Genomic DNA, 72,089 nt, shown 5'->3' with positions numbered 1-72,089 from the left:
GAACTATATAAAGCGCTGACTCAGAGGCTTCTGGGAGAAAGCTGGAGAGGAGAACAGAAGAGCAATGAGAGAAATGGGAGTACAGTTATGGATAGAGTACAGAGACTAGTGTTAGTACAGTGTAGATTACTAGATTATTGTTTATTATAAGAGTAAATGGTCGAGCTTTAATAAGCAGTGAAAATAAATGTTAGCATTGCTAATGAACTTAGCTTCTGTGGTCTTTGTGAACACTACAACATCCATCCTAATATCAGAATCACAAAGAACAACACAGTCTAAGCCCCAAGACATCTTTTTTAATGATATTTTATCCCGGACATTTCATCCTGTATATAATTACCACAGGAGTCCCGAGAAGGTCAAACCATAAAGGTTTATTAAGTCGAAGAAAACCAAGACCGCAATGCGGCATACAGTACATCATTCCCAGCCGGGAATATCGATCTGCTGCTTTCAATTCTGGACGGATTTAAGTGCCTGGTTCATGGGTCCCAACTGCGTGGCATCCGCCCCTCAGTGGGGGAGCTCGGATTCTGTGAGTTCCACAAGGAGTTCAATTGGATCATCCCCGAGGGCCTTATGAGGGTTATTTGATCGGCCTGGATCGAGGCTGCAGCAAAAACGTGAAGGTCGCCTGGCCGATTCGCCTGTCCGTAAACTGTAAAGTGGATGGGCCACGTAAAATCACTTTCAAGTGACTCTTTATTGAGCTTAATTACCCACTTAATTGTCAGTGGATGTGCTTTCGACTGCCATGCGCACCCATTGAGCAAAATATGGTGCAGCACGGTAGCATTGTGGATAGCACAATGGCTTCACAGCTCCAGGGACCCAGGTTCGATTCCGGTTTGGGTCACTGTCTGTGCGGAGTCTGCACATCCTCCCCGTGTGTGCGTGGGTTTCCTCCGGGTGCTCCGGTTTCCTCCCACAGTCCAAAGCTGTGCAGGTTAGGTGGATTGGCCATGATAAATTGCCCTTAGTATCCAAAATTGCCCTTAGTGTTGGGTGGGGTTACTGGGTTATGGGGAAAGGGTGGAGGTGTTGACCTTGGGTAGCGTGCTCTTTCCAAGAGCAGGTGCAGACTCGATGGGCCGAGTGGCCTCCTTCTGCACTGTAAATGCTATGAAATAGGGACTTCTAGTGGCAACGTGTATGAGGAGGTCATGCATTAAGTAGCTCCCTCCAGTGTACTTGTTTTCTGGCCCTTTTGCCTGGTTCCCGGGATTCTCTGGTGGACAATCTCTTCTGACAAGAAAGTAGATAGATCCTTGTGTTGAAATATGTCAAAGAAGACCACAACAAGGACGTATGCAGCTGGCACTGCTGCCTCATGGCGCCGACAACCCAGGTTCTATCCTGGCCCCGGGTCACTGTCTGTGTGGCGTTTGCACATTCTCCCCGTGACTGCGTGGGTCTCACTCCCACAACCCAAAGATGTACAGGGTGGGTGGAATGGTCACACTAAATTGTCCCTTAATTGTAAAAAAATTGGGTACACTAAATTTATATTTAAAAAAAGATGTATGCGTCTGGAAATTCTTCAATGACTCTGAGGCTTTGCGTTGAGGGAAGATGGCAGTGGAGGGTCAGGCAATCAGGGCCACTCTGATCACGGCAGATATGCTAACGGGGGTACTGGCCATCGTGTTCAAAAACAATTTGAGAAGCATTTTGAGATGCAATGCAGAGTGATGTTCAAAACTTTACGTAAGTTGATTGAGGAGGCCCTGGGTCCTGTTCGTGAGACGTTGGAAAGGACTTTGAAGGTTGTAAAGGAACATGGCGAGCTGTTGAAAGTGGTGGAAGAGGCTTTGTCGAGTCACAGTGATCAAATTGCCTCGTTGGAGGCTGAGATCTTGGTGGTGGCGGAAAAGAACAAGAATCTGAGGGCAAAGGTAGATGACTTGGAGAATCGGTCGTGGAGCCAAAACCTCAGGGTCGTTGGAGTACCGCAGGGCAGGGAGGGCCTGAATCCAACTGCATGTATTTTGCAGATGTTTGGTTAGTTGGTGGAGATGGGGGTACTGGCGTCCCCTCCAGAGTTTGGCAGGGCCCATTGAACATTCCGGAGAAGCCTTGGCCGAATGAGCCACCAAAAGCAGTAATAGCCAGATTCCACAGCTTCCAGGAGAAGGCGCGGGCCCTGAAGTGTGGCAAGGAGAATTGTGACCTGAGATGGGAAGGAAGCAATGTTCGAATATACCAGGATGTCCGTGCGGTCTTTATCATAGAATTTACAGTGCAGAAGGAGGCCATTCGGCCCATCGAGTCTGCACCGGCTCTTGGAAAGAGCACCCTACCAAGGTCACAACCTCCACCCTATCCCAATAACCCAGTAACCCCACCCAACACTAAGGGCAATTTTGGACACTAAGGGCAATTTAGCATGGCCAATCCACCTAACCCGCACATCTTTGGACTGTGGGAGGAAACCGGAGCACCCGGAGGAAACCCACGCACACACGGGGAGGATGTGCAGACTCCGCACAGACAGTGACCCAAGCCGGAATCGAACCTGGGACCCTGGAGCTGTGAGGCCATTGTGCTATCCACAATGCTACTGTGCTTTAATAAGGCTAAAGTGGCTTTGCACAAGAGAGGAGTGAGGTTTGGAGTGGTGTACCCTGCGGGGCTGCATGTTACCTTCGGGTCAAAGGGCCATTATTCCCATACTCCGGAGGAGGCAAAAGCTTTTGTTGCAGAGCATGGACTGGGTCGAGTTAAACGTACTCTGTGTGGACTTGTTATGGTTCCTTACGGGAGGGGGTTTAGGGGAATTTTGTATTCTGTATTTTGTATGTACTTGTTATTATTTCTTTGTTTTTGGGTTGGATGGGGTTGTTTTGTACAAGTTATATGGTGGGGGTGGGGTGGGGGGAGGATATCTGTCTTGTGGGATTTTGTTTAACGCAATATTTCTCTTATATTTGGAAATATATGGCTCCCGGATGAAATGAAATGAATGAAAATCACTTATTGTCACGAGTAGGCTTCAATGAAGTTACTGTGAAAAGCCCCTAGTCGCCACATTCCGGCACCTGTCCGGGGAGGTTGGTATGGGAATCGAACCGTGCTGCTGGCCTGCTTGGTCTGCTTTAAAAGCCAGCGATTTAGCCTTGTGAGCTAAACCAGCCCCTGGATGGAAGGTACTTTTGGGAGGGGTGCTGAATTTTTTGTTATATTTCGGTAGTCGGGACGGGTAGAGTCACCCTTTTCTCTTTTTTGGCCCTAAGGAAGGGCTACCTCGCTGGCATTAAAGGATTAGCTAGAAAACAGGAGTAAAGTGGGAGGAGAGGCTGCGGCCTATGGACTGGTTTTAGTAGTTCAGCCGAGCACTTTTGTTTGACTGGGGGCTGGGGTTGGTTAGGAGGTGGTACTGTTCTCTGGAAAGTGATCAATATGGATGTTTGGGTGGGATTTGGTTTGGGGGGTTGGAGGAGGAGGGTTAGTTTTCTGAAGGCGATCATGGGATTGTCTTTGTTTTATTGTTTGGGTTGGTTTGGTGGCCATCTTGGATGGGCCTTGGGCCTACATCCTCTGGACAGGCGAGTGATAAGCCTTTACGGTGGAAATGGCTGACTCCAGGATGTGGGGGGTGGGAGGTGCCCGATACGGTTGGCCATCTGGAATTTAAGGGGATGGGGGGGAGAGTTCTCTCTCACCTAAAGAATCTGAGGGCTCATGTGGTGTTTTTGCAAGAGACCCATTTGCAGGTGGGGATCAGACCAGATTGTGGAAGCGGTGGGTGAGCCAAGTCTTTCGCTTGGACTTCCACGGGGGGGGGGGGGGGGGGGGGGGTTAATTTTAATAAGTGTTATAACCTTCCCGAATTCTATTGGCTGGGGCCAATTGGTTACCCCATGAACTTTTATAGGGGCCAATCAAGTAAATATACTAACAGAAACAAACTCAGGGACAAATTAAAAGGGAGCACTCCTGGTAGGGGCTCCGGCCAAACAAAACAAAGAGCAACGGAAACTTGTCAAACATCAAATCAAAATGTTATTAAAAGGGTCGATAAGGCACTCCAACCCCTGTGGTGCCCATTGGGCACGGGAGTTGGTTATCCCATGACTGTTGAGGAATATTAGCTCCCCCAATGGGGGGGGGGGGGGGGGGAGAGAGGGGGGTAGGGGGGGAGGGAGGGAGGGGGGGGGGGGGGGGGAGGGAGGGGGGGGGGTAGGGCACTCGTTCACCTTTCAGCTGTATAAATAGAGTTGGCTAGTGTGGTACCAGCTAGAGAGAGAGAACCAGTAGTAGACTACTGGTGCTTTATAAATATTGTTGTAAATAGAAGTTACTTTCTGGTTGACTGTACAAACTCATGCTGGACTCTTCGTGGCCCTCACAGCAATCAACAAACGGGTTTGTTTTTTGGCAAACAAGGTAGTGGCAGACACATATGGTAGGTAAGTGATGGTAAGGTTGGTGATATTAGTTAACATGTATGCCTGGAGGTGGACCGCAGGTACTTGTGCAACCCTACCCTGGAGCTCCTGGTAAGCAGGAAAACACTGCAGACACAGTTTGATCTGTTGTTTATGGGGAAGGCGGTGAGACAGTTACGGCGTTCAAAGGGGATCTTTTATGAGTATTTTTGGGGAGAAGACCAGCTGCCTGTTAGCTGAGGCAGCATGTGACTTCCCGGGAGACTATTCAGGTTAGGGATTCGAGTGGGAGTTTGGTTTCCGCCCCAGAAAAGGTTAATGTGGCATTTGAGACTTGCCGGGGTTGCAGGTGGAAGTGAAGGCAGATGTCCTTGCCTTCGGCTTGATGATTGCCCAGAGGTGGGTTCCGTTGGGGTGGAGATCCTCTTCTCCGCCCAGCGCCTCGGTATGGTTGGGGGACCTAATGGAATTCTTGTACTTGGAGAAATTCAAGTACACAGTCAGGGGGTCATTTGACGTGTGCTACTGGAGATGGCAGCCATTCATTACCTACTTTAAGGAATTAATCACCGTCAGTTGCTGGGGGCCAGGGTGGGTCTGGGGTTGTTTTGTTTGTTTTGTTGGGTGTAGTATTTATCTTGGCGGATAGAGTGGGTACAGTTGGTTGATGTTTTTGTTATGTGGGTTTTGTGTATCATCTACTGTGGAGAATATGGGGTTTGTTGTAAAATCTGTTGTAAAAGTGGAAACTCTTCAATAAAAATTCTTCCTTTGAAAGGAATGTGGTACAAGTAAGCTGACGTTGAGATGTGCACCCAAAGCCTTCTCATGCGATTCCACACACTTCAAAGATTTCATTCTTTTGAACTGGGTTAGTTTAATTTTCTTTGCAGGACCAGTGATAAAAGAAAGGGGACTGGATTCTCCGCTGCCGGCATTCTCCGTTTTGCCGGCAGCCCGGGGATTTCCTGACAGCGTGGGGCTGCCCACAATGGGAAACCTCATTGGCCGGCTGGCAAGACAGAGAATCCCAAGGGCACGCTGCACCAGGGTGGGACAGTGAATCTGGCCCAGAACTCTCAGGTCCCTCAGCTGCGTGTATCTCGGCTGCGCACCATTTGCCGAGGGCAAGGATCTATCTTCCCACCGCTTGTCAAAGGGTTTCCCATTGAAACCACCCCACGCTGCCGCGAAACCCATGGGCAGGCTTGGGCCACCAGCGGGAAAAATGAATCCCGATGACTGGAAAATTCCGAGCAATGTGTTTGAATTCAGGATATTATTTAAATTACCAGAGGTTTAATATTTTTGTAATGATTTTAAAGTAATTCCCATTGCTATTGCTTGGCTCCTGAGGAATGTATATATTAGATATTGGGTGTGCGGCTCTGGAAATACTTGGTGGCACAGCAGTTGTGTGGGGGTGGCGTGGGTTGTCTGAGAAGGCATGGGGTCATGATGTGAAGGCATGGGGTCATGATGTGAAGGAATGGGGTGACATGGTTGATCTGAGGGATCATGGGATGGTATGGTGTTAGTTGGGGGTTTGAAGGTGAGGATTAAATGATGTTTGGAGCTGGGCTGTTGTGTTGGCTAGCCCGTCCACCATTTTCATTGTGCCAAAGAGGCTGCACCAACACGTCTATTAATCTGGATCAAAATTAGAAAAGATTGAGGGAATAAAATGATGGAGACAAACAGGGAAACCATAAGGAGCAACCATTTTACACAAAGAATTAACAGAGGGTGCAAGGCAGCTGTAAAAGTCCAAATTATAAATTTGGATTGATGGCATGGTAGCACAGTGGTTAGCACTGCTGACTCGCTGCTCCAGGGACCCGAATTCAATTCCAGCCTTGGGTGACTGTCTGCGTGGAGTTTGCACGTTCTGCCCGTGTCTGCGTGGGTTTCCTTCGGGTGCTCCAGTTTCCTCCCACAGTCCAAAGATGTGCAGATTAGGTGGATTGGCCACGGTAAAATTACCATTAGTGTCCAAAGATGTGCAGGCTAGGTGGGGTTGCAGGGTTAGGGTGAGGGACTGGGGGTAGAGTGCTCTTTCAGAGGCTCGGTGCCCTTGATGGACCAAATGGCCTCCTTCTGCACTGTAGGGAGTCTATGGATTCTACGGAGTTTGAGTCTCCAAGAATTGAAGATTATCTGAGGAAAATTCCTGCCAGCAAAATTGGAGAAATTTCATGGAGCCATTAAATAGATTGTGGGCTGGCGGGATCTTCACTGTACTCTCCGTCGAGGGCCGGAAAATCCCTCCCCGTGTTTTTTTCCAATTTTCTTAGTATAGTTCTGTTTATCATGAGGGCGAATGTTCTGCCTTTTGCGTTTGGAATGGAGGTTGGCAAAGATATGATTCTATGATAGAAATGATTGGCAACTGGAATTTAGTATCGTTTATAATGGAGGTGGTGGGGTTTTGTATGAAGTGAGATGGAGTTTGAGAAGCCAGCGATGACATTGTCAGAGACATTAAGCCTGCCAATGACAAAGGCACAGATTGGGGTTTTAGCAGTAGAGGGGTGAAGCGGAGACAAAGGTAGGAAATGTTCCAGAGTCAAAATAGGAAGTCGTAGTTCTGGATGTTCTGGGGTTAGAAGCAGAGTTCAGCATCACTCTGTGTGCTGAGGTTGCACAACGTGAAGTCCAGTCCGAGGGAGCAATTGGATGGGGCACGGAATCACAGGCTAAGATGCAAAGTTGCCTGTCATCACCCCTGCGAGGCCTATGGGGAAACCATTATCATTTTCGCTGTGGGGCTGGTGGAGTACAAGCTTCCCAGGCAGGGGCGGGGATACAGCTGAGGCTCATTAAACTGAGCATAAAGGCTGGCCCGAGCAGGGACCGACATGTTGGTTGGCCCAACGGGGACTGTGAGTGTGGATAGGTACTGCTGGGGTAACCTTTGTTGAAAGAAAAATAAATCTTTTCCTTCCTACTGTTGACTTTCTTGGTAATTAAACTGGCAACGAGGAAAAAAGAGACTCACTCAAAATACCCAGCCACTCCAGGTTTCTACTGTACAGAAACAAGCTAGAGGCATTCAATGTGGGCTGGAAGATTGGGGCCAATGCGCAGAATGTACAAGGTCAGGCCAATGGTCTGTTGGGGGAAGACCATCAAAAAGTGATCCTCCTGACCGGCTGAGGGGCCCTGACCTTTGGAATAGCTGCACCAGACTCCAAATCATTCGATGAGTTGGTTGCACTAGTGGCTGAACACTATGATCCAAAAACTTCCATTATAATGCAACGTTATAGGTTCAACACGGCTGTGCAATCTCCAGGTGAGTTGGTCACTGACGTTTTGACCTGCCTTAAGCGGCTAGCGGAGCACTGAGTTAGGGACATCCCTATCAGAAGTGTTGAATGATAGGCTTGTTTGTGGAATAAATAACATGGCCATACAAAGGAAACTATTGGCAGAGCCCAATGGGCCACTGAGATTTCACTTTCCAGCAAAATTGCAGAGAAAGGAGTGCAGGAGCTTCTGGTGTCCATGGACTTTGGGGTCCATAACTTGATCTGCCCCCCATATTGAACTCCCGCAACATCAGAGGGCAGTGCCAGAATGGTCAGATCACCTCCCAGGAGACAATCTGCAGTCAGGCCTAGTACTCAGGAGTCACTGTGAAACTGCAGGATACCTCCCCGAGGACGAAGGGGAGGACCAAGCAGATGTGTGGACGGAGAACACATGGTGGTCAGACCCGCCAGAACCGCAGAGAGAACGCCACCCATGGCAGGTCACCACGTGCCAGGCCTTGCACGTGGCCTCACCAGAAGAAGACTGTATGATGCAACTGAACGGCATCATGACCCCGAAGGTGGCGCCCATCCGGGTCACATTGCAAGTGAACGGGTATCCTCTGGTGAAGGAGATGGACTCGGGAGCTGCTGGCTCCATTGTGTGCTCATAGACCTTTCACCGGCTTCGTATAGGGATCTTAGCACTAAGACCGCGGGGAAACAAAAGCCAAGTTGGCAACCTACACAGGCGAACTGCTGAGCATCGTGGGGACCACTGTGGCCCCAGTGACACACAGACAGCAAAAGGTCAGGTTTCCCTTAGTCATGATGCAGGAACCAGGACCCAATCTGCTGGGACGTGACTAATTACGATTACTCCTTTATGATTGGCAGTAAATTTTCCAAATGGGCACTGGAGACTTTTATGAAGTCCTGGGCAAATACTCCACAGTATTCCGGGGGAGTCTGGGTAGAATAAAGGGGGCCAAGGCTCATATCTATGTGGACCCCAAGGCTCAACCCAGATATTATAGGGAAAGGCCTGTTCCCTACACCTTACCCTATGCCTTGCCAAAGTTGATGCAGAGCTGCAGCACCTAAAGGATCTGGGAATCATACTCCCAGCACAGTTTGCAGAATGGGCCACACCCATAGGACCAGTTATGAAGCCAGACCAGTCTGTCCAACTCTGTGGGGATTACAATCTCACAGTGAACAGGGCTTCATGCCTGGACCATTACCCAATGCCCAGGGTGGAAGATTTATACGTGAAATTGGCAAGTGAGAATGCGGGGCCTTCATGAATAACTTCAACCAGTATGGAAATTGAACCCGCACTGTTGGCTTTGCTCCACATCACAAACCAGCCATCCAGCCAACTGAGATTAGTGTGAAAAATTAAAGCACTTGGAATTGAAGGTAAGCTATTGGCATGGATTGAAAATTGGTTCGCAGACAGGAAACAGAAAGTAAGAATAAATGGGCCTTTTTCAAAGTGGCAAACGGTGATTAATGTGGTCTTGCAGGTTTCAGTACTTGGGCCCCAGTAATTCACAATATACATGAATGATTTGGATGAGGGAACCAAATGTAATATTCCAAGTTTCTGAGGACATGAAATGTGGTGAGAATGTGATTGATGAGGAAGAGGTTAAGGGGCTTCAAGGTTATTTGGACAAGTTAAGTGTTATGGTGACCATGAAGAACATGGGGGAATATCGATAGATCTCCCTGTGAGCTTCGTGGAATATGAATTCCTCTATTAAGCGGGCGGTAGCTTGCTCAATAGGAAATGTTTGACAGAAACTTGAAACCCACTGTTCCAACCTGCACCAGCATCTCGAGAGGTCCCTGGGCTTGATGCATATATTGTAATATTGTATATTGTATATAAGCTGCGGTAGCTGCCTTTATCGTTACCTCAATAAAGGGATTTGATGTTAGAAGACTGGCCTTGGCAAAGTTATGATATTGGCGACAAGGAGTAAAAGCAAGTTTTTACGAGTAACCTTCAGGGTTGAAAATGAGCGGTTTCCCCGGGAAGAAAAAGAAATGCCTCTCTTCAGTAAAGTCAAACCTTATGATGTTAGCAGAGAATACACAGAGCACATGCGTTACTTCTTCCAAGCTAATAATATTCCGAGAGATGAGAAGCAAAAAGTCATTCTGCTGACAGCATGCGGGGCCCTGGCATTTAGTGTGATATAACACCTGACCTATCCAGATGCCCCTGACTCGAAAACCTTTGACGAGCTCGTAGAGCTAGCATGAAATCACATGACCCGATGCCCTCACTCATCCTCCCGAAATACTGCTTTAACACGACAGGGTGAACACTGGAGGAACCTGTCACTGAATTTTTGACCCGATTGAGGAAACTGTAGAACATTGTGAATTTGGCCTATCCCTAATCAAAGTGTTGTGAGACAGGTTGGTGTGCAGAATAAACAATGTGCCAACTCAAAAGACGCCATGGGCAGAACCCAATCTGGATTTAAAAACAGTCACTGAGATGCCCTATTGCAGGAAAATGCAGAAAATGGGGATCAGGAGCTATAAGGACAGCATGGTAGCACAATGGTTAGCACTGTTGTTTCACAGCTCCAGGGTCCCAGGCTCCATTCCTGGCTTGGATCACTATCTGTGCGGAGTGTGCATGTTCTCCCCGTGTCTGCTTGGGTTTCGTCCCTGGGTGCTCCGGTTTCCTCCCAAAAGGCGTGCTGTTAGGTAATTTGGGCATTCTGAATTGTCCCTCTGTGTACCCGAACAGGTGCCAGAATGTGGCGACTCGGGGCTTTTCACAGTAACTTCATTGCAGTGTTAATGTAAGCCTACATGTGGCAATAAGGATTATTGAGAGGCATCTGGCAGCAATATCCTCTGTTTGGGGGGAGGGGCCTTAGGTAAACGTGACCACTCCTCAACTCAAGGTGTCCGTGTAAATACCAAATCAGAGCTCAGCTCATGTCCCCCAGCAATCATGGAAATATTATGACAGTCCTAAGGATGCTCAGAAAACCGCACCAGCAGATGCTAGAGGGTGAACTACTGTAAACAGTATAAAAGGGCACAACCAAGACAAAGCAATAGGAGTATGCAATACGTGTGCTACTCAGGAAAGATGCCAAGACCAGTTCATCCCATAACTTGCAGCCATACTCGCTTCCAGAAGCAGACACAATGCAACTGAACCATATCATCACGATCAAGATTACCCCAGTTATAGTGGAACTGCTGGTAAAGAGTCATCCATTGAAAATGGAGATGGACAGGGGAGCTGCCGTTTTTGTCATTGGAGAGCAGATTTTGATCACCTCCAAACTAGTATTCAACCTTTGAGTTTAGAGGACACTAGGGCCTAACTAGCCACCTATAGTAGGGAACCTTTGCAGATTTAGGGTATCAAAATGATCCCAGTGACCCACAGACAACAATCAGCCTGGCTTCTACTCACTGTTGTATGCGACAGGGCCAAGTCTTATGGGGAGAGATTGGCTCCAATGCATCATGTTGAACTAGCTTGAGATTTTCAGGCTGGGCATGGAAGGACTGTATGAAGTTATCAGCAATACCCTGAAGTCTTCCAGGAGGGCCTTGGAAAATAAAAGGGGTAGAGCCAAAATTTATATTAACTCCAATGCTATGCCAATTTTTGAACAAGATCGGTTCCATATTCCTTGTTGGAGAAGGTAGAGACTGAGCTTGGGCGCCTGGAAAATCTAGGTATGATAAAATCCATGCAATTCACAGGTGGGCAGCACCTATCATCCCTGTCCTCAAGCCAGACAAGTTGGTCTGCCTCAGTAGGGATTATAAGTTTATGGTTAAACAGGTTTCAAGCTACCAGGTGACCAGACATTCACTAAGTTAATATGAGCCAAGCCTAGCTTCAATTTGAATTGACAAGCCTTCCCGCAAATATGTTTAGATCAAAACGCACAAGGTCTCATATGAGTATACTCGCTTGCCTTTGGGGTCTCGCCAACGTGCATCATATCCCAATGGATCATGGTGAACATACTCCAAGAGTTACGTAAAGTGGCGGTATACTTGGATGATGCTCTGATCACGGAAACTTCAGATAGAGAGCATCAGGCAAACCTAAAGGAGGTCTTGAGGCAATTTTCAAAAGTTGGGATATGTCTGAAAAGGGAAAAATGTGTTTTCCGAGTGAATGAAGTGACCTATTTGGTCCATCGAGTGGATAAAACAGGGCTGCATCCAGTGGCCAACAAGGTGAGGGCCATCAGGGAAGCACCAACTCCAAGAAACACTGCAGAATTGAAATCCTTCCTGGGATTAGTAAATTATTATGAGAAGTTTATCCTGAATGTGACCACTTGCTGTCCCTCTGACACACACTACTGTGAAACTACCAGAAATGGCATTGGGAGGGGCCACAGGTGGAGGCCTTCGAAAATGTAAAATGGCAGCTACTATCATCCATCCTATGGCCCATTTTGACACCCAAAATGAACTCATCCTGACATATGATGCTTCCCCTCACAGAGTTAAAAAGATGCAACAGAAAGACCCATCGCATATGCATCTAGGACTCTCTTGGATACTGAGCGGAGGCTCCCTAAAATCAAGGAGGGCTTGGTGGTCATATTTGGAGTAAATCATTTCACCAGTATGTCTGTGGCAGGCGTTTTATAATAGTGACCGATCACATGCCCTAAGAATCATAGAATCATAGAATTTACAGTGCAGAAGGAGGCCATTTGTCCCATCGAGTATGCACCGGCCCTTGGACAGAGCACCCTACCCAAGCCCACACCTCCACCCAATCCCCGTAACCCAGTAACCCCACCTAACCTTTTTTGGACACTAAGGGCAATTTAGCATGGCCAATCCACCTAACCTGCACATCTTTGGACTGGGAGGAAACAGGAGCACCCAGAGGAAATCTGCGCAGACACGGGGAGAACGTGCAGACTCTGCACAGACAGTGGTCCAAGCCAGGAATCGAACTTTGGCCCCTGCAGCTGTGAAGGAACTGTGTTAATCACTGTGCTACCGTGCCCCCCTTATTGGGACTTTTTAAGGAGGAAATGATAATCCTACCTATTGCCACCACCCGGATCTAGTGTTGGGCCCTGTTACTTGCAGCCTATAGCTATCTCTTAGAGCACCGCCCTAAAGTGAGAAGAGTTAACACCGGTGCTTGAAGTTGCCTCCCGTTGCCCACAAGCCCGGCTCTCTTGCCAGAATTGGAAGAGGTCATGATGACCCTATATTTTGGGTGTCTTTACCGCCCTCTGCAAAGCAAATCAAGACCTGGGGCGAAATTCTACGATCCTGGGGCCGCCTAAAATCCCGCCCCCGCCGTGGCAGAGATTCTCCACCACCCGGGAAGTGGTGGCGGCAGGAATCTCGCCACTCCAATCGGAGAGGCTCCTGCGGTGATTCTCCGGCCCGGATGGGCCGAAGTCCCGCCGCTGGGAGGCCTCTCCTGCCGCCGAGGTTTGAACCACCTCTGGAACGGCGGGATCAGCGGCGCGAGCGGGCTCCCGGGTTCTGGGGGGGGGGGTGGGGGCGATCGAACCCCGGGGGGTGCCCCCACGGTGGCCTGGCCCGTGATCGAGGCCCCCCGCTCAGACTCCGGGCCAGTGCCCTGGCTGCACTATTTTCTTCCGCGGCCGCCAGGGCCTTCGCCATGGCGGAAGCGGAAGAGAACCCCAGATCGCGCATGCGCCGGCAGTGACGTCAGTGGCAGCTGCCGCTGACGTCACTGCCGGCGCATGCGCCGACCGGCGAAAGCCTTTCGGCCAGCCCTGCTGTCGGGGGCGCCGGTTTTTTGCGCCAGTCTTCTGGTGCAAACCGCTCCGGCGCGGGGCTGGCCCCCAAAGATGGGGAGAATTCCCCACCTTTGGGGAGGCCTGACCCCTGAATGGTTGGCGCTACTCCCCTACTCCGGCACCCTCCGTCACGCCGGGTAGGGGAGAATGCCGCCCCTGGACACAAAACGATCCAACGTTTTCAAAATTGAAGCCATATCGTCTTGATTGGCAGAGTCCGAGGACAACCTGCCGACGACATGAAACCTTATCTGACCAAGAAAGATTAACTCAGTGTTGAAGATGGTATCATTACTTGGGGGTAAGGGCTGTTGCCTCCCACCAAGGGCGGCGCCCAATTTTACTGGGACTACATATTGGCCACCCTGGGATATCTAAAATGAAAATGTTCACCAGGAGCTACGTCTGGTGGCCCTCTCCCAACTCAGACATCATGGATTTGGTGAAGCAATATGATTCATGCCAGGAGAATCAAAAACTCCCTCCCTCATCCTCCCGATGCCCATGGAGTGGCCAAGCAGCCATGGGTGTGGGTACATGTGGACTTTGCCGGGTCTTTTCTGTTTTCTGGGTTCCATGTTTTTGATTGTGGTAGATACACACTCCAAATGGTTGAAGATCATCCGCATGGATCCACAATCTCCCATACTACAATCGAGAAACTATGACAGGATTTTGCACACATGGCATACCAGACGGCTTGGTTTCCTGACAATGGCATTGCTTTCACCAGTGCTGAGTTTCAAAGCTTCATGCAACCAATGGCATCAGAGACATCAGAACAGGACCATGTTCGACCGTTGTCAAATGGGCTGGCAGAACAGGTGGTGCAGAAATTGGGATTAAAAAACAACCAGCAGCATCCATAGAGATCAGTTTGGCATAGCTTTTTTTTGATTATAGGAATAATCCTCATACTACAACAGGTAATGCACCAGCGGAAGTGTTAATGGGACAATGGCTTTGTACGAGATTAAGCGTGCTACTCCCAAACCTGGCGGGAAGGGTGGAGTCCCAACAAGAGAACCATAAAATAAATGATGACTCGGCGAGATCCGAAAGAATATTCAAGGCAGGTGATCTGTTTTATGTAAAGAACATTGGGACTGCCTCCTGCTAGGTCCCTGGAATCATATCCTAAGAAGTAGGGAGTCCGTCCCCATGCAAGCCTCACCACCAGCCACGGAGGAGGCCGCCGCTAGTGCAGGACAACTGCCCAAAGAGAACCCTGTGTCCATCTCCCCTGATAACGAGCACTCAGGTTCTGATATAGAAGCAAGGGAAGCTGGCGTTCCGACTGCATCAGACGCTGAGGAGGCACCTGTGTCAGTAACTCTTCAATGCTCTCTGCAGTTCGCTTCACGCCTCCAGATCTAGTTCCAACTTTAACTGACCTTAGACCGATAATGAAGAGGCGAAAGAGGCCTCATCATTGTGGGAGTACTGAGGGAGAAATGGACTTGAGGGATATTGTGGTGGCCACAAACGACAAGGGGGATCATCACTAGATCTTCCCATGGGCTTAATGGAATATGAACTTCCCTATTAAGCGGGCGGGAGCTCGCCCAATAGGAAATATCTGGTGGGAACTTAAATCCCGCAGCTCCTGGACTGGCACTTCCATAGGTTCCCCGGGCTTGGTCACATGGGTTGTAAGCTGCAGTAGGGGCCTTTTCATTACTTCAATAAAGGGATTTGATGTGAGAAGACTAGCCTTGGTGAAGTTATTACATTGAGGGAGTGAGGAAATACATGGCAGATGCAGTTTACCATGGAGAAATGTGAAGTTATTCACTTCGGACGGAGAATAAGAATAGCAGAATATAATTTAAATGCTGATGGATTGGCATGTTGACCTGACTGTCCCAGTATGTCAGTCACTGAAAGCAAGCGTGCAGGTACAGTTAGCAGTTAGGAAGGCAAATAGTATGTTGGCCTTTACTGCCAGAGAACTTGAGTACAGGAGTATGGATGTCTTGCTGCAGCTGTATAGGGCCTTGGGTGGCCGGGGTCAAGATGGAGCCATGCCCATCTGTGGCAGTCTTTGGGGTATTAGAGCATCCAAAGCGCTGCCAGGGAAGGAGGCAGATGCCCCGGCCTTCGCCTCACTGATCACCAAGTGGAAACGTCTGCTAGGCTGGAAGTCGGCAGCGCCACCCAGGGCCTTGAAATGGCTCTCAAACCTGGCCCAGTTCCTACAAATAGAAAAAATTAAACTCTCGTTAAGGGGGTCGGAGAAGAGATTCCATAACACGCAAAAGAATTTCACGAGCCTCTTGCAGACCTGTTCACAACCAGCAACTAACCATGAGGGAAAAAGGGGCTTTGGAAGGGGCTGCGTAGGACTGGGGGGTAGGGAACACCCCCAGATGAAAGGGAGCTCACGTAAAGCAGAGTAGGAACGGGGAGGAAGGCCATTCACAAGAGGGGACACAGATCCCTCCCACACGTACCAAACTGGGAAGGCGGCCATCCTAACCTCCCTCGAGAACTCAAGGGGGGGACTGGACTTCCCTCCCGCCCCCTGCAAAATAATTGTAATTATAAATGATGTAAAGACTCTGGTTGTAATTAGAGTCAGAGAGGTTTACAGCATGGAAATAGGCCCTATGGAAATAGACCCTCCTGCCCAAATTGTCCAGGCCGCCCAGTTTTGACCACCAACCTAGTCCCAAATTGCCTGCATTTGGCCCAATCCCTCTATACCCATATAACTGCCTAAATGCTTCTTTTTTAAAGTGCATTTTATTACAAACATGTATCAAAACTGGTTACAACACCTAAACATTCAGGGAAACATACTTCCCAGCAATCAACTATAGTCTGTACAAATGTTTCTGCTTTTTCACCCCCCCGCCAAACCCGGTGACGAACAACTCCTCAAATACGGTCACAAACATCTCCCACCTTTTCTCAAACCCATCTACAGAGCCCCTTAACTCATATTTTCGCTTCTCCAACTGCAGGAAGATATACAAGTCACCCAACCAAGCCGCTACCCCCGGTCTAAATGCTTTTTAAAAGGCAAAATTGTACCTGCCTCTGGCAGCTCATTCCAGACACTCACCACCCTCTGTGAAACAATTGCCCCTCTGGACCCTTTTGTATCTCTCCCCTCTCACCTTAAACCTATGCCCTCTAGTTGTAGACTCCCCTCCCTTTGGAAAATGTGTTGACTATCAATCTTATCTATGCTCCTCATTATTTTATAGACCTCTATAAGATCACCCCTAAGCCTCCTACGCTCCAGGGAAAAATTTCCCAGTCTGTCCGGCCTCCCCTTATAACTCAAACCATCAAGTCCCAGTAGCATCCTAGTAAATCTTTTCTGCACTCTTTCTAGTTTAATAATATCCTTTCTATAGTAGGGTGACCAGAACTGTACACAGTATTCCAACTGTGGCCTTACTAATGTCTTGTACAACTTCAACAAGACGTCCCAACTCCTGAATTCAATGTTCTGACCAATGAAACTAAGCATGCTGAATGCCTTCTTCACCACCCTGTCCATCTGTGACTCCACTTTCAAGGAGCTATGAACCTGCACTCATAGATCTCCTTGTTCTGTAACTCTCCCCAACTCCCTACCATTAACTGAGAAGGTCCTGCCCCGATTAGATCTACCAAAATGCATCACCTCACATTTATCTAAATTAACTCCATCTGCCATTCATTGGCTACTGGCCCAGTTGATCAAGATCCCGTTGCAATCCCAGATAACCTTCTTCACTGTCCATTATGTCACCAATCGTGGTGTCATCTGCAAACTTACTAACCAAGCCTCCTAAATTCTCATCCAAATCATTAATATATATAACAAATAATAGTGGACCCAGCGCTGACCTCTGATTGTAAATACATACGTAAAGTTGTGTACAATGCTTATTACTAAACATTAAAAGTGCCAATAAGAACACTTCTGAAAATAACTGTATGTTACACAATAATGTAAATAAGGTAGGAAATGATAGTACTGGGACTACTGTCACAGACGCAGTGGCAGCTTGTGATACGTGTGTTGGTGTTATTGTTTCGGTTATTATAGTTGTTTCTATATTGTTCTGCAAAGTTTTGATACAAAGTGCAAAAATTCCAATAAAAATATTTTCCAAAATAAAGAAGGAAATAGTTAGATTTATAGACTCTAAAGGTGTCAAGGGTTATGGAGAGAGCGCTGGAGTATGGCATTGAGATAGAGGATCAGCCACAATCATGTTGAAGGGTGCAGCAGATTTGAAGGGCCGAATGGCCTCCTCCTACTCCGAGTATTTGTATGTTTCTATTACATAGATATGTTGGTGGATTGGGCAGATATGTGGCAGATGAAGCTCAATACAGAGAATTGTGAGGTTATTCATTTTGGCAGGAAGATAATGGAGAGACAGTATAAAATAAAAGAGAAAACTCTAAATGAAGTGCAGGAACAGAGCAACCTCGATTTATATGTAATTAAGTCATTGCAAATGGCAAGACAGGTTCAGAGCAGTTAATAAAACATATACTGTGGAATTCTCCATCGGTGGCGTAGTGATATCATGGTTGTGTTGTAATTCACCAACAGACCACTAGGAGTCTTACTCGTATATAAGTAAATGTTAAAGTCAGCTGACCCCTCAGACTGGCGCGAGGAAGGCAAAGAGAGGTTGCTTGTGCATGATTTTACTGTGTTTTCATCTGTTCACTTTTATATAGTTTACCCACAGTTAAAGTTAATAAATTGTTTAAAACTTTAAATACAAGTGTTCTTATAATAAATAAGGCCATCCGACAAGAACATTACAGGTGGGATCCTCCGGTCTGCCGACAGCCCACCCAGGCCTACACTTTTCCTGAAGGCATGGGGTGGCCAACAATGGGATAACCCATTGGCCAGCTGCGAGAATCCCGCTGCCGACAGGGGCGTGCCGCACAGGAAAATGGAGATTCCCGCCCATAATATCTTAGGGTTTATTAATAGAATACAAGAATAAAGAGGTCATGTTAAACTTGTACAAGACACTAGTTAGGCCTATTCTGGAGTACTACATCCAGTTCTTGGGCACCATACTTGAGGATGGATCTGAATGCATTGGAGAGTGTACAGAGGAGATTCACAAGAATGATTCTGGGGATAAAGAACTGTCACTACGAGGATAGATTGGAGAGGTTGGGACTGTTTTCCTTGGAGAAAAGAAGGCTGAGAGGAGATTTGGTGGGGGTACTCAAGATCCTGAGGGGTATGGACAAGGTAAAGAGTGAAAAAATGTTCCCTCTCAAGAAGGCACCAAGAACTAGAGGGAATAGATTCAAAATAATTGGCAAAGGGTATAAAAATGACATGAGGAGGGAAAAAGTCATCCAGAGGGTAGTTGGAGTTAATTTTATGAGAGGGTAGTGGTGCCAGGTTTGATCAGGGTATCCAAAAGAGGATTTGATTGTGATTTGAAAAGAAAGAATGTGTACTGTAAAGAGTCTGTCATTCTATGACTGGAGACACTGAAGGTGGGACTCTTTGGAATTCAAATGGTTGATGCTATCCTGCCTCACATCATTCAATTGATTAATGTTATGAGAGAGCTGTCCTATGAGGGGGGATGAAGTAGAGTCAGTCTGTATTCTCTGGAATTTAGTATCCCATTGAAACATATCAAATTCTGAAGGCTTTGGCATGGTAAGTGCTGAGTGGCTGTTAACCTTGTCTGGAGGGTGAGTTGAGATACTTTTCACTATTAATCTTTGAAATTCTCTATCTCAGAGGTCTGTGGATGTTCGGTCGATGTGTATATTGAGAGAAACACATATCCACATGTCCTCCTCCTCCTATTTCTTGTATTTTTGTCAAGTTGTGAGGGGAAGGAGACAATGGGCAGAATTCTTCCGCCCCACCCATGGTGTGTTTGCTGGCGGGTGGGTGCAGAGTACTGGCAGGAGCCACAAATTTGGAAAGCCAACGGTATAGAGATCTGTTACAATACTTTCAATGGCGGGTTAATGTTGGTCATCCCGCTTGCAGGCGGCACAAATACCATTGGCATTCATTTGCATCTCATGAATTCTCATTATAATAATAATTATCTTTATTAATGTCACAAGTAGGCTTACATTAACACTGCAATTCAGTTACTGTGAAATGCCCCTAGTCACTACACTCTGGAAGCTGTCAGGTACACAGAGGGAGAATTCAGAATGCCCGAATTACCTAACAAGCATGGGACTTGTGGGAGAAAACCGGAGCACCCGGAGGAAACCCATGCAGACACAGGAAGAACATGCAGACTCCACACAGACGGTGACCCAAGCCGGGAATCGAATCTGGGACCTTGGAACTGTGAAGCAACAGTGCTAACCACTGTGGACACCATGCCCACCGGTGTCCTGTCTGGTCTTCCAGTCTGATGTCACACCAACGGGAAATTATACCAGCATCAAACCCGATCGCTAAAGAATGGCTTGAACAAGGTGACCCTCAGTTCACCAGAGACTTCAAGGCAAGTGCAACAACTTTCTGCTACAGTGATGCACTGCCCCTGATACGCTGTTCACCACTCTGCCGGGGCAGCGCGGTTCCTGTCCCCATCTCCGTGCCGAACAAGTCTTCATGTTCAGCACCGTGCTGCTGGACCCATGGAACTGTGTCACCAACTCAGTTCAGCACTGCGCCCAGGGTTGGGGTGTACAGGGGTCTCCTTCCCACCTCGTGCCACAAGCGGTGTCTATCTGGGGAGTACTGTGCTGTGGGACCCATGCAGGTCCAGAACAAATGTCCAACGTTTGACTGTAGGTGGTGTGTGAGGTGTGGGGGGAATGGTGGCGGCCTGATGAAGACAAGGGGGGCAAAATGGAAGGAGGGCTGTGCAAGGGGGGGGGGGGGAGGAGGACGAGGGCCCATGATGACAGGCAAGGGGGCAAGGAGGTGGATGAAGAAGATGAACAATGGAAGGCAGAGGGAAGACCGAGGGGAGGGAAGCTGGAACCCGACGAGCCGGCATGAAAAGCTTACAAACAAAAAGGGTCAAAGGGACACCACATCATTTACAGCAAGGGGATGGATGAAGACTCCAGATGTCTAAGTGGGCCATTGGCACCTCACAAGTGATGGACTTAGCAGGGTTGAATTCTTTGTGAGATAGCTAGCCTTTTCCCTCTGGGTTGCTGATACCTGTACGGTCTGGAGAAGAGAGGTGGGCTGAAGAGAGTGAGATGAGTATGCTGGGCTGACATTCAAATACAGGTATAGTGTCGGGGCCTTTGAACCCGGCAGCTGAGAGCAGGCAAACAAATCAGCTGCGTGCCCGCCAGGAGATCCGATGGGTAACTGGCTCTGAGAATCCAAACATTGAATTTAGCGTGGGAACCCCCCATTCTGGCAATGGGATAGCTGTCACCGGAGCTGACCACCACCACACTTAGTCTCAAAATAGGAGAATTCCACCCAAAACTGCCTGTCCCTGGCCCCTTCCCAAGACAATCCAGGTATTGGAATCTCAGTGCGACTGGATTTCGGCTCAATTTACACTTCTGAAAATCTCTGCCTGCCTGAAATAGGGTTGAGTTAATTTTTGTGACAGATCTAAAACATTTTCAGTCCCTCATGAACAAATAATGTTTAGTTCCAAAAACATCATAGATTCAATGAATTTACAGTGCAAAAGGAGGCCATTCGGCCCATTGAGTCTGCACCAGCTCTTGAAAAGAGCACCCCACTTAAGCCCACACATCCACCCTATCCCGACAACCCAGCAGCCCCACCCAACTTAAGGGCAATTTAGCATGGCCAATCCACCTAACCTTCACATCTTTGGTCTGTGGGAGGAAACCGGAGCGCCAGGGGGAAACCCACGCAGACACGGGGAGAATGTGCAGACTCCGCACAGACAGCGACCCAAGCCAGGAATTGAATCTGGGTCCCTGGATTTGTGAAGCAACTATGCTAACCACTGTGCTACCGTGCTGCCCTATGGAAGGAGGGCTTAGCAAGGTTCGGGGGAGGGGGGGGGGGGTGGGGGAGTATGAACTGATCATGTGCATTCAGTTAGCAGTGTTTGTCACCTGTCATTTTTTATTGTGCAACTTAAATTGCAAATGACATCCTCCAAAGAAAATAATATTATCACTTCATTAGCTGCTTACTATCATTATAATCATAAGTTCAAATGCTCTTTATTTTGCAGACTCACAAATTATGGCACAGAACTTGAAGTATCAGTAATTTTCTCTGTAAATGTGACTTTAGCGTGACATGTAATCATGGGAACAAAGTACTGTTTGAAAAGGGTTTGACAGAAACTTGACAGCTGATCATGTTCGACTGGCAAAGATTTCAAATGTATGGCATTCTATACATACCCCGCTCAGCTGGGCAGTGCTTGATGGTGACTTTGTGTAAATACAATTAAGATGCTTTGTTTTCTCGGCAATGCTTTCCCTCGTTGCATAAAAATACCACGGTAGTAAAAAGAATTGTCAAGAGAAGTGGATTGATCGGCATTTATTTCCTGCTGTCAGGATCATAGACATCTTTCAATGCTTGGGAGTGTACAAACAGATGCAATACTCCCACTTACTTCTCTGGTAGGCCTTCTTGAGAAACAGACAAATCCTCAGAGAGCTAGTAATCTGCACGTAAAGTGCATAGCGACTGTATTTTTAGAAACAGTACCACTTGCGTTTGAATCCATTCAGTTCTAATTGACGATGTTCACGTATATAAATAAATCTCGTCCTTTGCACGAACCAGGATATTCTTCATCAAAGTGACAACTTGTTAAATGGGAGCATTGACACTCAGCAAAATAAGTTAACATTATTCATGTAATGCTGGAGCTTTAGAATTTACTTTGGTAGCTCTTAGTAGACACAATTTATGTTATTTCTGCAAATGTCTTAGGCTCTCTTGCCAAAGTAAAATGGAAATACAGCAAGGGAATCCTAAGGCCACAGTGTGTTAGTGCTGCAGTGTGGTGCCACACAGTGATAAGATATGGTTGCATCCTTCCATGCAGTGAGTAACCCAATCTCACAGCAAGGAATAATGGCAGGATAGACCTTTGGGTAAAGCTGACCTGGGGATCAATTCTGTTACCTGTTTTCTCACTAAATAATAAACCAATCACTTGAAAAATGAAAGAGAGAAAAATACAAAATAATTTTCCCAAGAAAATGACTAAAGTGGTTCAGACATATAATAGATGCTCTATACATCTCTACAGTTAAGTTTTATTTGGAATATTTTGTGTCTTGAAAAAAAGGTCTATTTGAAATAATTTCCCATTTTATCCACAATTCCTCATCTGGGAGGGTTGATCAATTATCAGCTTCCAGGCATATGCAAATGCTGGGCAAAATTCCCCATTTGGGGGACTAAGTGCTGATGTCGGGACTGTGTGCGGTTCGCATTCCCATTGGTATTCTGAGCAACTACCAGCCCAGCAGGTGTTCTAACCGCTGTGGCCAGAGTTAGCGCCAAAGAGCCTGGCAGCTGGAGCTGTTTTCAAGCGCTCTACTTACCATATACTCACTGCAGCCACCAAGATGGCTCAGAGATGACCAGCCCCCGAGGTCGAGAGTCCTACGTGGACCCACAGCTCAATGCTAGTGAGGAGCATGGGAACACCCCGTTCCCCAGCCTGGGCCACAGGCTCAAGCCTGCCTTCCTGAACACTGCCTGGAAGGTGGTGGCAAAGGTGGTCAGTGCCAGGAGGAGACGGCTGGTGATCCGCTGAGGTGGGGTCACGGGTGACTCCACTTCCCTGAGAGGGACAGAGAACCAGGGAGGGTTTTGTAGTCCATGGAGCAAGTGCCCTCTGGTTCGGGTGAGCTCTGCTGATCCCCTGCTTCCTCTGAGACAGCATTTCTGAGGAGAGCCAACACCTGGTGGGCTCCTGATTGAACTTGGCCCATGATGATACAGCTGGGGTATGAGGTTGTCTAGAAGGGCGGCCTGGGTGTGCTCCCAGATGATAAGAAGCCTTCTCAACATTGAAAGGACACAGGCAGCACTCAGCAGTATGAGCAGCCAGGAGCCTGTAAGATTGACCAACGGGGTGTGTTTAAAAGACAGACTGCAGCAATGGCGGTTTGAGCCAAGCCACCCTGATCCCTAGGGGCCACCTCAAGTCCACGGATTTGGCACTAAGTGACTATCTGCTACTTCCCCTGCCACGCCACAGCATGATCAACAGTTTTCAATGGTTGTTCATTGTTTTTTTAGCTTCCTGCTCCCTCTCTGCAGCTGAGGCACCATGTCCACATTTATAAATACTTGTAGTAATTCACGCCCGCGAGACCTCCGCCGGAGTGGTGCTTCACGGAAGGCCGGAACATACTGGGTCCAATCTGCTAATCACATTTAAATGCATGCAAATGCCTGTTTTGCATTCTGCCGCTGGCATGGGGCGCAAACATCGTTATTGCCACCAGTGAGGGACTGCAGCATGGCACCCAAATCAGCGCCAGGCACGAACCTCAATTTGGGCCAGAAGCCCGATTCTCCACCCGATCGCGGTTCGCGTTTACAGGGTTGCGAAGTGGAAAATTTTACCCGCTGTTTTTGTGGACATCCTAAAGCACTGCACGGGTTACCAAACATTGTCATTGTTGCAATGGCGTGATAACATGGCAATATATTTGCATACGAGGTCCCAGAAACACAAATCAGATTCGTTGCTAGAGTGATGTTGACAATGAGAACTCCCTCCCTCTTTATTCATTTGTGCCACTGGAACATCAACATCTAGCAGCTAAATGGAGCTTTTCTGTTCTTTTTCAACATTTCAAGTTCATTCTAGAAGCACTTAGGACTTTGAATAAATTAATAAAATGAGAATTGTGGAAAATATATGCTTCTTCTGAATGTTTTTATTTTGTACCCTGTGCACTGCTTGTTTTACATAATACTCAACACATGGCGGAGAAGGAGGAGGGGGTCACATTTTTGACCTAGGTCTGTCTGGATGGGTTTGTTATCCATAACTGCCTTCTTTATTGAGTTTCAGACAATTCAACTACATTTTAAGATTCCACAGGCTGGTCCTGAAGGTTAGCATGTCCTCAAATGTAACATGTTCAGAAGTCATGTGACTAAATGGTGGTAGATTTTGTGTCACGTGATCAGAAGCCATGTGATCAATTGCAATGTCTCCAACCTGAAAAATGCATGTAGTGATCCTGGGGTGTCAATGGGACTGCTGAAGTTCCTCACTCTCTATCCCAACCACAACTTCCAATTGCTGGAAAGAAATAGCTGGTTGACAATTGAAAATTGCCCCCACCAACCCACTTTCCTGGCGTAGGTTTTCCATTTCTCCTTCCTTAAATGGCATTAAGAGGCCAGCTGACCAGGCACTAAAAACACAATGGGCAGATTATTGGAAACACTGTATTTATAAAATAGGTAGACGCTTGGAATTGTTTTTTTTTTCAATTGCCATGTTTTTATAATGCAGAACGAGCCTCCATTTTTTGCATGCAAAAGAAGTGAGAAGTACTGACATTGTGAAAATCGACAGTATTAAACTCACAGATTGTCATTTGTAAGTTCATTAAAAAAGTAACTACAATGTATTAAAATAGCTTTATTTTAGAAATATCCAGCAATACAAACCTATCCACCGGTTGAAAATGAGTTTTTCCCAATTTCCATGAATGGCAACATACTGGGCGGAGCTTATTACTATCTGTCCAACCAGCTTGGAGTGGAAATGACATTTTTCAGCAACCGTACCGTGACCCGGGAAATTTAAAGCGCACGGAGAGCCGAGTTTTCTTTTAAACACTGAATGGTTGTGCTGGAAGAGGTTGGTTAGTGAATGACTGTAGGTAGGTTTGGATGAGGAGGCGGTGTATGAATTTGTTGCATTGATCTTACCGAGAGGTGTAAACGCCCAGCAGCGCCATTTGTTTGAAACGTTAGTTGTATTTACAATTTACTTTGCAAGTTTCTATACATTTTTCGACAACCTAACTAACTCCTTATTGCTTTTACTCACGGAAGGGAACACAGACTAAGTGTTCATTAAAGGAAGAGCCATACCGACGGTGTTAATTTGTCTGTTCTCTTACAGACATTGATGGATAATGGAGTGTTTCCAAATGTTCCCTTCATTTAATTGTCCAGGTGGTGTATGGCGCAGAATTAATGTGCGGGTAATATACTATATATAGCTAATGTGCAAATGTTTTTTTTCTACTTCCTTTTTATGAAAGAGGCTGTGCTACGATATGGGTGCTAGTTGCTTTGGTGCTTATTAATGTGAAGAATACTGGAAAATAAGGCATCTTCTATTGAGACACAGTATTCCCTCAATCCACACCTTCCCCACTCCATCCTCTAACCACCCCCAACCTCTTAAGACCCCCATTGGAACAGCATTTGGTCACATTGTGAACGAAATTTATTGTGGTAATTTGCAACATGCTGTAGCTGTGAGTGATATAAATCACTGGTGACATTGACTTTAAGGATTCAATCCTGGAGAATAAAAGGGATGGCACTGTAGCACTGTGGTTAGCACAGTTGTTTCACAGCTCCAGGGACCTGGTTCAATTCCTGGCTTGGGTCACTAACTGTGTGGAATCTGCACGTTCTCCCTGTGTCTGTGTGGTTTTCCTCCCACAGTTCAAAGATGCGAAGGTTAGATGGATTGGCTATGTTAAATTGCCCTTGGGTTAGCTGGGGCTACTGGTTTACGGGGATAGGGTGGAGGTGTGGGCTTAAATGGGATGCTCTTTCCAAGAGCTGGTGCCGACTCGATGGGCTGAATGGTCTCCTTCTGCACTGTAAAGTCTATGAAAAGAGTACAAGGGAGCTAAACTGCTTTTCCCAGGAGCTCGTGCAAACTGAATGGGCCGAATGGCCTCCTGCACTGTAGGGATTCTATGAAATCCGAATTGGGTAACTTTGCAAGTTGCAGCCATGTTGGTTGTGTATGGTTGTTGGTTTGGGTGGGGCGGGGTTATTTACTGAGTGATGTTTACATTTGTATTTGTTGTTATAAAATCATAAATGCCTTGATAAAATGTTTTATTTAAAAAACCTTTGCAAGTTGGAGCTCTGGTAGAATAGTAGAATCCCTACAATGCAGAAGAAGGCCATTCGGTCCATTGACTCTACACAGGTGTTAGAAAGAGCAGCCTGCTTAAGTTTAAGCCCACGCCTCCACCCTATCCTTGTAACCGGGGCCAATTTAGTCTAGCCAATCCACCTAACCTGCACATCTTTGGACTGTGGGAGGAAACCGGAGCACCCAGAGGAAACCCACGCAGACACTGGGAGAATGTGCAGACTCCACACAGTCACCCAAGGCCGGAATTGAGCCTGGGTCCTTGGAGTTGTGAAGCAGCAGTGCTAACAACTGTGTCACCGTACCGCCCTCAGTCAGTGGGGGTTCAGTTCCACTCGAGAAACGTGAGCTGAAACTGTGGTGTAATACTGAGGGAGTGCCATGCTGTTAGAGGCTCAGTTTTTTGGATGATGTCAAACAGGTCCTGTCAGGTGAACATGACAGGAGCAGGTGCCTTTACCAATATTCAATCAATATGACAAAAAAAAAACAGTCATTACCACCTTTGTGGAGCTTGCTGTGTTCGGAGTAGTTGCCATGTTTCCCACACTGCAAGAGTACTTCATAAAATATCTGCTTGGCTGTAAAAGTGTTTTGGAATGTCTGGTGGTAATGTTGTATAAATGCAAGTCTAGGACATTGACCTCATTAAAAGCCCCAAAAAATTGTGGACAAAATCAAGGTAATGAACCCATTGAAAGAAACTAATGATTGCAGATGTTTGAATCTGAAACAAAATAGCTTTATTTTTGATAACCACTGCACCACCATGCTGCCTTGTCAAAGCTAGAGAACTGAAAATGGGGTCAGATTTAAGCTAGGTGGAGATTGACAGATGTCATGGACAGAAAGACAAAAAGACAAACAATGTAAATTGGGATGATTTAAGTAATAATAAAAAGTGTTGATAGTGGCGCAGAAAGAAATTAGAATGTGTGAATGGCTGCTGCTCCCTATCCAGCCCTATCACTCTACGCCCCCCTCCCCACAACAGTATGAATCTGACCGTATTTCCTGTTCTCTCTGGCTTTGACAGAGACATCCAGACTAGAAACAGTAGCTCCCTTCTCTCTCCACAGATGCCGCCAGACCTGTTGAGATTGTCCAGAATTTTCTGTTTTGTAATTAACCCATTGGTGTGATTTGACTCTTCATGGCATGTATGTTGGCATGTATGTTACACTGTAAATGAAGCATTATGTATAACTGTTTAGATATGTTTTAGAATTTAATTCAAAAGGCAGTTGTAAGACATTCAATCTGTGTGCTGGGACATATTCTCTGGAATGAAACTTGATGAATGGTGTCTCAGAAAGCGTTGATATCTGGAGCCAATTAAATGTGCAAACTTGGCTTTCAAGAGTTATCCTCCCTGTTGGGTAGAGACCATGATGAAGCAAATTCCTCATGGCATGTAGTGTTTCTGATGGAGTAAAATTTGCTTCATTAACCCCCCCCCCGGCCCGGTCAATGGGCTGTTTTTGTTAAAATGTCAATATTGTGTAAAATTGAGTTCTGTCATAGCACTGGATATTATGCACATTCTACCAAAAATGTAATCCCCTTTTATATGTTGGCCAAAAAAAGGATGACCTGGAGCATGGTGTGGAGATGTGTTGGACTGGGGTGAGCACAGTGAGTAGTCTTACAACACCAGGTGATTATCCCTCTCCCTGGATCTGTAATGATTTGATTACCTGCAAATGCCTGCATTCCAAGCATTGTCCAGCATCTCTGACTTTGTCTATATAAATGTTTCTGGAACATACCTCGCCATTCACCTGAGGAAGGAGCTGCGCTCCGAAAGCTCGTGTTTGAATCAAACCTGTTGGACTTTAACCTGATGTTGTAAGACTTCTTACTGGAGCATTGTGACCAGCCTGCACCACCTCCATCCTTTAAACCATGTTCTGGAAGGAGAAAGCTGAAGGATTATATAAAGAAAAGTGCTGCAGATGGGTCACAGCATCTGCAGAGAAAGGGGAGAAATTTGAGCATTTTGTTATGACACTTTGAAATATTCCATTTTTGGTTCCATGGCAATTGGTAGCTTCTATTATTGGAATCCATAAAACCCACAAACTAGGTAATCAACTGAGGAAATTGCAAGGTTACAGCCCCAACCAATATCCAGCCAAACTTCTAATCAGATTAACTGGCTTTTTTTTAACACTCTGCCCTTGCGGTGACTTTTTACTGTACCTTTGGTACATGTGACAAAAAACCCTAATATCTGACAGTGCTTTTAACTGTAAAATTATCTCATAAAGTGTAAAGCAATGGTCATTGTACCTTCAGCAAATGTATATCTGTGGAGAAGCAATGGGAGAATACATTTAAATCAAGATAATTTAATTGTTTTTGGTTTAAATCCAAATTTGTGATTGTGATGCATCATTCAGTCCATACTTGGGTCACCGTAGTAGCTTTGCTCCACCAGTTGGTACGAAGAATTAAATTTTATTTATACAACATGCTTTATACAAAGTAGTACAGCCTTTCTGCTGTCAATCTATCTCCTGGATCAAACTGGCCAAAGGCTGCGCTCTGCTCAAAGATTCTGTGTGCTAAGTACCAATTGGATGAGTTGGTCACATGAACCTTTAGAAGATCACCCTTGAAAGGGGTCAGCTACTACATCTCTCCCCCCCCCCCCCCCCCCCCCCCCCTCAACCTAAGTTCCTTAATATTGTGATGAATGTAAGAAATTGTTATATTTTATTTGTTACAGTAATGTTTTAAAAATCCTGGTTTAAAATATATACAGGCAGTAAGTCTGCTAAAGCTGTGATTTAAGGAGCTGTACATGTGGTAATCGGTGATTTTAACCATTTACTTGCATACATACAGATGGCTAATGGAGTATTGTTTTAGATGGCTAATGGAGTATTGTTTATATTTCGGAGGTTCCCTGGGGTGTGGATAATTTGAGCGATTTATATTTAGTTCTAGCCAAGTGGGTGTGAAATCGGTCCAATTCAGATACTTCAACCAGCTCCTTAATCAAAGTTTACCCAGGTGTCTTTATTTATGAGAACAAAATACGGACACATATAATGCAACATACTTTATTAAATGTAGTTAATCCGTAAATTACCCACTGCATATACCAGAAACACCCACAATTCGACTATACTACCTGCAAAGGTGGTTTGGTATGCTGTAGATCCAATCCCCGAGTCCCTCTGGTTCCTCTTTGCAAAGGTGATTCTCGCTGGCTGTTGCTTGCTTGCTTCTGGTCAAGGTCACCTCACACACTTCCCCCTCTCTCCCTGCCTTTCCAGAAACTTCTCGCCAATGAGGTGTTAGGTGGGGTCCCAGCAGCCAGTGGTCCGGTTGATGACCGTTTGGGCCACCTGAGCCTGACCCAGGTGTCCCATCTCTGGTGGTGTGGGCTGCACATGACCTGTTCCCACAAGGCAACAGTAGATACTCTGTGATGGAATGTGGGCTACAGACAATAGATTTGTGTATTTCAATGGGGTCCGATGATCTCCTGCTTGGTCTCAGTCTGATGAGCTTTGATGGGTGATTAAATGGGACAGGCCCAGACATGTTCTGGCAGCTTGTCTGTTGGTTGTGCATTTGACTTTGGTCAGGTCTGGATTCCAACAGCCTTCCTGAGGTTTGACTGCAGTGTGATTTTAAAATGCCCAATTCTCTAATTTAGGTTATCCAATTTAATTGGCCTTACTATGGCCTGATATTACCACACAGGTCATAGGACATCTTAGTGGAAGGAGACTGGAGAATACCTTGTGCTTGGGATACAGATGGTGCAATTAATGGGAGGAGCCAGGTCTGTTTGCAATTGTGCCATATCTGACCAGCCAATTTTTGGGTTGTTACTGGAAGGGTGTCTACAAAGGTCTGCAAAGAGAAACAAGGTACCCTGGTAACTTTATTTAATTGCTCATTTGGAATATGCAGTGGCAGGTATAGCTAGTGTTGTTAATGTGGTTAATTCTGTATTTAAATTAAAGGGTGTTTTTTTTTTTTACCATAAGATACATATTGATCAGTGTTTTGATCAGTGTTATGACCTATGTGGTTCAGTAATCTTTCCTCCATCTTAAAATGGCAAATTGTTAGGATTCTTATAGGGGATCATAACAGTATACAGAATTATAGTTGTACAGTTTCCCATAATCAGTCCATTAAAACCACCTCTCTAATGGCGGCTTCTGTTTCCTCATAGAGTGGCACAATGTGACAGAGGGATGTTTCTATTGGGTATTTTGTGCAGAAACTGTCGCACCAAGTCTCTCTCCTGGAACTGAGGCTTCAACCTCCTCTTTCAATTGGAACAATGCTCTCGTCTGTCACAGGCTGATTGAAAATTCCACTCCTTGGGCAGCAAACAACACTTCCAGCTGGCCCCAATGAATCTGGTTGTAACATTGGCTTCTGGGACAATTCTTGACCATGCAGATAATCCACATGTTTCCTCAAAATCCTGTTTGTACATTCACCTCATACAATAACAGTCCTGACTTGACCCAGTGTCATGGGAGTGTCACTTTAAGAAATGTTTTTGTCTTATCACATGGCTTCATTGATGTCATTGTGAGAGTGGAGCTGGGCTGTGGCTCTGAGGTTTTTACTTTGCATTCAGTTTTGACTGCTGTGGACTACAGGGGCTGGTTTATCACAGGGCTAAATCGCTGGCTTTGAAAGCAGACCAAAGCAGGCCAGCGGCACGGTTCAATTCCCGTACCAGCCTCCCCGAACAGGCGCCGGAATGTGGCGACTAGGGGCTTTTCACAGTAACTTCATTTAAAGCCTACTCGTGACAATAAGCGATTTTCATTTTCATTTCAGACAGAAAAAATGTGTTTTGGCCTGTCTCTCCCTATTTTCATTTTAAGAGTTGTTCCAGAAAAAAAAACATTGATTATAGCCACCTGCTTTGTAACTTAAAAGATATAGTTTGCTTTCCGGAAGGGTTTAAAACTGCTGGTGCAATAGGGTCAGAATCTCAGGAAAAGCCAGTCTTATTCAAGAGAGAATATAGTTCTGGTCCACGCCCTTGAAAAGAGGTTTTTGGTTTATGCGATTTTGTTTTTGAATTGGAACAGTTAAGGGGGGATTCATTAAGTGTTATACATTGGTTACTGTAGCTGTGGGGTGTCCTAATGTTTGTGCTGTTTGTTTATATAGATATGTTAACAAGGTTCTTAGAATAAAGCTTATTTTGATTGAAGTGCTGAAGAAGACTGTTGAATCACACCTGAAGGGAAGGCTCTTGTGCTCATCCGAGCCAAATTCAACATAAAGGTTGTACATCAAATGGACTTCATAACATACTTTGGAGTTTCTAAACCCTGGCCCATAATCCGTACAAACAACAAATGTTTATTTAATAAAACATGCTATTTACAGAGTAGTACAGTCTTGATGGTGCCAATCTGCCTCCTGGATCGATCTGGTGATTCCGTGCACTGGGGACTGATTGGACGAGTGGATCACATGAGTCTTCAGAAGATAGCCCCTTTTTAAAGGGGCAGCTACTACAGTCACTAAGTAATGTTTAATAGCTTGCACTATTAAACATGACCAATACATTGGGTGATTTAAGGGTGTGGGGTTTTATTTTTTCTGAAGATGTTTTGTATTTCAATTAGGTGCAGCTATTTTCTCACTTGAATGGAATGAAATGAAAATCGCTTATTGTCACGAGTATGCTTCAATGAAGTTACTGTGAAAAGCCCCTAGTCGCCACATTCCGGGGACGCTGGTACGTGAATCGAACCGTGCAGCTGGCCTGCTTGGTCTGCTTTAAAAGCCAGCGATTTAGCCGAGTGAGCTAAACCAGCCCCTTATCTACAATTAAGAAATCTAGGAATGGGGTAGGGATAAATGAGTAAATATATTTTAGAACATGTTGCTTTGTATTATTTCATATCGGATTTCTGAAAAGGTTTTCACTAACTTGCCTTTCCTTGTGGTGGTTGCTTAGCTCAGTTGGTGTTTTCACCTTGCATTAGTAACAATATTTTGAGCTGTCATTTCAATCTGCTGATCCTTAAAGTTGTTGCTTGCATAATTGTTTACTGTTCTTCAAAATAGCAGTTTAAAGTTCTTAATGAACATTGCTGTACATAATTGAACTCAAATTGCATTATGTTTTTAAAAATTCAGACCGACAAGATGTCGACCGCTGGTGAAATGGAGCACGACAGGATGAAAAAATTCAAGAATCGAGGCAAAAATGTAGAGGTACTTGGGTTGGTTCTTGCGTAGTATAGCTAATTATAGAAAAATATGTTTCAATTTTCTACTCTGCATTTGACATTTAGTTCAAATTACTCCTGGAAACAAGTTTGTCCAATATAATGAGTAACTTCTGGACAAGCCGCCCAAGTGGCATTTGTCCACTCGACAAACACAATGGGTTACAGTCAACAGTTTACATCAAAAGCTGTGCCTGCAGGTTCCAGTTTTAATAATTTTACACACTTCTAACCTTGCCCCAGGAGTTTTCATTGCTGCTTTAAATATTCTAGTAATACACAGGAGGAGCAGCTGCCAAACGCTTCATTCTGGAAGATTCTCTTGGTGGAAAGCAGGTATGGATAATGGTACAGCATCCAGTGACATTGTTCAGGGGAAAAATATATTTTCTGTTTGGGGTGTATCACAGGATTGGAATGATATTTTTCCCCAACACAAGTGAGAAAAGCACCAGAAGTGACTGTGATAAACCAGGAAGCTAATTTTGGTTAGGGTGGTGATGGAAGAAATCTGCGTGGGCACTGCTCTCCAAAGCATCAAGGAGAAGTGTAAGATATGACTGGACTTTGATATCCTATCTGCACTGGTCTACCAGGGTTTCCCAGATACTTTTTGTTCGATTGGAAAATTGTTCCTTCGCTATCTTTCAGGACTACGTCTATTCACTTGTGGAAAAGACTATTGCAATGAAGGGTCTTATTGTGGATGATTATATTGATTTTAATCTTGATGCTTATTGTTTGGTCATATTTTACATCCGCTACCATGTCCAAACCACCGGTTGTAGTATTGGTGCTTAACAAGTCATGCCACCCCTCTGGGACATGGGTGCATCTGAATACCTTCACTCTGTCAAACCTCTTTGTTCTAATTTGAAATGTTTTTGCCCATTGCCCTAGATCCACCTCCAAAGCATTGAAGCAGTGACTTGTGCTCTGATTTTAATCTCCATCCCAGTTCCCCTTGACCTCGGTCCTCTGAATTTGCCACTCTTTTTTTTCTCCCCCCCCCCCCCCCCCCCCCCCCCCCCCACACACCCTCCCGAACCATTTCCTCCACAGATACTGCATCTCCGCTCCTATTCTGACAACTTTCCTCCCAGCCAGGCTCTTAGTTTCTTCCCAAACTCCTCTGCTTATCATACCTCTGATTCGTTAGATCTTCTTTTTCCTGATTCATCCATTTGACCTTTTGTTCACCCTCCTGATATCCCCTTTTACTTATTTTTATTAGCAACTTTTTCCGACAATGAAGATGTAACAAAAGTAATTACTTTTTCAATCGGTAAATAAAGATTTTGGCGGTTTCCTGCAAATAGCTGATATTATACCTATATTAAGAAGGGAGGTGGAACACATCCAGTGAACCTAACATTGGAGGTAGGAAAAAGAATCCTCCCACCTAAAGTAGAAAATCATTTTGAAGACCAAAATTATAATAAAGACCCAACTTGCTTAACTGATCTTATTGATTTATTTGAATATGTAACCAAGAATATTTGAGGTGCGATGGATCTGATCTGTATACAGAAGGCCTTCAATAAGGTGGCACATTATAAACAAATGAATGAGTTCTGTGTATAGCACTGTTACTGGATTAGCCATCTTGAGGTCTGGACTAATGCCTCAGAGGCGTATGTTCAAATCCTCCGTGGCAGCTAGGGAAATTTAAATAGGAATTAATAAATTATTAATAATCAGTTAACTACTAAACCAACTGGCCTTCAGGGGAAGGACATCTGCAATCCTTGCCTGATCTGACCTACATGTGACTCTAGACCCAAAGGAATGTTGTTATTTCAGTTGTCCTCATAAATGCCCAAGCAAGGCACTCTGTTTTGGTGGCTTACCAACTTCATGCTTCAGGACGATTGGGGGAGTGGGAAATAAATGCTGGTTTTGCCATCAATGCATATCTCTCCCAAGAGTGCATTAGTGTCGGGGCAAGTAGCAGAATAAATAGCTAATTTTCGCCAAGACCAAAAGAGCATTAGAATAAAGGTGTGATGGGTCCATTATTTCTCATCATTTATTAAGGATTTGGATGTTGGGATCAAAATCAAATTTCTAAATTTTAGTGCCCAATTCTTTTTTTTTTTCCAATTAAGGGGTAATTTAGCGTGGCCAATCCACCTACCCCGCACATCTTTTGTGTTGTGGGGGTGAGACCCACACGGACATGGGGAGAATGTGCAATTTCCACACGGGAAGGGATGGAACCGGGTCCTTGGCGTTGAGACAACAGTGCCAACCACTGCACCACCCTCAAATCTGGAGGGGAGCTGGGGTCTCTTCTGTACTAAGGAGGACTGCAACAAATTACAAGATTATTGAACTGGCAACTTGAAAAGTGGAGCAGTAAACTTGTATCAAAACTGGATTAGAGCGCACTTGGCCAACTGTGTACAATTCTGGTTGCTGTACCATGGTACAGGAGAAGATGCAGGGATCATAATGGAACTGAAATTGCCTAATCGGGAAAGGAGGGTGAACTGGCTGGTGCATTTTTTTCAGCACTTTAGAGTGATTGTCAGAATATTTGATCAAGTAGAGATAGAAAAGAGTGTTTCCACTTGTGTGGAAGAACACAACCCATGTCTTCAGAAATCAAATGGGGGAATTCAGCAGAAACCTTGAGCAGGAAAGTTGAGAATGTGAACTTCTCTGCTACAGGTTCAATTGCCACCAGGAGTGTTTGAGATGAATAGCATAGATACTGTACATTTTAAGAAGGGAGGTTCAATTAGCATCGTCAGAAGAAGTGTTGAGATTTAAGGCATGATTCTCCAGCCGCATCCACCTGATGACTGAAGAATCCCCACCTGAGGTCAATAGAGTTCTCCATTATCTGTGGCTCACTCGTGGCGTTCTTGCAGTGGGTGGGGTGGGAGAATTCAGCCCTTGGTCTTTAAGAATGCTTGAGTGGAGCATACACATGGAGTGATTGGTCCGACTCGTGTTCCGAATCCTGTTGCATATCCATTTGGTATATATTCTATCTCTAAATGCTATATTTGGCATAGACTCTCTCATTAAAATAACATATTTGATTAGCTTTTCAATTGACTGTAGTATGTCTTAGTAGCTTTCTACTGGGAGACATAGTTGTATTGTGGCTGGACTAGTAATCCGGGGACTCCGGTTTGAATCCCACCATGATGAAATTAGAACTCAGAAATTTGGAATTGAAGTCTAAACATGACCATTGTCACTTGCCATAAAAACCCACCTGGTTCACTCATGTCATTTGGGGAAGGAAATCTGCCATTGTTGCCCAAATCCGGTCTACATGTTAGAAAAACAACATTGTTAGAACATACAGTGCAGAAGGAGGCCATTCGGCCCATCGAGCCTGTACCGACCCACTTAAGACCTCCCTTCCACCCTATCGCCGTAACCTAATAACCCCCGTGATTCCAGATTGATGTAATTGACTCTTCAATCCATCCTGAAATGGCCTGGCAAGCCTTGGTATAAGGGCAATTAAGGATGGCCAATAAATGCTGTGACACTCTCATCCCATGTAAGAATAAACAAAAAATAACACTCTGCCAACAGAACAATTATTAAAACAATTTGGTGTTAAATGCACAGAATTACTGACCAGATGAGAAAGTAGTAGAACATTTTGCTTTCTTTTTGAGAGTTTTGAATTTTGAAATCTAATTTTACTTAAAACAGATACTGAGGAGGCAGCGAATTGATGTTTCTATTGAATTACGAAAAGCCAAAAGGGATGAACAGATCTTGAAGAGAAGGAATATAAGCAGTTTCCCAGATGGTGAACCTTCATTACAAAAGCTTGCTGGAATGAATGTATGTATAACATTTCCATTTGGTGATAACCTTTGCCCAGCAACAAATCACCAGTTGAAATTCTTGTAATTCTACCATTGTCTGATTATTCCTAAATTGCTTTATGAAATTAACATCTATCGTACCTTTTGCCAAGTCTGATTCTTAAATCTCCTCCTCCAAGTAGAGAGTATAACTTCTCGTCAAATATCATTCGGCACCATGGGATAGCCCAGCTTAGACTAACCTTTATTCTGTGCCCATCTACCGAAGCATGGCATAATGAGCTTTTTGGCCCAATGTTTTGATTTTATAATCAACTGCCTGCAATTTATTTTTAAATGTGTTGCCACAGTCCCAGAGGACTATAGGCTGCTTGCTCCCCCATTTTGAGGGCTGACTGGTGGGGAATAAACCTGAGGGTCACCACACCTCGGGCAAAGGACAAGGCTGAGAATGCGGGGCCTTTATGAATAACCTCAGCAGGTACAGGAATTGAACCAGAGCTGTTGACGTTGCTTTGCATCGCGAACCAGCTGTCCAGCTAACTGAACTAACCACACCAGTTGTTAATGTACAAAAAGAAAATAAATCTACCGATGCAAGGTAAAAATTCATATGAATGCAGCTGATTTGTACCATTTCAGATGTTGATTGGACATCTAGTCAAATTGATTTCTAGAATGGCTTAATTACCAAATGAGGTTACCATTTATTGTCAAAAATCTATCTTGATAAACATTGCTCTTTCCTCCCTGCAGGACCATGCAATGACCATAGAAGAGATTGTGAAGGGAATAAACAGCCCTGACTCACTGCTGCAGCTTCAAGCCACAAATGGAGCTAGGTAGAGGTGCTGTTGCTTCATCTCACTGCACATAATATTGTCTAGCCCCAGTTGGAAGATTGGCAAAGTGCTTTGTCATGTTCAAATCAAATAAGTCAATGGACATGATGCATATAGGTCATATTTTGTAAGTCTGGGGATCTGTAAAGTCCTGAGTTTCAGACACCATCAGTGAAAAATAAATCTCTAATCTTTGATTGCAGTATCTCTGGCACTTGCAGCTTAAGAGCTAATATTTGACTTCCGGGGTGCATTGAGGTTGTTATGTGGGGTAATTGTCTTCTGTTTTTTTTTTTCAGTCTGTCTGCACCCCATGCCCGACCAAGCAAAATCCACATCTACTGAAAACCCCAAACTTTTTTTAAAATTACAAATCCAATTAAATATAATTTTACTTTCTTTTCTTTTAAAACCCTGTGACCATCTATTTGGCCAAATTTAACTAAGAACAAGATGAGCCTTTAGATGGGAAATGTTGGTGTTAGTAGTAGATTAAACGCACTGCTTTTTGATTCCATGTATGTATATAAATATTCGTGTGTGTTTTGGAAAATAAATTTAGAGTACCAATTAAGGGGCAATTTAGTGTGGCCAATCTACCTAAACATCATAGAATTTACAGTGCAGAAGGGGGCCATTCAGCCCATAGTCTGCACCAGCCCTTGGAAATAGCACCCTACTTAAGCCATGCCTCCACCCGATCTCCATAACCCAAAAACCCAACCTCACCTTTTTGGGCAATTTAGCATAGCCAATCCACCTAACCTGCACATCTTTGGACCGTGGGAAGATTCCGGAGCACCCGGAGAAAACACACGCAGACATTGGGAGAAAGTGCAAACTCCACACTGACAGTCACCCAAATTTGGAATTGAACCTGGCACCATGTAACTGAGGCAGCAGTGCTAACCACTGTCACCCTGCCAACCAAATCTTCTGTATTCTATCCCAATATTGTGCTTTTGCCATCTCCAGCCACCAATCTCCTGCATCCACTGCACAGTGCGTGTTGTGTTATCCACTGTACATTGATCAAATGTCTACATTTGTATTATTCTTGCACTCAACTGCTCAGGTGCATTTTACATGGAACCACTGCATCCAACAGACTGGTCCCATTTGACCTTTGGTCTTGGAGAAAGACTATTGCCTAATCTAGTCTTGATAATTTACCCTTTCCACTGTGCGATGTAAAGAGAAATTACTAATCTAAGGGAAACCAAATGGTATCTTGCTCATTATTTTCCTCTTGATAGGAAACTTCTGTCACGGGCATGGAAACCGCCACTGGATGAGATTATTGAAGCAGGTCTAATTAAGAGGTTTGTTGAATTCCTTGGTCGAGATGATGATTCTGCACTGCAGTTTGAGTCAGCCTGGGCACTGACCAACATTTCCTCTGGAACATCAGCCCAAACTGAGGCAGTGGTGGAAGGAGGTGCAATTCCAGCACTTGTAAATCTCCTTTCTTCTCCATACATGTACATCAGTGAGCAAGCTGTGTGGGCCTTGGGTAACATTGCAGGTATGATGGCACCAATTTTGTTGGAGTTTATTTGTTAAATAACTTTACTGTGTACTAAACCATAAATGGCAGTAACTTTTTAAAACTTTTGCAGGTGATGGCCCTCTCTACCGTGATGCAGTAATTGAATGCTCTGCTGTCCCCTCACTTCTGGGATTGGTACAACCTGATGTCCCTGTAAGTCCAAATGGTAACTAGTGGGCTGAGTGATTTGCTTCAATTTAGTCTGCCTAACAGAATGCTATGCTCCAATTAGTTAAACTTGGGTGGTTCTAATGGCCATTTAAATTTAAATGAGAACAAATAACCAGTGCAGCATTTGTGATAAGGCAAGGTTCCCTTCCTGCTCCTTTCTCCACTTCTCCCCCATCCAGCCAACTGTCTTGGGTGACAAAAGGCTTCATTGGGATGATGAATAAAGGGAAGGAGATTGTGCAAACGTGGAATTTGTCAATTCTTGTTTGACATTAAATCCAAGTAATACCAGTGGTGTCCTCTAGTTGGAAAGCGGTAGGTTCAGGCTTTGGCACACATCCGTATGTAGCATTCAAGAGCTGCTACATTGTTGTAGATATGCTTTGATGAAACAGTGAGGTCACTATCAGTGAGAGATCCATTGCCACTTTTGGGCAGGGTTAGTTTCCTGGCCATTCTGGTCAAGAGCCATCCCTCGACAAACAATACCATATAGCAGCTTAATTAATCATTCCTTGAGTCTGTCCAAGTGCAGCAAGACCTGGACAACATCTTGGCTTGGGCCGGTAAGTGGCAAGTAACTCACTAAGTGTTCGGCAATGATCATCTCCAACAAAAGAGAAGCTAATCATCTCCCTTAACATTCAATGGCATTACCATTGCTGAATCCCCACAATCCATATCCTGGGGGTTACCATTGACCAGAAACTGAACTGCACCTGACATATAAATACTGAGGCCATGCAAACCAGTCAGAAACTGGGAATTCCATGGGTAGTAACTCATTTCCTGATGTTCCAATGTCTGTCCACTATTGACAAAGCACAAGTCAGGAGTTTTGTTGGAGCTGCGCACATCCAGGCAAGTGGAGAAAATTCCATCACACAAGAAGTTTAACGTTACTAAGACAAAGTAGGCTACTTGATTGGCATCCCTGACACTACCTTCATTCACGCCCTCCACTTGACTCACTGGCAACAGTGTGTCCTTGATGTGCTGCATCAACTTGCCAAGGGTCCTCCTGCAACCTCTATAATCTGGAAGGGCAAGGTCACCAGATGGCATGGGAGCACCACAACCTGCAAGTTCCCCTCCAAGCCCCACAATCATCCTGACTTCAAGCTATATTGCCTTTCCTCCATGTTCTTTGGGTGTACCAACATCGACTACAGCATTTCACAAATGTGCCCCATCACCACTTTCTCAAGGGCAAGAAATGGCCTAACCAGTGCCATCCACATCCTATGAAAGAATAAATTTAAAACCTAAAATCATTTCATTCCCAGTGATTTGTGTAAAGTTATCTGGCATGTTTATTAACCAAATAGGTGACCTATATATTGTAAAGTGAGATTCTCAGTGGTCCTAATTCTTGCAAACAGGTAGGCTGCAAGTCTAATTCTACTTTAGCATCCAGCTTTGCTTCAGGATTTGGCGGAACTTTCACTTTACTAATTCCCTCTTTCCCCTTCTCACTGTACTAATGTTGTTCCGTTTTACTTCAATTCTAGATTGGCTTCTTGCGCAATATCACGTGGACTATGTCAAACATATGTCGCAACAAGAATCCACATCCGCCTCTCCAAACAGTTCAACAGATCCTTCCTACGCTGATTCAATTGCTTCATTATGAGGATGAAACCCTTCTCTCAGATGCTTGTTGGGCAGTATCATACCTGACAGATGGCCCAAATGACCGGATTGAAGAGGTGGTTCGCATTGGTGTTTTGCCAAGGCTTATGCAGTTAATGTTAAAGGATAAACTGGCTCTGTTGGTGAGTAATCTGACACGAGTAGAGCTCTACCCTATTTCTCACAAGCTTTTGGGATGAATTTATGCAGGACTGTGATGAGAGAAAATGACTTGCCTGCTGGTCTCAAATTGATTTTGTGTGGCTGGGAGATGGGGTGGGAAAAGTGGAGTGAAATCTGTTAAATCATTAATGGCTTTGAGGTCTGTAAGTAACGTGACAAATGGCAACTTCAGATGTATATGTCTTTGAATTGACAACTATTTCTTCAGGGATCTTTTGGTCTGGGATATTCAGTCATCTTTTGCATTTTGTTTTACTACATCTTGCTGATTGGGGCAGAACGCTTGAACCAAGGACCACCACGTTATGATCGACTAAGCTTTCAATGTCCTTCCAAGATAATTTCAAAATCCATGTTCAAGTTGGACATGTGTACTGCATATGCTTTTTTTTGTACAATCTGTCAGAAAATTCATTGCTTGGTTTTTAACCTTTGCTTTACATTTATGGTTTGATTAGCTATTTGGAAAAGTACTACATGCATTTATTCTTCTTGGAGTAATTGCTAATCCTGTTGTTTACTTCATATGTTCAGTGCCTATCAAGATGCAAGTTCTTTGAAAACTGGGTCGAGATAGCTGTGGAATTTTTTTTCCCCTCTAATTTCTAAGGAATAACACAAATAAAACTAATTGAACTGCAGCCTCCAGCACTGCCAGCATGTTTTGTGCTGTCATAATGCTTTGAAGCTTTGCTTATTCTATAAATTAGTTGGAGATTTAACCCCATCTTTCTGGTGTGTCGCCATGAGGAAGCGTATACACTGACTGGAAGAGATTCCCCTGACACTACTAGCCAGTGTGGGCTGAAAATGAGGAGCATACAAACATTTTTCACCCATATATTAGACTGATCACATTGACCCTTTCGGCACACTTGTCCTTGCAGGGCACAAGCCTGGGTAAGATTTATGGAGATGCAGGGCTTCCCAGAGTTGCTGAGAAACTTTGAGGGGGGTTGGTCCCCAGACATTTGTTGTACTATTGTTTGGATATGTCTTGTGAGGCAAACTCCACTAAGGGAAAATAGCTCTACTGCCTATGGATAAGCTGAAGTCTAGGAGAGTAAATCCTGGCAAGAAAATTGAGGTCTCCCAAGGTTGATAGCACAAAGTCTGATGTCTGGCCAAAAAAAAAAAAAATCTGGTGTCGGGCTTTGGATCCCTTTGGACCTAACTGGAGAGGTCATGAGGTGGACCCTCTTGTTTGGGAAGCCTTTGTTCCCTGGTGACGACATTGTAGTTTTATTGCGGGGTATTAACCCGACGGTGGAGATAGCAATTATGAATGGTAAGCCCATGTGTCCCAGTGGTCAGCCATCGCCCACCTCAGCTAGGCATCTGCCCTAACTTGTATAGTGATGAGCTGCCACAGTCTACAGTGTTAGTCATGGGGGCAATGGGGCAACTCCCTCGCAGGCCAGACCTGAGGAGAATGGGTGGGCAACCAACCAAAAAGGACAGGCCGTTTGGCGCCACAGTAGCAGTGGTTAGCTCTGTTGCTTCACCGTGCCAGGGTCCCAGGCTTGATTCCTGGCTTGGGTCACTGTCTGTGCAGAGTCTGCACATTCTCAGGAGTTTTGTTGGAGCTGCACACATCCAGGCAAGTGGAGAAAATTCCATCACACAAGAAGTTTAATATTACTAAGACAAAGTAGGCTACTTGATTGGCATCCCTGACGCTACCTCGGATTTCCTCCAGGTGCTCCGCTTTCCTCCCACAAGTCCCAAAAGAAGTGCTTGTTAGATGAATTAGACATTCTGAATTTTTGACTGGGGGTTTTCACAGTAACTTAATTGCACTGTTAATGCAAGCCTACTTTGCCAATAAAGATTATTATTGTAGATAACCAGTTAGGAACGCACATGAATGTGCGACGAAGGCTAGGCAAGTGGCAGCCTTGTCTTGGTGCATCTGGGAGCAGTAGCCAGTTACTCTGGTAGGGGAAAGGTGCAGCTGAAGTCCAATTGATTTGTGGCTGATGAGGAAACTGATGCGAGGCATCATCAAATGAATCTCTATACACAACAATAGTAAGCATAAAGCATGGAGAAAATACAGTAGTAAATACTTGAACTGGGATCTACTTGTGCAGGCAGCGGAGGCCTTGTATTGGGAAGCTCTGCTCATAGCGAAGAGGGAAGCTGCGCACAATTGGGGAGGAGTTGATATTGCCAGTGGATAAGGAGCTGGAGAGAAGGACTGCAGGCAAATTAACATAATTTCCTTGTTGGATAACAGAATCCATGAGATGGGAATGATCAGCTAAAGAGCGAAGACAAGCAACTCGGGGTCTATTTTTATGTATTTCAACTGAATGAATCACTGGACATTGCATCTGCTCACTTGTGTAGAGTATTACCACAATGGAGAGATCCATGAGGACAATGTTTTTTAAATTGTTGCTCAACTGCAAAGGCCAACACTGGATGTGGGTAAGAGCAGTGGCTCCACTGCACCATCCACAGGGAGGCTTAGCTGCAAAGAAAATACATGCTGAACTCATGACCATTTTGGAAGAAAGAGTTCACGCATCATAGAATTTACAGTGCAGGAGGAGGCCATTCGGCCCATCTGAGTCTGCACTGGCCCTTGGAAAGAGCACCCTGCCCAAGACGCCACCCTATTCCCGTAACCCGACCTAACCTTTTGGACACTTGAGGGGTAATTTAGCGTGGCCAATCCACCTAATCTGCACATCTTTGGACTGGGGGGAAACCGGAGCACATGGGGAGAAAGTCACCCACAGTCACCCAAGGCCAGAATGAACCTGGAACCCTGGAGCTGTGAGGCAGCAGTGCTGACCATTGTGCCACCATACCACCCCACAAAAAGCAATTCCTGCAGTTAATTTTAATCAAGGGCAATCCACTGAATTTGTGAATATTTGCGGCTCTGTGACCAGATGGGCAGTGATCATAAACTACTACTTCACACGAGTTCCGCAGGCTATCCTGAGGAAAGTTACACTCACGGCTGTGTGAAGTGAATTCTTTTACTTGATTCAAGTTTGAACTCTCAACGTTTTGGTGATTTTTTTTTTTTCAGTAGCTTGCCAAATGACACATCTGGCAGATATTTTCAGCCACTTTAAACTTGCTGCAATGAAAACCAAATATCTGAATAAACCTAACATTGAACCAGATCTCTTTTGGGATTGACATCACAGCTCTGCGAAAGGGCAACTTCTTGCTAAGGGGCAAGTGTTATCTCTTTCCACTGATCACCCTATTTCAGATAAATGTGCTGTGAATGAGTGCAATGCATTTGAGTGTGCATCATAAACTATTAGAAATGGTTTCCATAAAGGAACAAATTGGGAACCACTGCACTTTGATGAGCTGAGCTCTACACTGGCCATTGCTGCCATGGGGTCTGTGACCCCAAAATCTCATCTGATGATGCCACTGGGTGTCCTGACCCATGCAGAAGCCCTGGCTTCGACCAATGGCCATTGAGATTGGGGTTGCACATTTAAGACTGACGAGGAGGCATTTCTTCTCGGGAGGGTAGTAAACCTGTAGCATTCTGGCTGGGTCATTAAGTATGTTCCAGACTGAGATACAGATTTTTCATCAGGAAGTGAATCCAGGGTTTTGAGAGTGGGTGGAAAGTGGAGTTGAAGATTGAAGATTATCACATCAGTCATGGTTTCATTGAATGACGGAGCAGACTTGGTGCACTGAATGGCCTATTTCTGGTGGCTTGGTAGCACAATCGTTAGCTCTGTGGCTTCACAGCTCCAGGGTCCCAGGTTCGATTCCCGGCTTGGGCCACTCTGTGCGGAGCCTGCATTCCACCCCCACCCCCCCTCCGTGTTTCTCGTGGGTTTTCTACGGGTGCTCCAGTTACCTCCCACAGTCCAAAGATGTGCAGGTTAGGTGGATTGGCCATGCTAAGTTGCCCTTAGTGTCCAAAAAGGTTAGGAGGTGTTACTAGGTTACGGGGCTAGGGTGGGGGTGTGGGCTTAAGTGGGGTGATCTTTCCAAGGGTTGGTGCAGACTCTATGGGCCAAATGGCCTCCTTATGCACTTGTGGCCTATGGAATGATTTCAGGCTTCCAGCATACAACTTTGTTTGTTTGAGTGTACTGAGTACAGGCAACCTGTGAGCAATTATTTGGCATAAAGCTGTACCTGACTCTACCTGCATTTAATCCCTGGCTTTACCAAGTTGAACAGAAATTTCCACTTGCCAGCAAGGCTGAAGAAGTAGAAAGGAGATTCATTCTGTACCCATACCAATCCTAACAGAAGGTTGGCCTCCACTCTGATTTGTTTTCTTTCTCTCTCGCAGAAACTTCCATTTGTTCTGTTCTCAATTTAAAAAAAAAAAAATCAATTTTAGTTCTGTAATCAGCCCTGCATATGGCTCAGTGGTGGAGTCACTAGAAATCACAATCTTCAATGACCTGACTGCATGGCCTTGCAACAATCACCAATGGTGGATGATTTAATATGAAGCCCTTTTTTGTACAACTGTTTTTGTTCCTTTTATAGACCCCTGCCCTCCGTGCTGTCGGAAACATTGTGACTGGAACTGATAGCCAAACAGAGGCTGCACTTGAAGCAGGGGTTCTCTCCATTCTCCCGAAACTTTTGAAACATCACAAGACCTGCATACGGAAGGAGGCTGCTTGGACCATTTCCAATATTGCTGCTGGACCTACAATGCAGATTCAACAGCTGATTACTTGTGGAGTAATAGCCCCCCTTATTGAAATTCTGGAAACTGTAAGTACTTAATTACCATCGAATAACAGTAGGTTCAACATACAGGTTTAGGTGGACTTCAGTAGATTATACTGCACTTAATGTACATCTTGAGATGTCACGTCCAGGAAATCATGCCTATGTTTGATTATGCATTGCAGTCTTTTTTTTAATAAATTTAGATTACCCAATTATTTTTTCCAATTATGGGGCAATTTAGTGTGGCCAATCCACCTACTCTGCACATTTTGGGTTGTGGGGGTGAAACCCACGCAGACACGGGGAGAATGTGCAAACTCCACGTGGACAGTGACCCAGAGCCGGGATCGAACCTGGGACCTCAGCGCCGTGAGGCAGCTGTGCTAACCACTAGGCCACCGTGCTGCCCATGCATTGCAGTCTTGATGAGGTCTGTGACAAAGTAATTTGGTTAAAGTGGAATTTCAGCAGTCAAGAATCCTTTCCTGCTCCTGAATGTATTAAATGTGGTTTTTTGCTATTGATTTGATTCAGTCTATGTAGGAATTGCTGGCAAGACCTTTTTGTCCCATTCTACGCTGAAGGTGATGAACTGCTAAATGTTGTGATCTTGATGCTTCCAGTGTCCTTGAGTAGAAAACTCAAGGATTTTGACCCAGTAACAAGGGGTGTGGGGGAAGGGAGCAAGAAAGTGGCATTATTGCATTATTCCAAGTCGTGATGTTCTGCAACTGATCCTATATCCTTTCAAGGTTCTTGGAGGAGTTAAGAGGTGTTGTTAAAAGCCTTGGTAATTTGATGTGGTGCATCTTGTATGTGCAGTGATTGTTTGAGGTAGTGGGTAGAATGTCAATCAAGTGGGCTGCTTTTGTCCTGGCATTAGAGGGAATGTTCTGCCCCAGGGTGGTCGTGGTGGTGGTGGATTTGGTGATGGTAATGCTGATAAATATCAAAGGGAAGTGGTTAGATTCTCCTTGGAGATGGTTATCACCTGGCACTTGTGGGGCACAAATTGCTCATCACTTGTCTGTCCAGGGCTTATTGCACGTGGGCACGCACTGCTTCACTGTGTGTGGTGTTGAGAGAATGGAATTACAATATTGTAGGTGACTGCTTATTTTAATCAAAACCACCTACAGTGGATCATGATGATTTTCTCTTGTATACATGGTGTTAAAAAGTTATGAACCTCTTCATTGCAGACTGGCCTTGGTTGAACTAATTACAGTGCCATACTTGATGGTACCAGGCTCAGTTCCACAAGAAAAGATTTGGTTCTGTTTTTAATTACTCAACATTTTGATCATTGTGTAATATTTGTCTTCCAGGGTGAATTTAAAGTTCAAAAAGAAGCTGTTTGGGCTGTGACAAATTACACGAATGGTGGTACAGTTGACCAGGTTGTTCACTTGGTGCAATGTGGAGTGCTGGGACCTCTCCTTAATCTACTAAGTAACACAGATGTCAAACTTATTCTCGTGACCCTGGAATCCCTGTCCAATATCTTTCTAGTAAGTTGGCTGGGCCCTTTTAAACAAAGCCATTTAAATTTGGAGATTTTGTGAAGGCAGAGGTGCAAAATGAATACTTGCCCCCCCCCTCCTCACCAAGGGGAGAGAATTCTGTGAATATTGAAGATTTGAAACAAAAACGGAGGCAGGAGTGATATTGGTCGTCTTGCTGGCAGGATTCACAAGTGGATAAGTCACCTGAACCAGATGAGAAGCCTCCTCGGCTGCTGAAGGAAGCAAGGGTGAAAATAGCTTGAGGCTCTGGCCACAATTTTCCGATCCTCATTTGATAAGCAAGCGGTGCTGGACAATTGCAGAAGTTGTATCCCATTCCAAAAAGGGGGAGGGATGGAAACCAGCAAGGGCAGGAACATTTACCTCATGTCAGTGGTGGGGGAAACCTTTGGAGACGACAAGAGGAAAGATTAATTGGCATTTGGAATAATGGGGGTTGTAATAAGTGAAAGTCAGCAAGTTTGTTCGAGGCAAATTTGCTTTGGATTGACTTGCATATTTGAAGTACGTGAAGGTTGATAAAGGTAGTATGGTTGGTTGATATTTAGTGTACTGTTTTTCAATAAAATACCACCAGCTTGTTCATGAAAACTCTGAATCAATGTGATTAAGGGGACGCTGCAACTTAGATACAAAAATGGCTAAGAAAGAAAACCGAGAATTGTGGTGTCTAACTTTTTTTTCCAGAGTGGAAGGAAATATACAGTGGTGATCCCCAGGCCTCTGTATTAATAACTAATAGCTCCCTATCTTCTTTTGGTATATTAATGGCCTGGACTTAAACCGAAGTTTGTGGCAGGGAAAAGTAGTAAACAATAAACAGACTGCAGAAGGATATTGACAGGCTGGTGAGATGTGCAGGCACATGACAGGTGACATCTAATGGAGATGCAAGTTGATGAACCTCCTCGACCTTGAGTGGAGTTGATGAAGTGGCAGTGTTTCTCCAGGAAAAAAACAGACCTATTCCCCGGCTGTTATTTTTGCTGTGGAAATTGGGCCTCTGAGCAGTTCCTTGGGTCACGCGCACACCAACAAACAAGTGAGGACTTGAAAGGGGCCTTGCAGATGTCATCTGCCCAAGATTTATGGTATCCACTTGCTGCCTAGAAGCTTATGGTCCTGTGACCCACAGAATGCACAGCCTGACCAGATTGGTGGAAGTGAATGTGAGCCACTTTCAAGAACTATTTGGATTTAGTGCCTCCTTTAACAGGGAAGAAAACGCCAAGGTACATTTATTAAAAAAAAAAAAAAAAAGATTTAGAGTAGCCAATTATTTTTTCCATTCGAGGGGCAATTTAGCATGGCCAATCCACCTAACCTGCACGTCTTTGGGTTGTGGGGGTGAAACCCACGCAGACACGGGGAGAATGTGCAAACTCCACACGGACAATGACCCAGGGCCGGGATTCGAACCCGAGTCCTCGGTGCCGTAGGCAGCAATGCTAACCACTGTCACCGTGCTGCCCTACGCCAAGGTACTTTAAAGGTAGCATTGTCAAACAAAATTTGACAGCCACTGTATTAGCAAGGGTGATCAAAAGCTTCAGAGACGAGTTTAACATTTTGTCTTTGAAGGAAGAAAGATATTTAAAGAGGGGAAAGAAGTGAAGAGCTAGAAGTTCTGGCACATGGGATTTATGGGTTAGCTCCCTGAGAAGAGGCAGTGCAAGTGCAATTGACCAAAAGGTCTCTTGTGCTGCATCATTTGATGATTGTGATCCTATAGTTTGGGCTTTGCTCTCTTGCAAAAGAACAGCTTTGTTGCAGGGCATGCACCTTCGCTTAACTGTAAGAGACCACAATAGGAATAATTTAAAAAATATATATATATATATATATATATATATTTTTATTCTCCATTTTCACATTTTCCTTCAAAATATACATCCCCGCCCTTCCAACAAGCAGTAAACGGTAACAAATACAAAGTCAATACCCTTAACATCAACAACGATCCCAACGGCCCACCTGTCAATATATGCATCAAATAAACCAAACCCTCCCACGGTGGAAAAAAAACAAAGGAGGAAAAGAAAAAGGAGGCCGGAATCGCCCATGGTCACCATTAACCTATAGAATTCTCCCCCCACCCCCCGACACTCAATGCCATCCAGCCTCCGAAAGAGTACCGCAAATGACACCCAAGAGTTGTAAACTCCTCCCCTCCACTTCCTCTTGTAAAGCTCCTACCCCCAACCTCGGTTTCCCCCCCCCCCCCCCCCCCCCCCCCCCCCCCACAACTTACCGCCCTGGCTAGACCACTCGGACTCTGTTCTACCAGGCTCCGATGGCTGCAGCCCCCCCCCCCCCCACCTCACCCCTATTCACTGGCCTGCATAAACCGGCCAGCGTGGAGCCCCCTGCCCGGGTCTCTTTTCCCCCTTGCCGGCCCCAGGAAATCCCTTTCGCACACAAACCCTGCATAATACCCATGCCCCAAAGAACCCACATTACGACTGAAAGTCCCATTTCTTTCCTTGTCCAAATATACACAACGTTGGCTCCTGTCGCCCATACACCAGCATGCAGTGAAACAAAAATGAAAAAGTAGTCATGAGGCTACATCGGTATATGACCATTTCTCAATTCTGCCACAAGCCTTCTGTCTTTGCAAAGTCCTCCGCTGCTTCCGCCGTTCCAAATTAAAAGTCACCCTCCGCATCGCTGGATATATAATGCCACACTGCACCTTGCTAATGTACAGTGCCCTCTTCACTCGGTTGAAGGCAGCCCACCTCCTCGCCAGCTCCACTGTAAAATCCTGGTATACGTGTATACCACTCCAGCCCACTGCACCACCCACTTCTGCTTAGCCCAGCACAGGACCTTCTCATTTACTCTTGCGTAACTATTCTTGCCGGCTCACTTGCCTTTGGTACAGGCCTCCATGACCGATGAGCCCGATCCAGTTCATATTGGGAGGGATCCTCCCCCCTCCCCCAATAGCTTCGCCAACATTGTGGCAAAATACTCAGTCGGCCTTGGTCCTTCCACTCCTTCGGGCAGCCTCACAATCCTCAAATTCTGTCACCTGGATCTGTTTTCCACGTCTTCCATTTGCCTCTCAGATCCTTGTTGATCTCTATCACCTTCCGCATCTCCTTCCCCATCGAGGTAAGTTGATCACTGTGCTGCAATAATGTCTCTTCCACTTCAGCGCCTCGCCTTGTTCCTGCACCTCCGCCACTGCGCTCGCCACCGCCGTCCTCACTGGGGTAATCGCCTCCTCCACCAGCACTTTCAAAACCGCCCCCATCTCCTTCTTCTTTGCCTCCATGTGTTTTGTGAACTGCCTTTCAAATTCCACGACCATCACCTTAGTTATATCTTCAGACTTGAGCAATGCGGCCTCCCCTTGTGCTCCAGCCTCCATTTCCTTTACTGACCCCGCGGTGACCTTTCCACTCCCTAACGGACTTTCGGCTGTTTTCACGGCCGTTTTGTTTTACTGATCCTCGACATTTCCCTTCCCTGTGCTGTCTCCTGACTTTTTTACTGCCTTCGCTGCCCCTAGGACCGGGCGTTAGCCCCCGACAATGCCATTCCAGAACAGGAGTCCTCCAACGCGTGGCTGCCTCCTGCCCGCTGTCACTGGAAGTTCCCACAATAGGAATAATAAGGTAGATTAAAACCAACTGGGGTTGTATTCCCTGGAATTTAGAATGTTGACTAATATTTTGATCAAAGCTCAAGACGTTGAGGGGAAACTGATTCTATTAGTTGGGGAGTCCAGGACTTGGGTCCAAGAATGAGAACCAGCTAGTGAAATAGCATTTCTTCACACTAAGTTTGGGACTCTGTTGGACTAATTGTTGTGATACAAGGCTATGGTGGGTTGGGCGACAGATTTTCCACCCTTTTCATTGAATGGTGGAACATGCTTGAGGCTAAAAGGCCTATTCTAATTCAGTGTCCTCTATGCCTGACAGCAATCTTTCTAACTGGGATTGTTTGAGCAAGAAAAAGACATGCAAAATGCATGATTACTTTCTCAAACCAACTTCTAATTACTGGTGAATTACATGGCCTCACTACAGACTAGCTTACAGATTTCATTTTTAGGAAAATGAATTACTGGAGGAACAAGCACTCTCAATCTTAACTTGCAATGTACTTTTTGTTGCTGACAGTCTTGAGTCTGACCTTTTATTCTTGAAACTTGGGTTGTGAATCAACCCAAAAAAGGGAATCTGATGATTCCATTGTTAGTTGCAACTTTCCACTTGCCTTGCAAGATGCCAAGAGTTAATGCTATCCTTGCTTTAATTCTTTTCGTGAAAGGCTGGAGAACAGTTGGGTGAAACGGATAAACTATGTGTATTGATAGAGGAATATAATGGCCTGGAGAAAATTGAGGCTCTTCAATTCCATCCAAATTCCACTGTGTATGAAACAGCATTGAAGCTAATTGAGAAGTACTTCCTTGATGAGGTAGGTGCAAAAAAAGTAACCTGACTGAATATTCTAGCAGTAAATTGTTGCTGTTGATTCAAATTCTTCCTGTGACTTTTTTATTTTCCGACCTTGTGGGGGGCTTTTGCTGCATGTATTTGCTGACCATTCTTTCATGCTTCCACTTGAGGTAAGATAGAACTGACACACAAGCCTGCACACTAGAGTTTAACAAAGGTGAGCCATTTGGCGTTGCCCACAGTAAGATTCCTGCTATTGGAAGTAATTCGAAAAGGAACAGAGATGCTTGAAATTGTTTCTGCCATTCTATTCTAAATGCTTTCAACAATCACTTGTAGAGCTCATTGGATATTTCTTTCTCTCCCTTTTTTTAGTCTGAGGGTGAATAGTTCATTACTAGGATTTTGTAAATGAATGTCATAAGTTTGAATTAGAGGCGAATGGCCCATGTTTTTGAGGTGGGATAGCTTCTCTGCTCATTCTGGTTAGACCAATGTTGTGGTAGTGGAGGAAGAGGGAGCAGTGTAAGGGAATATACACCAATGCATTTAAATCTGAAGCCCTTCTCTCTTCCAGGAGGAGGAAGTTACAAACCTACAAGCTGAAGTGGCAAATGGAGAACCTTCATTTTGAAGTACATCCTACTGAAAATAAATTTAGCGTTTGAAGAAAAATTGTTAAGCTTATCCTTGTCTGTGCAATAATTTATAATCCATGTTTAACTCTATTCCAAGTACTTTCAGAAATAAATCACTTTTTTTTGCAAAAATTTTGAAGTCTGTCATTGAACTCTTGTGAAAAAAGCTACTATCATCAGGAAATTGCTGGAATATTTAAGGAGGTTACAGTGAGGCAAATTTCAGTGCAATCGGGCAGAATGGGAAAGAGAAATTGTGTTTGACTAAATGCTTATTACTTAAACTCTCATGTGGATGAAGGGAAACCTGTTGATCTGCTGTACTCTTTCCAGAAAACATCTGACAGTGCATCAAACATTACTACACAAAATATGAGCTCATGGTGCAGGGGGTTACATTAGCATGGATAGAGGATTGGTCAGCTTGTTGGGACCAGTGAAGGCAAGGGTTGGGAAAAAAATGTAACGAGTCACCGGGATTAGTGCTGGGGCCTCCTCTATTTATGTCAATGACACGGATGAAGGGTCTGAAGATATGGTTGCTAAATTTGCTGATGACAAAGATAGGCAAGTAATTTGTGTAAGAGGACATGAGAAGTCTGGTGAAGGAACACATGATGTTCAGTGAGTAGGCAAACATTTAACGCATAGTATAATGTGAGAAAATCTGAACTTGTCCACATTGGCAGAAATAGAGAAGCAACATATCAAAATGGAGCGAGATAGGGGTGGCATGGCAGCACAGTGGCTAGCACTGCTGTCTCATTGCGCCAGGCACCTGGGTTTGATTCTGACCTCTGGGTGACTGTTATTGTAGAGTTGGCACATTCTCCCTGTCTCTGCATGGGTTTCCTCTCACAGTCCAAAGATGTGCCGGTTAGGTGGAGTGGCTATGCTAAATTGGCCCTAGCTGGCGTTATTGTGATAGTGTGGGGTTTGGGCTCGGGTAGGGTGCTGTTTCAGATGGCCACTGCAGGCTAGGTGGGCTGAATGGCCTCTGCACTGTGGGGATTCTATGAACTCTACATTCAGAGGGATTCTAGTGTCTTGGTTCATGAACCACAATGTTAGTGTGCAGCTACAGCATAGATCAGGAAGGGAAATGGAATGCTGTCATTCATTTCAAGGTGAATGTAATATCAAAACTAGGAGTTATTTGTTTGGTTGAGACATGTGGATGACTACTGCCCTTCTCATTGGGGGGCAAATTTATTAGAAGCAGTTCAGATCAGGTTCATTTATTGTGCATGGGGTAGGAGTGGGGGGGAATAGGAAAGGTTGAACATGTTGGGCCTAAATCCATTGTATAAATATAATAATCATATAGATGGATATAGAGATTAATAATTATAGATGGATATTTTATAATAATTCTAGGTGTCTATGGTCTCATTTAAGATTGAGATGAGGAGAAATCGTTTCTCTTTTTGGAACACTTCCTCAGACAGCAGTACAGGAGGCAGGGTTTATGAATATTTTTTAGGGGTAAGTGGGATGTGGAGTTGAGGCTACAATCCAATCATATTGAATAGCTGAGCAGGCTCAATGGACTCCTCCTCCTGTATGTACAGGCTCCAGCTGCTTTCTGATCCCTCTAGCACTTCACCCTTGTTTAATTAACTGCCAAGACTAGTTATGATGGTTGCTGTAGTACAAAGGTCAAGTCGTGTTTCTATAATGGAAGAAAAACTATTTAAAGTGGCTGCAGAATAGACCCAGGCACTAATATTTCCCCTTGGCTCTCTGTTATGAACAATAATTAACTTAATATTTTTGGGAGTAATGCTTGATGCAGGAGTCGAATGCAATTTGTTCTTTTAATAGTGGTGTTGCAAGCTTTCTCTTCACAATTCTTAGTCTAGTGTTGCAGAGTGAACGTGCTTTCTTGCTGCCCATGATCAGTCTGTTTTGTATGGAAAGTCTGCCTTAGTTCAGCAGCAAGCTTTTGTGGGTTTAAAAAATTAAAGGTTAGTTATTCTCACACACTTATCCTGACTTAACTGCAACATCATGCATACCTTTTCTCAAAAGATTGTATACAGATAAGAGACTCTGCGGTTTTATAGATTACAAATGTCTTAGTGTCTGGTTTATGGTCTCCTGCAACACAGGCCTGTGGTTTCTTGGCTTATGCTAAAATTGAAGGGAGGGTCCTCTAAAGCACAGCAGATTGTGGTTTATTGTAGTCTAATTTCTAGAGGTTGGTTCTACAGGTGAACAAAGAATGAGTTACATACTCTAGCTGCAAACCATCAGGCAGCAAGTTTCCAAGTCTGCTTCACGGCTGGCTTTGCTGGAATTGCCTGCACACCACCCCACGCTGATCTTTTTCAACATACAAACGACAACATTGTTGCCTTCATGTCGGCTTTTCCATGCATTTTTTTTTCTGAAGTGTTTATTGTCCAAATAAGGTGGGGAATATTCATGTTGATTACACCTCCTGTGCTGTGGATTAACACCTCCTGAGGGTGTGAGGCATTCATCGTGATACAATGGGGCATTCACTTCCCATCTTTCACCACTTGTGTTTCAATCTTTCCCATTGCAGTATGAAATGTGGAGGCAGGCAGTTTGGAAATTCTGTCGTCCTTTTTTGGTACATCCTTAAAGGTGAGTGAATTCCCCAGATCACTGCAGAATAAATTTTGGCTTCTTCTGGATGAAGAGATCAAAATGCAACTTGGAATATACATTTTTGCTATTTATTTATTCTGCAACTTGACCATACTGTTTAAATATCCCATTGTTCAGGCCCAGTATATCAATATCTCTCTCCACCTTGGCACGATTGGCTCGTCTTGTTTAAATCTTCCAAATTCCAGTCTGGTTCCATTTTGTTTGAACGTTTTCCCTGTCCATTGAACATGATTGCACTCCAAAGGTGTTTGATGGAACAATTGACTCATTGACCTGATCCATTCCATTATTTATTATTGTCTAGCTGTGCCTATGAACAAACCAGTTGAGGAAGCTATCCTGCAACCCATCTGGTTCGCTAATGTCCTTTTTAGGGAAGGAAATCAGCCATCCTTGCTGAGTCTGGCCCCCACCCTTCACCCCCTTTGCAGTGCCACCCTGGCATCTGGGCACACAGCAATGTCCCTCTTAAATAGCTGAGCAACTACAGTCAAGCAAGGGCTTTTGGGGATGGGCACTAGAAATGCTGACCCAGCCCACATCCCCTGAATGAATGTAAAAACAACTAATCATTCTCCCATTTCTGCCCTTTCTCTCCCAATCAATGAATGAGTAATTCAAATATCATAGAACGACCACTTTGCTATTCCCATTCCTCTCCCTGAACCCTTTGAGTAAATATGCCTCGGCATGTATTAACATGTATTCCCTCTTCCTTCAACATTATCATTTCTCTTTCTTTCTAACCTCTTTGGTTTCCTCCTAAAAATATAGCAATTCAATTTTGGCATCCTTTCCGATCCATGTTTCAACCACGTCAATACTGAGATCTATACCTGTGTTGTATTTGCTGCTAATTTCTCACTGAGCATTGCAATAGAACATAGAACATAGAACATAGAACAGTACAGCACAGAACAGGCCCTTCGGCCCTCAATGTTGTGCCGAGCCATGATCACCCTACTCAAACCCACATATCCACCCTATACCCCTAACCCAACAACCCCCCCCCCCTTAACCTTACATTTATTAGGACACTACGGGCAATTTATCATGGCCAATCCACCTAACCCGCACATCTTTGGACTGTGGGAGGAAACCGGAGCACCCGGAGGAAACCCACGCACACAGGGGGAGGACGTGCAGACTCCACACAGACAGTGACCCAGCCGGGAATCGAACCTGGGACCCTGGAGCTGTGAAGCATTTATGCTAACCACCATGCTACCCTGCTGCCCATTTATTTTTCTTTTCTTAATATGTAACACCACTTCTCTTTATTATATAGTGACCTTTATTGTCACAAGTAGGCTTACGTTAACACTGCAATTAAGTTACTGTGAAAAGCCCCCAGTCTCCACATTCCGGTGCCTGTTCGGGTACACAAAGGGGGAATTCAGAATGTACAAATTACCTAACAGCACGTCTTCAGGACTTTGGGGAACCTGGAGGAAACCCATGCTGACACGAGTGTGCAGATTCCACACAGACAGTGACCCAAGCCAGGAATCGAACATGGAACCCTAGAGCTGTGAAGTAACAGTGCTAGCCACTGTGCTACCATGCTGCCCAATTCTTCCGACACTTGTTCCTGTTTCTCTAGGTTTTTTCCATCTAGTAACAAGTCAATTTGAATTCTGTCCATATGTTTCAGCATCCATCATGGGAATGGTAACAACAACTTCAGACCAAGAACATGATCCTCCATTTTGACAGCACCATCTGAAACTTGTTTTGCAATGCTTGCCCTCATTCAGCTATGAACACCTTATGATCTCTTACCTTTGTGAAAGTATTAGCAACTTCTTAGTCTTTAACACTCCCTTTGTGTCCATGACATCTTTGTCAGTCTCAGCTGAGCTCTCTCCTATTCCTGACCTATTCTGCTTTGGCTTCTGAAAAATCTCTTGCCCCCTGGACTATATAATCCATGTCTCTACCTCCCTTCAGCTCTACAGAAGAGTCACAATGGATTTGAAACATGGCTCTGGGCACAGTCTAATGGAAAGTTCTCCATGTCATTTGTGGCAGGTTTTTCTGCGGGTTTCCCCCTGGATCTCCTCTGCGAGTTCCCCACCCACTATCTAAGCACACTTAGTCATGTTTATGGGTCCTCGGGATTTTCTCCCCGGGCTAGCAAGCTGAACTCGCAAGCCAGACCGGCTCCTGAGGTCGGTTCACTATTTTGAAAGGGTGGTCTGATCTCTTTAGTGATCCTCCCCCCCACTGCCAATGTTGTCCCCCTCCCTGCTATGGGGTAGCTGAGGGCCCCCTTTGTTTTCAGGCTTTCCCAGCCCCCTTTCCAGGACACCCACCCTTCACCCTTCCAAGGCCACTTCATACCTGCCCTGCACCCCACCAGCCTTCATGCCCCTCTCCACCCTCCTTTCATGGGCATGGCCCCTCTTGGGCCCTGATACTTGGCAGTGCCATCCTGGCAGTGCTGCTGACTTTGCAGTGCCATCCAGCACCTGGGTGCCAATGGGGAGGGCCAGGAGATTCCCCACCCACCCCCTCTGGGTGCTGTCCTGCCAGTAGATGTCAGGAGCCTGATAGATACCAGGTGAGCAAGTCTAAGCAGGTTTTAAAACTACTTGGGCGTGCAAGGCGTGTCCCTGTGGACAAGGTTTCAAGAGAGCGTGACTATTTCTTCTCAAAACCATTGTCTGTCCATTGCTAAAACGAGGTGATACTTCCAAGCACAATGACTTTTCTCGACCAATTGCCTGAATCTTCTATGCTCACAATGTCATTACGAGTGTCATAGAGCTGCTCTTGTTTTGCTTTAATGTTTTGCATTTCCTGCAGTAACACTGCATTCTCCTCCTTTGCCAAGTGTGGTACTCGACCTTCTATTCAGGAATAACTTTGCTGGTGATCTACCATGTGACAATGGTGACACTCTAATCAATAGTGCGAGACATAGATCAGATTGGCTGTCCATTGCCTTCTGTCATGCAAATGTCCCTTTAAGAAAGGTTTTTGTGTTATGACATGGCTTCAATTATGCCATTTTTGTGGGAGCCGTGACAGAGTTCTACTTTCGCTTTCACATTTGACTGCCGTGGACTTGGACAGAGAACAGAAGTGTTTTGGCCTGTCTCTCTGGTTTCATTTTAAATATCTGTACCAGTAAAAATCACTTTGGAGGTGGCTTTTGGATATGGGTGCTTTCCAGAATGGTTTAAACCTGCTTGTGAGACAGGGTCAGAATATCAGGAAAAACCAGTCTTATTTAAGTGAGAATGTAGAGTGCTGGGCCACGCCCTTGAAGGGTTTTTGGTTTATGGGATTTTGTTTTTGAATTGGAATAGATAAGGGGGGATTCATTAAGTGTTCTACATAGATTGACGTAGCTGTGGGGTGTCTATGTTTGTAATTCATAAAATTTCTTGCTGTGTGTTTATATAAATATTAATTAAGTTCTTAGAATAAAGCTTATTTTGAAGTGTCTAGGAAGACTGTTGAATAACATCTGAAGGGTAGGCTCTTGTGCTCACCCCAGCCAAATTCAACAAACTCCATAATATAGAGTTTCAAATCCTGGCCCATAGTACTTCTTCAACAATTGCTTGACAATATGTCCACCTTTTTGGGCTTTGCTGTTGGCTTGTGGGTACAATGGACTTGATGTGATTGAAATCATTCATGATTCGAAGTGTTGCCACACTATACAGCTTAAAAAAAGAACCATTGTCACTCACGACAACTTGAGGAATTCGGTGTCTCGCAACAATTGACTTGATATGCAGTATTACACTGCTTGCCATTATGCTTGACAGTGGAGCCATTTTGGGATAGTTTAAAAAATGGTCTCTGATAATTAAATAATCTTTCCCTCGTAGGTGAGAGAGATGCATAGCCACTTTCTGCCATGGAGCCGTAGCTAAATCGGATATTTGCATAGGTTCTCTTGTTTGCTTGCAACAATGCATCTGGCATGTGTCACAACAACTGACCATCTTGTCAATATTCTGGTTTATACCTGGCCAGTAAACAGTCACAAGCTCTCTGTTTACACTTCTCAATCTCAATGTCCTTCACGTATCCATACATTGACCTCTGGGCCAGTGTGAGTTGGTGTTCCTCATTACCTCTTGAACAGTTTGATCCTTCCTGGTCTCTTGGACCTCGTGTAGTTTCGTATCTGATACTAGTAGGAGTGTGAAAATAAGATTGACATGTAGAACCACACCTTCAACAATTTTGCTACCAATATTTTGTATCTGCGCTCTCGATAATGCATCTGCTAAAAACTAATATTTGCCTGGCGTGCAGATGAGATTGAAGTCATAGTGTTGTAACTTCATCATCAACCTCTGAATGTGGCCCTTGAATGCGAGGAGACATTTGGTTGAGATTCTTTGTGATGTTAACCAAAGGGCGATGATCTGTCTCAACTGTGAAAGTTGGAAGCCCATACACCTAGCTGTGGAATTTCTCCAAACCTACAACTAAACTGAGGCATTACTTTTCGCTTTGAAAGACCTCCGCTCTGTTGGCATCATGGATCATGATGCATACAAGACTGATTTTCTAATAGTCATGCTCGAGTGGCAGATGAACTGCTCCTCAACCATCTTTGGACGTGTCTGTTGACACTTTAATCTGCTTAGATGGATCAAAAAATGTGAACTGGTGTTGTGGTAAGTGAAGTCTTGAGCTTTTTCCACTCTTGCTCATGGTGCTCAGTCCAAGTCAAATCCATTGTTTGTGCAGGAGATCACGTAGATGTGGTGTTTTTGCTGACTGGTGTTGAATGAATTTCCCATCACTCCTAAGATGGCTTTCTTATGTGGTTTTGGCATGTTGAGAATTGCTTGATTTTGTCCTTGTCAGGTTCAATGCCATACGATGAAAGTTTGTCACTTCAGAATGTGACCTCAGTTACTTCAAATTGGCAATTTCTGCTTGTTGAGCTTCAGCCTATTTCTCCTGATGCCCGTTACAACTTTAAGCAACCTCGTATTGTGCTCTTCTATGGTTGAGTCCCAAATGATATCATCCATGGACATCTTCATTGTCTTTGATTATGTGCTCCATAGCACAGTGAAAAATTTCTGATGCTGAAATTATGCCAAACGGCATTCCCAAAGAGCAATACCTTCCAAATAGCATGTTAAAAGTGCAGACTTTGTACTTTGTTCCTCTAGCTTTAGCTGCCAGAAACATGGAGCTGCGTCAAGTTTTGTAAAGAATTGTGTACCAGCCATCTCCGATGTGATTTCCTCACACTTTGGTATTCTCTTTTGATATTATCATTAAGATCTTTTGGATCCATAAATGTGTGAATATCACTCTTCTTTTTTTTCTTTACACACACATTGGAATTTACCCAGCCGGTAGGTTCTTCTATCTTTCTAATTACTTTTAATTTTGTCTACCTCCTTTTTTGAGATGATCCTGAAGAGATGCAGGTACTCTTTGTGTATGTATCACAGGTTTTGCATCCTCTTTGAGTTGTATCTTGTAGGTGAATGGTAGTTCACCGAAACCTGTGCACACATCGCTGAATTTGCTGATAATGTTCTCTGAACTGTTGGAGTGTTAATCCAATCCTTTGTGGATGCTATATCAACTGCACAATGATGGAACCATCAATTCTACGGACACGTGCTTGTAGGATTAGAATAGCGGCTTTAATATACTTACAACAGAGCCAGCCTGTTCGCCGTTGAACTTTCGATGAACTGGCCGGCTGGCTCTGTGGCACGGATCTTTATACAGCAGCTCCAGGGGGAGGAGTTCTGGGCTGAGCCAAGGGGAGCCCAGTACAAACTCTCGAGTACTCCCAGAGCTACTCCCCCTGGTGGTCAGGTAGTGCAACTGCACTTACAATATCGGTACGTATATACAATGGGAACAGAATGACATTGGTAACTTATAACACAATGTGAATCTTATTCACCACACCCTAGACCTAATTCTTCATGGGACTGATCACCTAACAATGAATCCATGCCCTCGGATACAATACAAAATGGGATGGAATAAACTGTGTTCTTCACCACCACACTCGGGTCACAAGCACCATAACATTTAACGCTTGAATTATTATAATCTGAGATATTGTGATTTCTTCCATTGGGCTGAATTTTTAGATTTCTAAATTGGTCATGGCGAATCTGATTGATCTACTGAATTTATTGCAGTAAGAAACAGATTAAATTGTTGTTTAAACACACGTCAGATGCTGTCCACATTACCATGAAATCTGAGACTGATTGGTGGCTCCAACGACTCCATGTGGTTCATCCTTGCAGTCTGCAAAACCTTCAAATTTGTGTGGACCTCGTGGCAGGCTGATAGTTTTTTCCGTGTTTAATACCATCCAGCTCTGGCACGTGTGATGTTCTTGTCGGTGGCCTGCTAACGTTGTAACCGATTTATTCACATTAACCCAGTGGGTCGATTATATACAAAACAACAGATGAATAGCAGTATGACCAGGCAGAACTACTATCTCTCCCAGCTCCCGAGACAATCTGAGATCATCTGATTCTAACATTCACTTCTATACTAATGAGACTCCTAGTGGTCAGTCGGTGAATTACAACACAACTGTGCTATCATTACAATGTTTCTTGGATAAATATTGGTCAAAATGCACAAAAGAACTTTGCTTTGAAATAGTACCTTGGATCTTTTGTGGCTATTTCAGGGTCTTGGTTTAACATCTCCAACAAAAGATTGCACCTCTGACAGTGTAGCAGTAATCCAGTGCGGCATTGGAGTGAACGAACTACCTTGTTCCTTGAAAATAACTTTGAAATGTCTATTTCCTCTTTAAATTTCTTATCACTATGGGCGTTTACAATAATCTAACCTGATTGTTGGAAATTTCAAACTTCTTTCCTCTTTTAGGAGTTTCAAACTGATGTGCTCCCTGTGGTCAATGAAGATCCAAGTGATGTTTTGATTTGAATAGAACAGCCCATCTTTCATTTCCTGCAAACAAATCCAGGAATCCTCTTTTTTGTTTTTGAATCTCTGGCCAAAGGGCAAAACCGAAACCCATCAGCAAAACCACACCACCTTCCTCCAGTTTTAATTATTTTTCTCTGGCCTGTAACTGAAACATGTATCAAGCATCTCGGCATGCAATTTTACAAGAACTTAAATTGAGTTTTAAACGCTTATGCCATTAAAACAGCTACTAACCCAAGAACAGAACAGTTTGCATTATATCAGCACCTTCCATGTAATAATCTTTCATTGTCACAAGTAGGCTTACATTAACACTCCAATGACATTACTGTGAAAAGCCCCTAGTCACCACATTCCGGCACATGTTGGGTACATAGAGGGACGATACAGAATGTCCAAATTACCTAATAGCATGTCTTTCAGGACTTGTGGGAGGAAACTGGAGCATCTGGAGGAAACCCACGCAGACACGGGGAGAACGTGCAGACTCCGCACAGACAGTAACCCAAGCTGGGAATCGAACCTGGGACCCTGGTGCTGTGAGGCCACAGTGCTAACCACTGTGCTAACGTGCTGTTGTCAGGAATTGTCTTGAGGCACTTCACAGATGTGCAAGGAAAACAGATACTGAAAGGAGAGATTCGAAATGGAGAGCAAAAGTTTGGTCCAAGAGCTTCGTAGAATTGAGCCTTGAGAGAAATGGAGATGTTGTGGGATGGAGTTTCACAGAACGAGATAAAGTGCATGATGCATCATGTATAAAGGTTGAAATGTAAAATGTCAATGCTATGTGAATTGATGATATTGAGCACGTTTGGAAATGAACGTGTGTCAAACCAACAGCTGTTAAAGTTGCAGCTCTGCCTTCAAATAAACTTTATCTCTCAAAACCAATCCTGGAAAACTTAATAAATCACATTGTTGTCGAGGAGAGCCGTTGTTTAATTTGAGGCATTAAGGGAAGTGATTTTAACTAGTTGTTCATAGATCCTGCGGCATTTTTTAGATTTTTAAACTGCATTTAGGTCTTAAATTCATGGGCGATGAGTAATAAAAAGCTGACTGAAGTACTGTGCAGTACTCACTTAATGATTAAAATAAAACATGATACCTACTATTCAGCACATAATCTCAAATTTCATTCAGAAGAATGAAAAGGCTAAGACACCTGAAATGGAAATGAGTATAGTTTCTTGGATTTCGTGGTATGCTTCAGGGGGTGAGTGTAACAGGAACTACAGAAAAAATAGATTGATTTGCATCTCTTACGATTATTTGAAAGAATGCAAAAGAGACAATAGCCTGACAATATTTGTATTCCCTTTTCCCCTATCAGATGCTATATTCGATACTTATGGTAGTGCCAAATGCCCCAACCTCATCCATTCTGCCTGTGAGAGACTAGGCTGGCAAAACACTTTCCTGCCCCTCTTAGCCACACACCACTGTTCACTTGGGTTCTGTCAGCTGCTCAACAATCACCACCCTTCTTTGCAATTAATTCTGGTAGCCCTGTGAACAAGGCCCTTCGACCATTGCTTTGGGATATTGTGGTTTTGTCTGCAACTTGGCTCATGGATGACTATGGATGCTGGGCCAAACGAAATGTTTAAGCCCGAGATTGATTTTTGTTCGACAAATCTATACACCAAAAAGGCAGGTAAATGGAGTCAAGATTTGATCTGATACAGTGGAAGGGATGAAAATTCCCACCACAGCACTCCTGCACAGAAGTATAGATTGTTTGCAATGTACTGTATGCATAGAATAATGTGGAATTGTAGCATATTGAGAGGTTCAAATATGTTTGAAAGGTTAAACAAGCACAATTATAGTATCTCATAAAAATCAGTGTTTGTTTTTTGTTGGTTTTGTTGGTGCCATGGAAACTGCAGGTGAAACTGAAGAGCGAAATAATTGTAAATTGGCATTGAGTGGAAAGAACAAGTGAACAGTATATCCTAGATTAATTTTCATTGTATTGTGACATTATATCATTATTATTAAACTCTACATGCTTCACGCTACAATGGCAGTTTGAGGGAATTATAATAATCATGTGTGAAAGATCAATAATATAATATCAATGGGGCACATTATCAATGCAGGGAATGGTACCGCATTCTAATCGGACTTTAAAATGATTGTACAGCAAAAAATAATAACTACCTGGGGATATTCTAGGCTGTAACTTATATGTGGGGTACCTTGTTTGCAGTACTTTTCTTTTACATATAGTGCATGTGCTGTATCAGTTACATGGATTTTCTTTCAACAGGCTCTCATTTGATCATTCATAGCAGCATTTTGTGTTTCAGAAAATATGTAGGAGATCATTCAGAAATTGCTAATTCATTCTGGTGTTAAAATAACGGATTGCACAGATTTTCGCAATCTCCACCAAAAATGTGTCTCAATGAAATGGTTTGAATTGTTACATTCATCCAAGTATCTTCAGAAGATTTAAGTATTTTGGAAATTTCCTGGTACCTTTTGACTTATCAAATCACATAAAATCAAAGCTATGGCTGACCATTTTGAATGCATGTGGTATGAAGGTCTCCCTCATTTGAAAAGAGAAGAAAACCCCATTATTAAGTCGAGCTGGAACATTCACTCTGTTTCTCTCTCCACAGATGCTGCCCAACCTGCTGAGTATTTCCAGCATTTTCTGCTTTTATTCCAGATTTTCAGCATCCACAGTATGTTCCTTTTGCCCGATCTTGAACCATCATTGGTAGAAATTGCCTTCTGTACTCGACCCCCTGAGTGATCTTGTGCGATGGCAATGCATTCCTCATACTTGGCATATGCAAAAACTGCATTAGGAAAAACTGAGCAATAGTTTTATTTAGTTAAAGTAAAATAATTTCCTCCTTTTCTACTCCCCCCGATTTCTTGTTTGGTGTTGACTCTGTCATTTGGTTCTACAGGTGCCTTATGTCATTTGGACCATGTTCACAAGGTCATTTTGCACCAGTGACCTTACATTGAGTGTATTAAGAAATTATAGCTTTTGCCAGACTGATGCGGCATGGTAGCACAGTGGTTCGCATTGCTGCCTCACAGCTCCAGGGTCCCAGGTTCGATTCCTGCTTGGGTCACTGTCTGTGTGGAGTTTGCACTTTCTTTCCGTGTCTGGGTGGGTTTCCTCCGGGTGCTCCGGTTTCCTCCCACAGTCCAAAGATGTGCGGGTTGGGTGGATTGGCCATGCTAAATTGCCCGTAGTGTAAGGTTAATGGGGGGATTGTTGGGTTACGGGTATACCGGTTACGTGGGTTAAGTAGGGTGATCATTGCTCGGCACAACATCGAGGGCCGAAGGGCCTGTTCTGTGCTGTACTGTTCTATGTTCTATGTTCTAAAGATTACGTGGTGTTACTTGGTTACAGGGATTCGGTGGAGGTGTGGGCTTAAGTAGGGTGCTCTTTCCAAGGGCCAGTGCAGACTCAATGGGCTGAATGGCCTCCTTCTGCACTGTAGATTCTATGAAGCCTGCAATATTTCTGTTATGCCATTTTTATATGACTTCATTAATTAGAGCAAAATAGCTTCTGAGTAGAGATGTATTTGAATAATTGTCACTGGGCCAGCAGAATAGCCACATAATGCATCTCTCCTGATATGGCTCCATTTCAGTACATTTTTCAGTTGTTTGTCCCAGAGACCTTGAAGTTGGCGACAATTCCAAAATTGTCAGATTACAGAACAATGACCTTCGGAACCTCCCCTCCAAATAGTGCAAATTTCCCCATGCCTGTCCCAATATTGGATGACCCAATTGCATCAAAGTGCACTTCTTTAAGCAGTCTGTAACCTATGACACTGTACATGTGTTGCTCGTTCTGGGTGAGTGTGCTTAACACTCAATTTGGCTCTGTTTCGTTCGTTAGCTTTGGAGTCGCCAGGTATCGCTAAGATACCGCCACAAGTTTCAAGGTCAAGTTCAAAGCAATAAAACCATACACCAATTAGTAAGTTCAAACAAGACATGTTTATTGTATTACAGTAATCTACTAATCATGCATATAAACTATAAGACTAGGCTAATCCTACCACTACTAGGCCAAATACTTATCTGGATAAGGGGACTGCTGGATCAGGGAACAACGGCTTCTAGCTTTGTCCAGGGTCCGCAGGCTTCCAGTGGTTATGGTCTAAAGGGGTCAGGAGTGTCTATTCCCGTAGCGTGCGTTGTGACACTTACTTGTTGGCGGCTGCTTTTCCAGACCTCTCCTCCACAAGGTTCTTCTGCTGGGAGGGTTAGCTGGTCAAGGAGAGGCTGGCAGAGAGCTAGTCGAGGAGAGGCTGGCAGAGAGAGCGAGCTGGGGTTGGGGTCTCTGCTTTATATTCCTCTCCGGGTCTTGTGCCCACCTGGGCGGACCCTCTATACTTTTGTAATCGATTGGGTCTCTTCCCAATCGATTGATTTGAATTCCCCAATAGCGGGGCAGTTGCTTGATCACTGGGGCGGTTCTTGGGACTTATTGTTTTGGGCTTCTTTGGCGCCGAAAAAGTCTGGCCTTCCATTCACTGTATCGATTAGTGTTAACTTGTTTCTTTTGTGCCTGGGGATCGCCCGGTATCACCTCGTTAATATGCTAACTGTTTCTTTTAATAGTGCTGTCTGGTTTCAGCAACAGCCAAAACTGGTTTCTGCAGCAGTCCAAATATACAAGCACTCTGCAAGCTGCTTGCTTTTTACAACCTGTCCAATTTTCCCTGCATTCCTTGCAATCTTCCATTTTGTGTTTGGGCAGTGGTCACCCCAGGTGGCTACACTCCCTCCTTGTGATCCTCATGAGAAATCATGAAGGATCACCCAAGGTCGGTGTCTTTGGGTTCCCTGAAGTCAGCGAGTCCCATGGCCTCTATACTTTCCTCAACTATGGCACAAAATTTTTTACCTAACAGTCTCTGGTTGGCGCTATGTCAAAGGGGACATGCATTACTAGGGAACCTCTAACTATTCTTTGTAAACTACACTCCCTTACACATTTAAACATTCTAACTTCCTCTCCATAACATTATCAGTACACTCCATTTCTGACTCGGCAGTCGAGCTCAGAACATTACAATACATCCGCAAAAGTCTTTATTTACAACATCAAATCAAATTAAATCCTTTATTACACATCAAGGGGTTGGGGGGATTGGTGGAAGCCGAAAATAGGGGATTGTACTCTGTATATGGTTGAGGCGCAAGAGTGGGAGGCTCTCCTTCTCCATTTTCTTAACCGAAGTGTCTGCACTATGATGCAGAGAACAGCAATCACCAAAAGTGATTCAATGACGTATGAAAGTGAGTACCAGTTCATGAATTTTGTGCACCAGGTCTGGTCATTACTGGGCTTTGAGAAGTCGGTGTGTGGGAAACATTAACGGCGGGGGTAATAGGGGAAAAATGGTTTGCGTCCGCGCGCAAAAATACAAAAACAATAACTAAAAACATGTAGTTCATCACCTCGGTCTTTCTTTTCTTCCTTCAGAGCTTTGGTATTGCAGATCTTGCTCTGATCCTTCCTTCGAATGTTCGAAAGCTATAGGATCAAGCACAGTATCTGTCAATAATTTGTTTAATACCTGTAATGTTAGTGTATCTGTCCGTTCATTCCAATTGTCCCTTAAATGAATGGCCAAGTCACACCTGTGACTCCCCTCATTTTTTTTTTCAAAATCGAATTTAGGACCAGACATACACCTAACAACTTTTCCACTGCGAGCTGTCTCGCAGGTTTTTAAAAAAAAAAAAAAAATTTAAATTTACCATCCGCATGTTCCTGGATGTAAATAGCATAAGGAATGGCGGCCGAAGGGCTACCTTAAACAAAAATGAAACCAAACTTTAGAAATGAGAAAGCCGAATGAGTTGCGTATGGGCCGCGACGGGTAGGATTTGAATGGGAACCCGGGTAGGGCGTGCTGTGCTGTACCCGAGCTTAGTTGACCAGAGGGGGGGTCCTCAGACAGGGCGAGTCCTCAATGCCGTTTCTCCACTGCCTGAGCGACCTGGAACGAACGGGCATGAATGTATTCATTGTTAAATTGCAGCCTCTATTCCCAGAATAGAGGGGCACCTAAAAAAAAAAGGGGGAGCCAAGATGTTCCTAGTGGGGTGAAGGGTGAAGCCTTAAGTTGGGCTCCAGACATTGCAGCTGAGTCCATTTCTCAGAAATATCGGCAGACAAACTAACGTGCATGTGAGGTGGTCACAAGCTTTTCAGCTGAAAAGAGAGAAAGCTGGGGTCGCGGTCTCTGTCTTATACCTCTCTCAGGGTCTCGCCTCCACCTGAGCGGACCCTCTATACTCTTGTAATCGATTGGGTCTCTTCCCAATCGATTGATTTGAATTCCCCAATAGCGGGGCAGTTCTCGATCACTGGGGCGGTTCTTGGGACTTATTGTTTTGGGCTTCTTTGGCGCCGAAAAGTCTGGCCTTCCATTCACTGTATCGATTTGTGTTAACTTGTTTATTTTGTACCTGAGGATCGCCCGGTATTACCTCATTAATATGCTAACTGTTTCTTTTCATAGTGCTGTCTGGTTTCAGCAACAGCCAAAACTGGTTTCTGCAGCAGTCCAAATATACAAGCACTCTGCAAGCTGCTTGCTTTTTACAACCTGTCCAATTTTCCCTGCATTCCTTGCAATCTTCCATTTTGTGTTTGGGCAGTGGTCACCCCAGGTCTGACGATCCTACAGGACAAAATGCCTCGAAGTTGGAGCGCGAATGTGGGACTCACCGTAATGAGGAGTTAAAGTGACCAGTAGAGACGAATTGAAGAAGAAGCATAAGGGACAAAGGAATAAGAGGATATGTTGAGTGGGTTGATGAAGAAGGTTGGGAGAAGGTTCGGTGTGAAGCATAAATACCCAACATAGACCTGTTGAGTTGAATGGTCTAGTACTATGCGGTAAATTCTCTGCACTCTGCACCATGTGCTTGATGTTTGTGTCGGCCCCCATTTACCTGTTAACAGTAGAGATCATTCAGGCCAACTTGTCGATGTTGGTGTTTATGCTCTACATAATCCTCCTCTTCCCCCACCCTTTAATTAACCACATCATTATAAACTATGTCTTCCTTTTTCCCTCATGTTGGCCTAGCTTCACCTTGAAACATCCGTGTTGTTTGTCTTTTTAAAAATATTTTTATTTTCATCCTTTTTCACATTTTCTCCCAAATTTACACGCACCAACAATAAACAGTAATCAGCAACAAATGTCAATCCCCATATCAATAACAACGATCCCATCCTCCCATCAAACCCCAAACATTAGCCCACATGTTTACACAAACAAATGACAAAAAGGAATTGGGGATCATCCATAGTCGCCATTAACACACACAGTCCCTTCCCCCCAACTAATGTTCGATGTTATCCAGTTCTTGAAAGTGCATAATGAATAATGCCCATGAATTGTAGAACCACTCCATCCTTCCCCTCAATTCAAACTTAACCTTCTCAAGAGTCAAGAATTCCGACAGGTCCCCCCACCACGCCAGGGCACAGGATAGCATCCGCCTTCAGGCGATCAACGAGGCGAAGGCTACAACATCTGCCTCCGCACCTGTTTCCAACCCTGGCTGGACCGACACCCCAAATATAGCCTCCCGGGGGTCCGGGTCCAGTTTCACGTGCACCACTTTAGAAATTACCCTAAAAACCTCCTTCCAGTAATCATTTAGCTTTGGACAGGACCAAAACACATGAACGTGATTAGCGGCGCACCCCACCCCCGCCCCGCCGCCCCTGCAACGTTCATACACATCTTCTACTCCTTCAAAGAATCGGCTCATCCTCGCCCTTGTGAGGTGTCCTCTGTATACCACCTACAGCTGTATCAGCCCCAACCTCGCGCACGAGGTGGAGGCATTCACTCTCCGAGCACCTCACACCAGAACCCCTCCCCCATATCCTCTCCCAACTCTTCCTCCCACTTTGCTTTAATGGCTTCCAGTCGTGCCTTCTCCTCTTCCAAAATAGCTCCGTAGACCGTTGACACTGCCCCCTTCTCCAGCCCCCCTATCATCAGCATCTCCTCCAGCAATGTGGAGGCCGGCTCCACCGGGAAACTATATCTCCTTTCTGGCAAAATCTCAAACCTGCATGTATCTAAACATTTCCCCCTGCTCCAGCCCATACTTCGCTTCCAGCTCCTTCAGCCCTGCAAACCAACCCCTAAGAAACAAATATTTTAGTGTCTTAATCCCCTTCTCCTCCCATCTCTGAAAATTTCCATCTCACCTCCCTGGCTTAAATCTGTGGTTCCACCGAATCAGCATTTCCCTTGACCCTGCCCCCAACCCGAAGTGTTGGTGAAACTGCCTCCAAATTCTCAATGAAGCTATTATTACGGGACTCCCTGAGTATTTCCCCGGGGCTATCGGGAGCGGCGCTGTTGCTCGTGCTTTCAATCCCGACCCTCTGCACCAACTCTCCTCCATTGTGACCCACTGGGAATCAACCCCTCTGACCCAGCTCCACACCTTCTCCACATTTGACGCTCAGTAGTAATACATCAGGTTCGGAAGACCCAAACCCCCTGCCTGCCTTCCCCTCCATAGCAATACCTTTCTAACTCTGGACACGTTCCCTCCCCATATGAACGAGGTAATCCTTCCCTCAATCTCTCTGAAAAAAGCCTTTGGCAGGAAAATCGCGTGGCATTGAAAAATAAACAGAAATCACGGCAACACGTTAATGCCCCAAACACCTTCTTTGCGAATCCCACATCGTCCCAGTTGGGATCGTATACACTTACCAGTGCCACTAACCTTCCCTCCAGCGTCCCAGCCACAATCACATATCTAGCCCCCTGATCTGCCACCATCTGGAAGTGTACCCTTTTGCTGACCAACACTGCTACCCCTCGAGCCCTTCCATCAAATCCAGAGTGAAACACTTGGCTAACCCAGCCCTTTTTAAGTCTCACCTGGTCCTTCATCCTCAAGTGAGTCTCCTGCAGCATTGCTACATCGGCTTTCAAACGTTTTAGATGTGCAAGCACCCTTGACCGGACCTCCTAACCCCCTCACGTTCCACGTGACTATCCCCCCCCCCACCCCTTGCTCGACTCGTAGGCCCATCGAAACCTGCTAACCAAGCTCTAATGTTCGCAGCCCTCCTCTCACCTCACCTCTGTTCACTAGCTGACTTTAGTTAGCTAGCGCGGGTGGCTCCCCCCCGCCAAGATATACCGTCCCCTCCCACCCAGTCCCAGAGAAAGAAAAAACAACAATCCAACCCATATAATTCACTAAAATAAGGTATAACCGTCGCAACACAGAATGCCAATCGATCCAACCAATAACTTGAACTCTGTAACAATGTAAAGAGAAGTAAATTACAATACACATCAGTAAAAAGAAAGTTATAGCATTTATACATTTTCCAGCTCCCCAATCACAGTCCACAGTCTCTCTTCCAGCTCCCTCCTCACGTCTGCCAAAAGCCTTCTGCCCTCACGAACGCCTCAGCCGTGTCCGCTGTCTCGAAATAAAAGTCTTTGGCATCATACGTCACCCTCCGCTTCGCCGGGTATATCATACCAAATCGCACCCCCTTTTTGAACAGTCCCGCCTTCACTCGCCCGAACGCCGCTTGTCTTTTTGCCAACTCCACCTTCAAGTCCTGGTAGATCCGAACTTCAGCACCATCCCACTGCACCTCGTGCTTCTGCTTTGCCCAGCTTAACACCTTCTCCTTCATGCAGTACTTATGGAGCATATAATTATTGCTCTTGGCGGCTCATTCACTTTGGGCTTCGGCCTTAACGACCGATGAGCTCGGTCCAGTTCATACCGGGAGGGATTCTCACCCTCCCCCATCAACTCTGCCAACTTTTTAGCAAAGTACTCAGTTTGCCTTGAGCCCTCTGTCCCTTCGGGCAAGCCCACAATTCTCAGATTGTGCCACCTCGAGCGGTTCTCCAAGTCCCCGAGCTTTGCTCGGAGTCCTCTGTTGATCTCCACCACCCTCCGCAGTTCGTCCCCCATCGAGGTGAGCTGGTCGCTGTGCTGCGACATGGCCTCCTCCACTTCCTTCATCTTCCCGCCCTGCTCTCTCACCTAGGCCGATGTCTTGCCACAGCTACCCTCACCGGGGCGATTGCCCCCTCCACCAATGACTTCAATGCGACAGCCATCTCTTTCCTCAAAGCCTCCATGTGCCTCCCAAACTGCTTTTCCAGCTCCACCGCCATCACCTCGGTCATCTTCTCCACCATAAGTAGTGCGGCCCCACCATGCGGTCCAGCATCTGCCATCCTGTCAGCACTTTTGCTCGTCCTCTCATTCAATGGCGAGCCCGCGTTTCCTCCCTTCCTCAATGCTGCTTTTCGCATTCATTA

At 44.8% G+C, this 72,089-nt stretch overlaps 1 protein-coding gene across 4 annotated transcripts; it reads left to right on the top strand.

The window, feature by feature from the left end:
• Window positions 1-25,123: 25,123 nt before the first annotated feature.
• LOC119979043 (importin subunit alpha-5-like) lies at window positions 25,124-52,302 on the top strand. Of its 4 annotated transcripts, none has more exons than XM_038821023.1 (11): window positions 25,124-25,213; window positions 32,629-32,708; window positions 36,404-36,538; window positions 37,279-37,364; window positions 38,621-38,889; window positions 38,984-39,066; window positions 40,596-40,859; window positions 45,397-45,630; window positions 46,917-47,099; window positions 51,402-51,551; window positions 52,110-52,302. In XM_038821023.1, exons 2-11 carry the CDS (start codon window positions 32,640-32,642, stop codon window positions 52,164-52,166), a joined length of 1,530 nt encoding a protein of 509 aa, XP_038676951.1. In that variant the 5' UTR covers window positions 25,124-25,213; window positions 32,629-32,639; the 3' UTR covers window positions 52,167-52,302. The 4 variants fall into 4 exon arrangements, with proteins under 4 accessions (XP_038676951.1, XP_038676950.1, XP_038676949.1 ...); XM_038821022.1 differs by having other exon boundaries at window positions 25,163-25,245; window positions 32,631-32,708; XM_038821021.1 differs by lacking the exon at window positions 25,124-25,213 and adding an exon at window positions 25,246-25,334 and having other exon boundaries at window positions 32,631-32,708.
• The last annotated feature ends 19,787 nt before the right edge of the window (window positions 52,303-72,089 follow it).

The sequence above is a fragment of the Scyliorhinus canicula genome, chromosome 15 (genome assembly GCF_902713615.1).
Source record: "Scyliorhinus canicula chromosome 15, sScyCan1.1, whole genome shotgun sequence".
NCBI classification, from domain to species: domain Eukaryota; kingdom Metazoa; phylum Chordata; class Chondrichthyes; order Carcharhiniformes; family Scyliorhinidae; genus Scyliorhinus; species Scyliorhinus canicula.
This window is presented reverse-complemented; position numbering and strand designations above follow the sequence as displayed.

What these genes read in the sequence shown, in the direction of transcription:
- LOC119979043 (XM_038821023.1), top strand. Translation starts at nt 32,640, where the DNA reads ATGTCGACCGCTGGTGAAATGGAGCACGACAGGATGAAAAAATTCAAG. An exon ending in CAAGCCACAAATGGAGCTAG is followed by an intron (nt 37,365 to 38,620) that starts GTAGAGGTGCTG and finishes TCCTCTTGATAG; the next exon opens with GAAACTTCTGTCACGGGCAT. An exon ending in AGGATAAACTGGCTCTGTTG is followed by an intron (nt 40,860 to 45,396) that starts GTGAGTAATCTG and finishes TTCCTTTTATAG; the next exon opens with ACCCCTGCCCTCCGTGCTGT.